General features: G+C 33.2%; 5 protein-coding genes and 1 long non-coding RNA gene across 8 annotated transcripts; 3 read left to right on the top strand and 3 right to left on the bottom strand.

Moving 5' to 3' along the window:
- Positions 1 to 2,418: 2,418 nt before the first annotated feature.
- Positions 2,419 to 3,932, bottom strand: LOC147383717 (NAC domain-containing protein 68-like). The gene is made up of 3 exons (XM_086425718.1): positions 3,696 to 3,932; positions 3,305 to 3,588; positions 2,419 to 3,142 (listed from the first exon to the last, which is right to left on the bottom strand). The coding sequence occupies exons 1-3, from the start codon at positions 3,871 to 3,873 to the stop codon at positions 2,675 to 2,677; spliced, it is 930 nt and encodes a 309-aa protein (XP_086281844.1). The 5' UTR covers positions 3,874 to 3,932; the 3' UTR covers positions 2,419 to 2,674.
- Positions 3,933 to 11,499: 7,567 nt separating this feature from the next.
- LOC147383718 (phosphoinositide phospholipase C 4-like) lies at positions 11,500 to 18,421 on the top strand. Its single transcript, XM_086425588.1, has 9 exons — positions 11,500 to 12,074; positions 13,919 to 14,115; positions 14,443 to 14,578; positions 14,677 to 14,904; positions 14,983 to 15,218; positions 15,309 to 15,426; positions 17,073 to 17,225; positions 17,296 to 17,382; positions 18,003 to 18,421. Exons 1-9 carry the CDS (start codon positions 11,760 to 11,762, stop codon positions 18,294 to 18,296), a joined length of 1,764 nt encoding a protein of 587 aa, XP_086281714.1. The 5' UTR covers positions 11,500 to 11,759; the 3' UTR covers positions 18,297 to 18,421.
- An 817-nt stretch (positions 18,422 to 19,238) lies between these two features.
- LOC147383719 (Ribosomal protein S18) lies at positions 19,239 to 25,678 on the bottom strand. 3 transcript variants are annotated; one of them, XM_086425590.1, is made up of 6 exons: positions 25,531 to 25,678; positions 24,823 to 24,927; positions 22,943 to 23,304; positions 20,492 to 20,587; positions 19,792 to 19,851; positions 19,239 to 19,504 (listed from the first exon to the last, which is right to left on the bottom strand). In XM_086425590.1, exons 2-6 carry the CDS (start codon positions 24,923 to 24,925, stop codon positions 19,307 to 19,309), a joined length of 819 nt encoding a protein of 272 aa, XP_086281716.1. In that variant the 5' UTR covers positions 24,926 to 24,927; positions 25,531 to 25,678; the 3' UTR covers positions 19,239 to 19,306. The 3 variants fall into 3 exon arrangements, with proteins under 3 accessions (XP_086281716.1, XP_086281717.1, XP_086281715.1); XM_086425591.1 differs by having other exon boundaries at positions 25,439 to 25,557; XM_086425589.1 differs by lacking the exon at positions 25,531 to 25,678 and adding an exon at positions 25,074 to 25,164.
- Positions 25,679 to 32,342: 6,664 nt separating this feature from the next.
- On the top strand, positions 32,343 to 41,704 carry EULS3 (hydroxyproline-rich glycoprotein family protein). The gene is made up of 4 exons (XM_086426878.1): positions 32,343 to 33,091; positions 33,219 to 33,341; positions 40,340 to 40,568; positions 41,441 to 41,704. Coding segments are annotated over exons 1-4 (1,020 nt in total). The 5' UTR covers positions 32,343 to 32,425; the 3' UTR covers positions 41,443 to 41,704.
- On the bottom strand, positions 33,118 to 37,305 carry LOC147383721 (uncharacterized). Its single transcript, XR_015173121.1, has 2 exons — positions 36,675 to 37,305; positions 33,118 to 34,018 (listed from the first exon to the last, which is right to left on the bottom strand). It is a non-coding gene; the product is annotated as an uncharacterized LOC147383721 (long non-coding RNA).
- Positions 41,705 to 53,807: 12,103 nt separating the features above from the next.
- On the top strand, positions 53,808 to 55,997 carry LOC147383722 (NAC domain-containing protein 79-like). The gene is made up of 3 exons (XM_086426590.1): positions 53,808 to 54,376; positions 54,471 to 54,751; positions 55,102 to 55,997. Exons 1-3 carry the CDS (start codon positions 54,217 to 54,219, stop codon positions 55,843 to 55,845), a joined length of 1,185 nt encoding a protein of 394 aa, XP_086282716.1. The 5' UTR covers positions 53,808 to 54,216; the 3' UTR covers positions 55,846 to 55,997.
- Positions 55,998 to 60,948: the final 4,951 nt, after the last annotated feature.

Below are 60,948 nucleotides of genomic sequence, written 5' to 3' on the forward strand. Positions count from 1 at the left end.
GGCAATGTTTTGAGACCCTAAGGCCTGAGGCAAGGCACTCAACATTAGGATAGCCATTGCATATTTATATATTTCAAATCCATAGAGTCAAATTTCAAGTTTTAATCCATAACAATAAATAATAATGTAAAATATTATTACTTTATATTTTAGCTAAATAGAAATATTTTGTATTAGAATAGTTGGAAGTCTCTATAATAACAAAAACAAAAAAACTAATTATTTTATATTCATTACAAAAATAAGAATAAAATTATTTTTCACAAACTTCATCTATATAATACTAAATACTACAAAAATTATTTATAAAACAGCTTAACTCAATGATTTTCTTTGTATATATTACTACCGTGTATTGAAATTCATTTGAAGTGTTCCAATTATATTGCGTACTATAAGTAACAAAGAAATAGAAGTAAAAAAAAAAATAGAGAAACTTATGACATCTTACTTGGATAATAAAAAAGAAATAAAGAAGTAAATTAGCAACAACAAAAAAAAAAAGAATAAGAAGAATGAGGAAGAAATACATTATTTAAAAAAAAAAAATAATGTGAGACGTATGCCTCGGCCAAAAGGCGTATGCCTTTTAGGTGCCTCAAGGTTTGAGGCATAAGCCTTAGCTGCTTTAAGGTTTCAACCTTATGCCTCAGAGTGTTTTTAACGAGCCTCATCTTGAGGCGTAAGCCTCACACGCCTCTAAAAACACTGATCCTAGGGACCTATTTTCATTTTATTAGCATTCTTTGATTAAAATGTCGGCTATTTTGGTTAATTTACAAGAAATCATAATGTTGATATCCCTAAAAAGATTTCAGGACTAGCAACATGTCTACCACATTAAGGAGGGTAGGAAGGAAGGAAGGAAGGAAGGGAAGATCATGCAATTCCCAATGTAAAAGCTTTTAAGTGGAGAGGGTAACCTTGAGCCCTTTTATCTTTCTTTTGGGTTACACTTTCGCAGACCTTAGGTCCTCTTGGTAGGAAAATTCCAAAACCTTTAAAAATTCTCTAAATCTTTTGAAATTGCTACAATGATCATAAATGCATTAATGCTTGAAAATTCTGGAGGAAGCCTTCCAAAGTGGAAGGATGATATAGTGATGCTATTAGACTTATATTGTCATACTTGTCCACGCATAATCGCAAGAGTGCTTGATAATTTTGGAGGAAGCTTTTTATGGTGTACCAATCTAGAGAGTTTCCTTTCTATTTATCTATTTTGGAAATGAGCAAGGCTTTCTTAAATGACTTTAGAACTAAGCTTGCTAATGGAAGATAGAAAGGTCAAAGAGTGAATGACCATTGTATTATAGGAATTATGTATTTAGAGTTAAGGAAATAGGTTTGGGTGACTTGTGAAGTGAATGCATCCATCAGGGCTAGGTGGGTCTCTCTTCAAAATCTAAGCAGGGATTAGTCGGCAGTGAAGGAGGCTTCAACGTTACAAATCTTTTTTGGTTGTAAGTGTTTGTGGGGAACTGATCATTTTTTCAGCTTCAAAATATAAGCTGGGATTAGTTGTGGCAGTAAAGGAGGCTTCAACATTACAAATCTTCTGGTTGTAAGGGTTTTTGGAAGGTCTCTTTAAAATGTGGTCATCTGTGGAGAATAACAAATGAAAGAAACTTTGGATTGACAAACTTAAGAGATTGTCTATTAGTCATTTATTGGTGGAATGAGTTGCTGGCTCCAAAACAGTTGGGATACATGTAAAAGATGATGAAACAAGTTGGAAGTGAAATAGTTTTTCGTCTAACTGTTTTGAGCTAGGTTTGTGGGAGATTAGAACATTAGGAGTGTTAGGTTGCAGCAATAAGCTTACTCAGGATCAACTTATCGCACCATATCAACTTTTCTTTGTTTGCCGGAGGACTGTGAGGTGTGGATTATTTATCCTTCCCAAAAGGTGTAGTTTTTTTTTTTTTTTTTTTTTGTGTAGATTCATAATGCATTCAGAGTGGATAAGGTTATTCTACATAGACATTGTTCTAAACTTCGATTCCATTGAGAATAAAGTTTATGTCCGAAAAAAGGTTAGAGGTGACAATGTATAGCTCTTGGGGAAGTAGGAACAAATTGTGTCCGAAAAAAGGTTAAGAGGCAACATGAAATGTATACATTGAGGTTTCGCCGTTAAGGTGGAAGCTTCTCGAGAATCTCTAAGCATTAGCAAGATATTCTTGAATGGGTATGTTGAGGGATGCGTTTTCATATTCAAGCCAAACTCGAAACCTAAGTTTCGAGTACGTGTGTTCTGCATGCAATGATTCCATATTTCCCGGAGAACCTAGGTAACTGGCTCTCCTTCTTTTTTTTCCTCTTTATTTTTTCAAAAAGGAAAACCGATTCCCTAGGTAGCCTGTACGTCTATTCCCACTTGTCATTATCTCATTGGTCGTTCGACATTATTGGACATAAAATAAATGACAATATATATATTATCCACACATATACAACAATTTCTCACATTTGTATAAAAATGGGACTTGATATATACAATTAAACTACAATCCTACTCTGGAATTCTCCATATCCATCTGTGTTCCAAGATGGTTAAAAAACAAAAAGAATCAAATATCAATTCTAAAGAGGAAATCCTACTTCTTTTTTTTATTCTTTCTACCGCTTCTGTGATCGACTTTGTACACAGATAGCGAGATAGCGAGATAGCTTATGAGTTCCAAAAGGGTAGATTGTTGGTTTGGTTATACTTCAAACGTGGAGAACAAAGGCCTGAGAAGTAGTAATCTTGGTAAGTCAGATCGGGCATAGGTGTCGTTCCAAATGCAGCAATCGAGCTTTGTAAGTCATCAAGATTTAAGTCACTAAACCAATCACTATCTTCCTCTTTCACAGTGTCCCCCATCTGAAAGTTTCCTCTAGGTACATTCATTGTTGCTTGCACACCATATAAAGCTTGAGATTGATTATATTGTGGCACACCACTCTGACCAATAACCTCTGTTTGTGTATCATTCTCGACATCTGATTCCAGGGTCGTAAAACTATCCGACGCCGTATCTTCAACCACGTCGAAAGAGTCCATAGTTTCTTCAAGGGATTGTTCTTCTTTGTGATTTTGAGTCATTTGCCAGTTGTTCTTCTTGTTGTATATCCGGCAAAGTACCCAATCATCCAACTACAAGATGTAAGAACATATTACGTGAGACTTTATTATTTGACATAAAAAGTAGCAGTAAATCAAACAAACTTCTATTAGCACACCAACTTTTACTTATAGTGTGCCTATAGAATCTCTCTAAATCAATGGTATTGGTTTCTTTTGATTGAAGTAACATACCCTTAGACTGCCCTTTTTGTTGGAAGGTTGATTTGGTTCGGCAAGGCGATACTCGTGCATGATCCAATTAGTCTTGGCTCCTTTAGGTGCTTTACCAGAATAGAAAACAAGGGCTTTCTTTATTCCAACATGCTTCGCGCTTCCTGTCGGCCTAATTGGTTTATCGGCACCTGTCGCCTTCCAATATCCGCTCGCGGCCGCCCTATTCGGCCTTGACCCATTTGGGTACTTTCTGTCTCTATGGGTGAAGAAGTACCACTCTTTAGTTCCAAACAAAGCCTTCTCTGTTATAAACCAAAACACCAAAATACAAGTTAGATTATTACAAAAAGAATATAATATTATCAATAATCAATGATTTATAATTGAATTATATGTTTTGTAAATATACCCGGAAGTTGCCATGGATTATACTTGTAGAGATCAACCTCAGCGATGATCGGAACAGCGGGGCTTTGGTAGCTAACCTTGCGACATAGATAGTGAACGACGAGCTCTTCGTCCGTGGGGTGGAATCGGAACCCGGCTGGCAAATTTAGCTCGGCCTCGGCATCTCTTTCCCTTCTCATGGTTGCTGTTTTTGTTATTGGTGGCGTTGTGAACGTGCAGAGAAAATTGTGATTCAAGATTTTGGACTGACCATATATGTGAACATAGCATCATATATATATATATATGTCATAGAGATTGGTAAGTGGGCCCATCTTGATTTAGGAAAATTGACCGCACGTGAGAAAATTGCATGAGTAAGGACAAGTGATTCTTACTTGTTAGTGGCTATGAAGGGGTGGAGATGGACTGTGAGTTCGGGGAAGGTGAGGTTTCTTGGAGCCAACTCATTGATTGTGATTGGTGACCCATTTTCGGTCGCAGCCGACGCACGAATCTTTTATGGTCAGCGAAGCGCGCGCACGCTTTTGGTGTTTCTTTAATACAAATAAATTTTTATGGGTCCAGATCATGTGACGGGGTGGCTGGCCTTTATGTGGGGACCTCTCAAAAGGCTTAATGAGTGCATCCTCCTTAGGGTTTCTACTATTGGATGTTCCTCGAGATTCACAAACGACAAATTCCACCTTAGGTGGACGATAACATAGTTCCAAATACATCTCCCCTTACATATACCTTTTTAGCTCATATTAATTTCGCACGTGAGACAATATCGGTCCATTGAACCCGGAAGTTGACACGTCATTGCTTAACTGACGATAACAAATCTATTAGATGACGTCATCACCAACGTCATTGGTCATTCCGCTTCGTCATTGCAAACGTTTTTTCTCTGACTTTCTCGTCAATTAAAACCTTTCATTACTTTGAACGGTCTCTAACCTCGTTGTTAGGAGTGTCAATAGTCGGTTCCTACCAAATTTAGAATCATAATCATTGTATTAGTTCTATTTTGATTCTTGTCGATTTTGGATCCGATTACAAAATAAATAGAATCAAAATCAGAATCGTTAAAAATCACGGGTACCCATTGATTCTGATTCTCAAGAATTGAACAAGAAAAAAAAAAAAATTCAAATCATTATAATAAAAAAATTAATATATTATCAATAAAATTATTAATTTAGTAATAATTTGTTATACTCAAGATACAAATTAATTATTTTTTTCAAAAGTAAATTTTTTTTTTTATCTTTGTTGAAAGTAATAAATTTTTAGAAGAATAACTTATTTTAAGCTTTAATCGATAATCTGTTTGAAAAATTAAAAAATTGTATATAACATGCATTTATTTTAAAATAAAAAATATCTTAAATCATATATATTATGAAAATAAATCGATTCCGAGGTACTCATGATTATCCATTGGATATAATCTAACGGTTCTGATTTCTATTGGTTTGATTTCATTTTAGACCCAATTCTAATCAGTTCCAATGAAAAGGGATCCGAAATCGGTTTTTGATTTCGGTTAAATGGGTACCATAGAAAAGAAAAGGGGTTGTTAGCATCCTCCCTAGGTTGATCCATAATTATTATGATTCAAAACCAATGAATCTCGAGGCATGGTCAATGGTTTAGATCTGAAGATGACACTGTTGCATTATCCTCTTGGGGAGGATATTTTCATTTCTTTTCTGTGAGAAGAAGGGGGGCCAGTTTTAAGAACTCAATTGAGTTGACGTGAAAATCGGCCGAGTTAGTTGGATACAATCTGAGTTTGGTCATGTGTGACAAGATGCTTTTTTAATTTTTCAAAAATATTGACTTTCTACATCTCCTAATTGAGTCAACAATGCGAAAAGACGAAATTTCCATATAGAAGAATTAGGATCCACTGAACCGAAAGTAGTGTTTTTTGGCTTGCCACGTGTTCAATTTAACGGTTAGTTCATGTGTTTGACTGGCTTCAGCTGAAACTCGTGATATCTTAGAGAACAGAAATGTCATGTCTTTTGAAAGAGTCTGATTTTCTAACTAGAAAATCTTCACTCGATCAATACTCTGCTGATGTGGCATGAACACAGAATCATAGATTCTTTGTATGAGCATTAATTCATTAGGGGTCTTTTGCGAGGGCATACCCTCACTTACTTGGTGCATCTGATCTGCAGGCATTGCATGTTCCCCGAGACCTATCCTTGGACAAGACCATGATTTATGGACTGGGCAGAGCCCAAATTAAAGTCCGGTCCACTGTTGATATTGATACCCGATTATCAAAATAAATAAATAAATAACCAATATACTTGAACCATTTAATTTATGTCGGTGTATAGTTAGGAGATTGTCTTTTTAACATTGAGTGTCAAATGTCTTTGATAAGTATCCCGTCAAAGAGAAATACTTGCCAACAAAGATGAGTATGAAAACAATTCATACTACTTGAACATATATTTCACAAAATCCCAATAAATGAGTTGAGTCAGTGTTCAATGCACGAGTCTTCCAATACATTTTTTTTTTTAGTAGAGATTTTCTGATGCCCCTTTGACACATACCACTTGACGTGGTATGGGTTAAAATCATAGATTTTTTCTTCGGATCACAACTATACATCCTCATAAATATGAGAAATTGTATATCCCAGGAAAAAGAATTTAAGGTTCTAACACATGCCACATCAAGGGGGCGTATATCAAAGGAATATCGAAAAATCAATATTCTTTTTATATATATATATATATATATATATATATATATATTTATTTATCAGAATCCAACTTTGAAGTAGACAACCTGCTTCAAATTTTGAAGAAACCCTCCTTGATATAAGACACATGGCATTTTAAATTTATTTCACAATCCTATATATCCACCAAAATTAAAAACACCTCTTTGAAAATGCCACTTGTGCCTAACCCTTGTTACCTGGGTACTGTTCTTGTCCCATAAATGTCCACACATGAAAAATTGAATAAAGTTTTATAAAATGAAGTCTTTACATGATTGTGGCATTCCTGACTCCAGATATCATAAATAATTTTTGATTGATTTAAAAATGAGATCTAAGAGCCTTGACATGGTTTGCAAGATTAATTTTTGGAAAACACCGAAGATCATGTTTATTGGGATTTTGTGAAATATATGTTCAAGTAGTATGGATTTTGGATCTAGATGGTTCAATTGGATTTCCAAATGTATCTCTTCTCTGGAGATACATTTGGAAATCCAAAAATTAATCTTGCAAACCATGTCAGGGCTCTTTGATCTCATTCTTAAATCAATCAAAAATTATTTATGATATCTGGAGTCAGGAATGCCACAATCATGTAAAGACTTCATTTTATAAAACTTTATTCAATTTTTCATGTGTGGACATTTATGGGACAAGAACAGTACCCAGGTAACAAGGGTTAGACACAAGTGCATTTCAAAGAGGTGTTTTTAATTTTGGTGGATATATAGGATTGTGAAATAAATTTAAAATGCCATGTGTCTTATATCAAGGAGCGTTTCTTCAAATTTGAAGCAGGTTGTCTACTTCAAAGTCGGATTCCCATAAATAAATAAATATATATATATATATATATATATATATAAAAAGAATATTGATTTTTCGATATTCCTTTGACATACGCCCCTCGATGTGGCATGTGTTAGAACCATAGATTCTTTTTCTTGGGATATACAATTTCTCATATTTATGAGGATGTATAGTTGTAACCCGAAGAAAAAATCTATGATTTTAACCCATACCACGTCAAGTGGTATGTGTCAGAGGGGCATCAAAAAATCACTACTCAAAAAAAAAAGTATTGGAAGACTCGTGCATTGAACACTGACTCAACTCATTATATTATTGACACGTTGGCATTTACCACGAAGCCGCCACGAGGTTTTATAATAGAGTTGTGTAGGGACTTCGTTTTTGACTGCGTTTCACACTACGTTGACGTGCATGGATAATCATAGATACTTTTCACTCGTATCTCGAGTAAACACATCTATGGCCAACATATTAATGCAGTGTTGAAACACAGTGAAAAACAATGTCGTTCTAGGATTCTCTTTATAATAATAAGGTGTAAAAAGGCAGTAAAGTGGTCTTGCGTTTCTCTTCATTTTTTTGTTTATACACGTGGCAGAGCCAATAAATCTAGACCGTTAAATTGGAGGATTAAACCTTTCTTTTGATATAGTGGCAAAAGAAAATTTAAGGATCTAATCAGCAATTTCAATCACTCTTATAAAAAGTCCAATAAAAAAGAAAAGAAAAAATCGTGGCATGATAGACGGGCATAAAGACAATTGAAGCCGAACATGACAAAACTCAAGACTTGATAACGATGAAACTTTGCAAATGTTAATATAATAAATAAAGAGTCATCCTTTCAGTAATCTCAACGGACGGCTTGACGTGGTGGTGCGTGCATGTCCGTAGATGCATTTTACTTTTATCTCGGAGAAAATGCATCTACGGACATGTGTGTCATCACGTCAAGATGTCCCCGTGTGTCTCCTATTGAGGTCACTTCAACATTAATCATAATTAAAAGAGTCGTGCTAGATTGACCTCAGCCAGGACATCTTGATGTGACGATGATGTGTGCGTGCATCGTCAAGGTAAGATGGTAACAAAGATTTGATACAAAAATTGGTATGATAATCGAAGCAAAAGTTTGCCAATTTGTATGTTTATTAAATAATTTTAAATTAAAAAGCATTATACAGTTTTTACCCACTAAAACTAAAACGATCCTTACCTAGTCAATTCCTATTATATCTCTTATATTGCGGGGAAAATTACTTAATGAATTTTTTTTTTTTTTTATCTGATTAGTCCTTGACTTTTAAGGGTGAGTTAAATAGTTCATTTAGTAAATCTCTCTTTTTTATTGAGTCCATCAACCTCGACTCAAGTTATAATATTTTTGAAATATCAAAATTATCCATTTTTCTTCTTCGTGTAATTTGGTTTTTCAACAACAATTCCAATCATTTTTGACGATTCTTTATTTTATTTTATCATGAATGACATATGAAAATGATATACTTCTCATTTTGAACTTTTAAATATATATTTTTTATTTAGTTCAATGATTTATAACAAAAAATGAAGTTAGGGTTTTTCAATATTTTTACTTCTTTTTTATATCAAAATCGATTAAGGATGTTCTTTTGGTTTGAAATCATCTACACAAGTCATTATGTCAAATTGTAAGCTGATATTCCCATGTATTTTAGTTGGAAAAAAAAAAAACCGGGTAAATTTTACAACATTGAGGTCAAATTTTCTTTTAATTAATTATTTATTTTTTTTTTTTTTTGTTGAGGTTAACTTTTATTTAAAAGGAAGTGATCTACACCGATGGATCTTCTCAAATAGATCTTAGACCCCAAATGCATTTATGATTGGGACAAATATCTTGTTTCGTATGATAGATTAGTGGATGCCCGTACCTACGGCACACGCGTGACACGTACGAAAAAAAGAAAAAGAAAAAAACACAGCCCTCTAGAAATTTGTTGAAAAATAATATTTTGAAAAAAATAGATTATAAATAATTTTTTCAGCTTGAAATATTTGCTTGATAAGATAGTTGCATCAATGTATACATTATCTAATACAATGGTATGCATTTATCCCTTTGTATCGACACAAAGATAATTAAATTTAGGGGAAATTATCAAAAAAAAAAAATCTAATAAAAAAATATTTTATCAAAAAAATAATAACTTTTTAAAAATTACCGAACTAAATCTAAATCAAATTTATTTATTTATTATTATTATAAAATTAAAATTTTAGGTTTTTTCAGGACCGAATTTTTTTTTTTTTATAATTTTTTTTTTTTTAAGTCATCAATTGCAGCCATCACTTTTTTATTTTTATTTCTTTTATGACACGTTTAGGAATGATTTTCGACTGTTCCTAATGCTGAAGAATATTTTTGTTTTAATTTTCAAGTCTCTATTCTTGACAACCATTGACATCTTTGACTTGTTCAATTCCTCTAAATTAGTTGAGATGATTTCTCCAAAACTAGAAATATTGATGTTTATTATGGAGTTTTTAGACAATAATTAAGGACTTGTTCTGGATTCCCATTTTAGATCTCTCTCATGAATGGACCCTAAATTTTATTTCTTTTATGTCATTCAGGTGGGACTTTTGAGAGACTATTTATGATTTCTTATCTTGATGAAGAAATACTTGTAAGTTTCTTTCTAAGCTAGATCTATATGAAGGAATTTGCAAGATTGTTTTGAAAAAGAACAAATAATAATTTTTCATTAAATCCAAAAATAGTAGATGTGCATCACACTTATCCTTTTAATAAGTCAACAATGAACCAAATATTAGATAAATAGAAAATAATGAATGGACCTCAAACAAAAGAAAAAAGAAAATAATGATGGCCCTATAGGCCATTGCCTTTGGTTGATCTTAGTGCCTCTTGTACTAATGGGTCTTACCCACTCATTGATCTATGTTGTTCAAAAGATATATGGTGTTTCTTGGATGGGAGTGACTCATTTCCAACATCGGATCAATATGCTTTTTGACTCGAAAATTAATTGTTATATTTTTGCTCTCCAAGCGTGTCACGTAAGAGGTGGTCATCTATTGAATAATCCACAGCGCCCATCTATATTGATTTGCCCTATCAACTAAAAAGCTAGGCTTTCTCTAGAAAAATTAATTAGAATTTAAGGGATTATATTTAACATTTTCTTGGAGAAAAAAATAATAAATATTTTTTTTTTGAAAAGTTGAAAATGGCATTACACCAAAATTTGGACATTAAGAAGAGTCAAAAATCGTCCCTAAACGTGCCAGGAAAAAAAAAATTAAGTGGCAGTCGTAATTACTGATTTTAAAAAATAAAAAAAGATCGACTCTTAAAGGGTCGATTTAGGTTCCTTTCGATAATTTCTAAAAGATTCTTACTTTTTGGTAAAATATTTATCTTATTAAGTTTTTTTTATATATAATTTCCCCTTAAATTTAAATGGAAAAAAAAAAAAAAAAAAAACTCAACTTTTCTAAAAAAAAGATGGGTCATGGGTCGAATCTTTTTTATAAGTAAAAAACTTATTTAAAGTGAACTGTCTTCAAGCTCCTTCCTTTGGACCATAAGTCGGAAGCTAGGAAGCCTATAAGCTAATAAGCTAAAAGAGTCAAGCCAGGAAGCAAGAAAACCTTATAAGACAAGGACTAGTAAGGGTGCGGCAAGCCGTTGGTTTAGGGCTAGTAAACTCTCCTAAAGAACGTAACGGCAGGCTGGCATCGGTCGATAGTCAAGCTACCTCAGTAGAATATGCCAGAACAGGTGCTCACCCAGGCTAGAAGGTAAAGGCAGGTGTCGCATAGGGGAATTGAATTACCCTTACCTTGCCGACGGCCATCACAACAAAGTGTACATGTGTGTGAGAAACAATATCCACCTTTGGATCTTTCCAAATAGATCTTATACCGGGGATTGTTTTTATGATTAGGACAAAAATCTTGTTTTGTATAATAGATATTATTATAAATTAAGTAAAATAGCATAAATTTATTAAGAGAGATTCTATTGGAACACCAACGTTTACTTATAACACACCAATATCCTCTTGAAATTATAAATGTTTGTCCAGCTCAGATTGGTGTTTCATAAATAAAAATTGGTGTGTGTTAATAGAAACTCCCTTCATTGATGATTTGTCGGGTCCCGAACTCAACCCGAAATTTATGGCGCGAGAGAAGTGCAGTCGCCAACTTTTCCGTTATTTTCGAACGTTTCAGGTTTCACACGAACCTTGTCTCGTTCGATCAACAACCAATCAATCATCAATCTTCATAAACAAGAAGAAATTCGGAACAAAAATCTGAGAATTTTGATCCAAAGAGAGGCAACAACATTGCAGAAGAGATGAAGAAATTAGGAGATCCGAAGGATTGATCTGTCGATCTGATCTCCATTTCTAGAAAATGAGAATAATTTTGATTTGAATCGAAAATCTTGATTTATATATACAATCAAATTTATCAATTAAGATTAATTCTTGAGAAAGAGAGATGGGGAGTTATAAGATGTGTATGTGTTTTACGAGAAAATTTAAGATCAACGAAGCTCAGCCACCACCAGGTGTGAGAGAAGCTTTTTCTAGGTTTACAGATGGAGGAACTCTAATGACATCAGATCAGCTCTTGAGGTTCTTAGTTGAGTTTCAAGGAGAATCTGGAGCTACGATCGCCAATGCCGAATGGATCATTGAGCAGATCATGCAACGACGACACCACATTGCGAAATTCACGAGGCACGCTCTCACTCCCGAGGATTTTCATCATTATCTCTTCTCTGAAGATCTCAATTCCCCTATAAGAACTAAGGTATGTAATAGCTTTTTTGTTTCTCCAATTTCAAGTTTTTAAATTCGAGATCTTTAGATCGATCAATATAAGAGGGTTGCGGGACTTGAATGCGGTACGACACACCCGAAGGGTGGAAAGATTCGAACCCATGACCTATACGAACCTAGTGCTCGCTCTGATATCATGTTAACCAGAAGAGGATAACTATGAATATAAGATGGTCATGGGACTTATATGGGATATGACACGCCGAGAGTGGAGGAAAATATACACTCAACAAATAGGATTATAGTAAAATATTTTCAAGATACAACGAACCCAATCTCTTCATAATTCAATCAAAATAAGTATAGAAAATAATAGTCAAAAGAAGGGATGAGAGATTTTTGTAGGTCGTGCGTACTAAACTATGCCTAAAAGTCTTAATGTGACTATTCAAAATCTAAACATCATCATGGCTATTAGCCTCAATAATCACTTTTGAATCAATTTAGATCCAATCTAATGGTCGAAGGATTATGAATATTTTGAGAATTGCAAAGTACACCTTAACAGTGTGATGTCTGCTGCTTTGCAACGAAGTCTAACATCTCTTAAATCTATATAATAAAACACAATGATGGGTCCCATTTTGTGAGGGTATAAACGTCTGACTCTAACTATAGTGAAGTGGGGTCAATACTATCCCACTTTATTACCTTTCCTCTCTACCCCTTTCAATTCTCTTGTCTTTCCTCTCCCTTAATTTTCAATAACACCTCTCTAACTTTACCATCTTTTCTTTTTTACCCCTTTATTACCTTTCCTCTTCTCCCCTTTTCAATTTTATTATCTTTCATTTCCTACCTCCCTTTTTCAATAATATCCCTCTAACTTTACTACTTTTCCTCTTTTACCCCTTTAACCCAAAGAGGAAGCCCATGCTATAGATACGGGCAAATTCTAGTTAGTAGATAAGTAAATTATCCTACATAACCTCGTGGGGACTCTTGCTCCTTTTCCATATGGAAGTGTCTTTTAGAAGTTGGTTTCCCAACTTGGCATCCAAAATACAACAAAGCCCCCCAACTTACCAAAAAAACCCAAATTAACCCAAGATGTAAAAAAAGAAAAAATATTTTATTATCATTGAATCTAACAAACATTTATAATTTTTTTTTTAAAATCTAAACATAGAGCAGTATAGCTTGCTAGACAGTGTCTATTGCCATTTTCTGTCATTTCTCCTTGTAAACAATAAATGGTTTGTAGGCAAAAAAATGAAAGTGCTTCATGTGTTGGAATAAAGCAAAAGCCTTCAATTGTCAAGGTCTGTGTGAATTTTCTTGGGCTCAAGCTCATATTCCTAGTTTAATTGGTTGACATTCTACAACATAACCATAAGGCCATGAGTTGGATATTGGATGATGAAGGGAAGGAGTCCGAACTTGCTTGAATTCATCGTGAAACAAGTATCCCACCCTTTCCTTGAGAAAATTGAAACCCAATGGTGTCGATAGGGCCATCTCAAATATTTGCTAATAATGTAGTTGCCTAAACATGACGTCTAATACTAGCACATTAATCTCATTTTCTTGACAAGTTCATCTCCTTTGTACCATCTAAAGATGGATTATACAAATAAAGGGAACAGATCAAGTATTTAGGAAGAAATAACAAATTCTTCAATTAAGTTTTCCTATTTTTAAATTATGGTCAACTATTCCATTATCTAAACAGGCAAACATCTTGTGTTTCTCCTATTTTCTTCCATTTTTAACAATGTTTTTTTTTTTTTTTTCTCTTTTCAAATGCAATAGATCGAACTATTTCGATACAGAAGCTCTATGGTTTTACAATTGATGATATATTTTTAATTCCAGGTTCACCAAGATATGACTGCTCCATTATCCCATTATTTCATATATACAGGCCACAATTCCTATCTAACAGGAAACCAACTCAGCAGTGTTTGCAGTGATGTGCCCATCATAAAGGCATTGAAGAAAGGTGTAAGAGTAATCGAGCTCGATTTATGGCCTAATTCTACCAAGGACGATGTGCACGTTCTTCATGGAAGGTATATGGAATTTTTGTTACATAGCCATCAAATCCTGGCTATCATAGCATAAACTATTATCCAACATATTGATGAAGCAATTCTTCGAAATCTAAAATTTTATAACAATCAAGATATTTTATTTCAACATTTGGTTACTAAGATGATCTAATCTAAGTTCCTATATATGTGCCACTGTATACATAGTTAACGTCCACATTCTAAGTAAGTTCTTTTCTATTTTAGCTAATAATGAGAAATTCTGTTAATGCCAACTATTGTAATTTTTTCTTCTAAGTACTGTTCTTGATTTTCTTTGAAATTATCTGGCTTTCTCCATAACTACAGGACCCTCACAACTCCTGTGACACTCATCAAATGCTTAAGGTCCATTAAAGAATATGCTTTTTCTACATCACCATTCCCTGTTGTAATAACACTTGAAGACCACCTAACTCCAGGTCTTCAAGCTAAAGTAGCTGAGGTGAGCGCTTTTTTTTTTTCAACAGATTTTAACTACTAATCTTGTTTTAGAATTTATTTTTCATGACTTAATTTTTAATTTTTTTTTTATGTTTCTAGATGGTCACTAAAATATTTGGAGAGATTCTGTATTACCCCGAGTCAGAATGTTTGGAGGAGTTCCCTTCACCCGAAGTGTTGATGTATCGAATTATTGTCTCAACCAAACCCCCAAAAGAGTACCTTGAAGCCAAGAGTTTCAAACACAAAGGAAAGGATTCACTGGAGGAAGATGTGTGGGGCAAGGATTTTCGAGACCTTAAAGATGAATTTTCTGCAGATGATAAGGTGTGTACCAATTCGCTACACTTTTTTCCTAGCTCTTTAATTGCTCACTTAATCGAATTTTGTGTTATGGGATGGCAGAGCGATAGTGATTGGAGTGAACACAATCAGGATGATGAAGATGTTAATGAATGTGACCGCATATCGTGCCAATTACGAGCACCCGAATACAAGCGTTTAATTGCTATTCATGCAAAGAAAAACAAAGGTGGATTAAAGGAATCATTAACCGTGGATCCTGATAAAGTTACACGCCTTAGTTTGAGTGAACAGGCACTCGAAAAGGCCACAACGAATCACGGAACCAATCTCGTGGGGTTGTTATTATACTTGAACAAAGCATTTTTTTCTGTTTTTGCAACTTAACCCAAGCCATTGATTCTGATGCTTGATCTTTATGTTTTTAGGTTCACCCAAAGAAATCTGTTGAGGGTGTACCCAAAAGGTACAAGGTTTAACTCCTCAAATTACAACCCACTAATTGGGTGGATGCATGGAGCCCAAATGGTTGCATTCAATATGCAGGTCAGGGTCTATGTCCTGATATTCGAATTGAAACCTAAAATGTGTGAATCTTGACTCTACACTTTTTCTTCGATCCCGACGGAACTACACTAGATTTCACTATGCCTCCCGATTAGGGGGCCGATGCGCGTCAGGTAGTTGTGCATGAGGGGGGAGGGGGGGCTATGCTTGCTATTGGCGTGCTACAGCTTTTCAGCCTCCGCGTTGGGCCTACTTATTTCTAGTGTAGTCAAGGCCGACTTAAGGTTTCCGGGAGCCTACTGATATCTAGTGTAGTACCGTCATGTGTAGTGTAGTAAGGGCCTACTAAATATCTAGTGTAGTATGGAACTTAAGTTCTTCCCATTCTGTCAAGCGTGTCAGATTATTCTTACCTAGAAGTTGGATTTTTAGATCTCTTTTATGATGTGTTTTGATTAAGAGAAATGGAAAGAAAAAAATTGAGTCTCTCTCCATTTCTCTTGTTTGGATTGTTAAGTGAGGAGAGAAAAACGGGCTAGTTCTTCCTAGGGGTGCAACTTGATTCGGTTCAAACTGAGAACCGAACCAAACCGATAGCTGTGAGGTGGTTTGGTTCAGTTTGGAACAAGTTGCGGTTTGGTTCTGAGTTACGAAAATGGAGAACCGATCAATTTGGTTCGATTCTCTGATCAAGCTCATATAGAACTGAACCAAATCGAAAATTGAACCCCTATGCAATATATATATATATTATATATATATATATTATATATATATATATATATATATAGATATATATATATTATATATATATATATAATATATATATATATATATAGATATATATATAAATAATTATTATGAATTATTTAGGAGTTAGGACATAGATTAGTATTTTTTTGTAGATAAACTAATGACTTTTTATGGATAGATTAGTGATTATTGTATGAAATTTTATGTTTATTATATATTTGTTTTTTCATTAAAAAATATTACTTACAATTTATAAAATATTAGCAATCCGTAGAATCGAACCAAACCAAGCCGACTTTAGATCAGTTTGGGTTGGTTTAGTTTCAATGGATTTTGGTTCAGTTCTGGTTCTAGTTCTTATTTGGTGGAACCGGCCTATGTCGGTTCGGTTCCAATTTGACCTCAAAACGAATCAAGTTGCACCCCTAGTGTTTTTTTCTCTCTTTTTCTCTCCAAATCGGAGAGAAAAGAAATGTCCATGACCAATGAGATAAGAGCACGAAATTTAAAACTCTACCCTTTTTTCTCTCCAAAGTTAAGTTTTTCTACTGTTAAACCAAATAAGATGGAAGCAAAATGGATTTCTTCTCTCTATGTGTTTTTTTTTTCGTTTCTTTTAATGAGTTTCTTTTCTCTTCATTTCTCTCAATCCAAACAAAGCGTTAATGTCTTTGAAATGAGTAATTACACGCCGGGAATGGGTATGAGCATAAATTAATGACTGCATCATATCTAACAACTTTTGAACCAATCTTTTTTTTTTTTTGGGTGCTGATGAATGGTGTGAATATCCGTACAACTTTTTTGTTTTAGCTAAGTTTATTGGTAGGCTTCATGAAAAGTTCTTAAGTGAATCCTTCGTACCTCTTTGGTTTAACTTGTTAGACATTGTTCCTCATAACCTCAAAGACTCGTGCGTTTTCATGTTTCAGGGATATGGCCGATCACTCTGGTTGATGCATGGAATGTTTAAATCCAATGGAGGTTGTGGTTATGTCAAAAAACCTGATATTCTAATGCAAAGGCGGCAGAATAATCAAGTTTTTGATCCTAAAGCAAGGTTACCCGTGAAGAAAATTTTGAAGGTGAGTAAATCTCAAGTCCACTGCGAATGTCTCGTTCTGAAGTAACTCTTATTAGAACTCTCATTCTCAGGTTAGAGTATATATGGGCGATGGTTGGCGCTCGGATTTCAACCAAACACACTTTGATTCATACTCGCCACCAGACTTCTATGCGAAGGTAAGTAAGTTGATATTAATCAAAGATGGATTTCAAATGATCTGAGCTTTTGTTCAACATTTACCCCGGATTACTACCATACTGAACTCTATATTGGAGAACTTGGTCTTGCATTCCAATCTTGTTGAGAAATCGATTCAAGAACAATAAAGAAAGAAAATAGATCAAAATGCAATCACACACAAAAAACACAGATTTTTACGTGATTCCCTCAAGATTGAAGTACGTCCACTATGAAGTTTATATATTATACACACTAGCTCCACTATGAAGAGAAAACCTCAGTCATATATTATACCCTTTCACTGAAAATAGAAAATATATATCCCAGGAAAACCTAACTAGGGTTTTACATAATACCAATGGAGTTACGGAAATACCCTTTCGGAAAAAATCCAGAATGAGTAGATAAAATGGGTACATTGGATCATCCCAACTAGTCAATGATGGGAAAAATTAAGTCTCCTAGGCCGAGCCCATCCAATGATGTTTCTCATCTCTGTGTAGATACACCAATATATACTGTATATAGATCTAGGCCCTTACTGAAGTTCTGAAAATGAAAAATATGCACATATCAAGTAGATACCCAGATATCGACTAATAAGTCAATGTGACAGGTTGGGATAGCAGGAGTACCGGCCGATGCCACTATGCAGAAAACAAAGATAATGGAGGATGATTGGACCCCTGTTTGGGATAAAGAATTTTGGTTCCCATTGACTGTTCCAGAGCTGGCATTGCTACGTATAGAAGTACACGAGTACGACATGTCTGATAAGGATGATTTTGGTGGTCAGACATGTTTGCCAATTTGGGAGTTGAGGCCTGGAATCCGGGCAGTCCCACTCTTCAACCGCAAAGGAGAAAAATTTCAGTCTGTAAAGCTACTTGTGCAATTCCAGTTTGTTTAAGATTGGTTTTTCTTCAAATACGCGTTAAGCAATTTATTGTACTTAACTTGATCCAACGTAACAATGATTCTTTTCGGGGTGTATCATTGTAATTTATTGCAATGCAAGTGTTACTTTGGGGACCACTCTATACCGCCTTATTTCTCACAAAAATCCATACTTAAAGATAAGTACCTTGGAGTAATCTAAAAGTTTTATTAGTTTGTTAATGTTGATGTAGGCATCCCCAATCCTGAAACTTCACAGATTTTTGCTATCTGTTGGACAATATGGAAGGAACAAAATAAATGTATTTTCAGTAGGACAAAGCATGTCTTTCATGGGGGTCATCATCATCAGCGTCATCAAGCTCATGTTCTTTTGGTGCAAACAATTCAAGGATTTTAAAATTGTATTTTTAGAAGATTTCCTTTTTAATAGGGCGATTGCTTGTAATTGGAGATTTTAGCTTTGGGGTTTGGGGACTGCCTTGTATGGTGTCGTGTATGAGTTGTTTTGCTCTATTTGGTTTTCTCATTTTCATCTCCAGGTGAGGTATCTCTACTCTACTCCATTTCGCTTTCTCAGATCCAAGCTTTAAGCAAATGACTCACCAAGCTCAACCTCAGCTTGAATCTATGACCAAGCACTGATCGCATGCTAATACAAGCTGCTGATTGTGGCCAGCTGTGTTCTAGCACCGAAGAAAAGAAAAGAAAAAAACCTAAAAAAATTCCAAAATCCCAGATAGCCATGGGTTCATCTATTTTTGCCAACCTATGATTGAGACTCGATATATTCTAACCTCAAATACATTAAAGGTAAACCCATGTGCTGGGTGCAACCAAACCCAGGAAACGAACAGTTTTTCCTCTAAAACACACCATGTCGCAGTCCAAAATGGCAATTTTTTACCAGGAATGTATATCAATCCAATCCAAAACAAAGTTTTTTTTTAAAAAAAAAGGTATAATTTTTATCAAGAACCACTGACCAGATGAAATCATGTGCCTACAACCTTGTTAGAACTTCTACAGTAATGTAGGGTCATCAGGCGGCAGTGTGTCTGCAGTGTAAGGGTTGTAATAATCTTCCTCAGCAGAATCTTCCCTTGTTTTACCAAAAACAAACGGGTCTTGTCCCATAGTGGTGAAAGGCATTAAGCCAAAAGCTCGGGCTGTCTTGATCTCCCTGGCAACCTTCCTCTGGGCTTTGGCACTAATGCGGGTCTGCACATTAGAGAACAAGGGACAATTAAAAAGAATAATCCCTAACTAGAAACCCCAGATTGTTTCCACTACAATAACTTAGCAACTTATCCTAGCATCACCCAACACCATCCAGAACATATCTCAAGACCAACCATCAAAACATTAGCTTTCAAAAGTTATTGACACCTAATGACCGTGGATGGAATTAGATGTGCTACGATAAGTTGGCTTAGTCACTTTAGAATTTATACATTTGGTAATAGTTTTCATTAAAGATCAATTCTGAATATGTAGTTGGTGTTCACCTTGCTCCTTTGGATGATAATTCCAGCTTCTGTAATAAAGTTGGCGAGGAATCTCACATTCTGCATGAAACCAAAGAAAATGCATAAATGTTAAGATACAAAGTACAAACCACCTCAATCAGCCTAAATGACTTGCTGGGCATAAGGATGATGGAAGCTCATAGGCACCAAAGGAAAGCTTGCTTGAAAAAGCAATCTAGTAACTTTGCAACTCCAATACTGCCTACACGATATGTGAGGCAACTTATACCTCAAAGAAGAGGCCCATGTACATACTGTGCTAAATTCATAAATGTCGGAAGAAAATAAGAGAATGATTACAAGGTCAACAACTATCAATGCAAATACATACCCCACTTGCAATTTATTTATCCATTCTTTAGGTGTTCAAATGAACATGTAAAAAAAAAAATATCATGACCAAGTAAGCGATGATTCACTACATGGGATAAAAAGAAACATGAACACGTAAAAAATATCATCTTCAATTACTCTAAGCTGTAGACATGGCCCACGAACCCACTAAATCATGCCATTCAACTGGTGATCACCATTTTTTGATGGAGCCAAAATCAAACATCACAGAATCTTAATCTTCAAATATATATACCATGGACAGCTAAAAGAAACAAGATGAATGGTGTGGAAAAAAGTTCATATACAAAATAATGCCACTAATTATGCAAAATGAGACAATCACCCGAAAATCAGCTTTTCTAAGAACTTCCTCTGTTGTTACTTCAAACTCATATCTTTTGGCAGGTTTGGGTACTCCTGGCTTTGTAAGATCAAGATCCTGCAAACATCAACAAGAGAATACATGAGAAAACCAAGAAAAGAATCATAAAATGACAAAGGCATAATTGCACGTGCAAGTACAAGAAGTAATGTTGCACAATGAAACAAGATTTAAAACACTTGGTCCGGTAAAAAGTTCATATCCGTGTACAAGCATCCCAATATAAACTACTCTCACCTCATCCTCCCCACCTTAGTTAAAAACAACTCCCACCAATATCATGAGTTTTTATACAAAAAACTTCATCTTAAAAAACAAATAACCATTGGTTGATAAATTTGATGTGACGAGCAAGATAATTTTGATCCTTCTGACACGTTAAATAAACTTAATTATTTTTACAAGTGCCATGTTGGATAAATTCTGTGTATGCATGGATACATCTAATTAATGTTTTGTTCAAGAAAGAAATCTGAAACATTTCCTGGGATGGAAAGAAACATTTGGAATTTTCCGAAACATTCATCAAAATCAGTATTTAGTGACAAATGTAGTTAAAAAAAAGTTTTAGGTTACAAAATGCATCTTACCACAATGTATGTTAAATGTATCACACTTTTGCATGTTGACATGCACCGGTAAATGCCATTTTTTTTTTTATAGGTAAAGTTCAAGATTGTATTAAAATAACAAAGAAGAGGGAGACCAAGTGGGCTGTTAGATACAGAAGACACAACAGAAAAAAGAAAAAAAAATTGGAAAAAGAGAAACAATTACAAGAAACTCATGCAGAGCATAATAAATCCCATCTAAACATCAAATCCTAAAAACAAAAACCTCCTCTAAATTCATCAAAATTCTATTACCAGAGAATATCAGCTCCAATATTTCCAAAATGACCTCATGCAAGGATTGTTCTTTCCCTTCGAAGACCCTACTATTCCATTCCGTCCAAATATCCCCAACAAATGGTCAAAGGAGTTGAAAACCACAAGATTTTTTTATATGGCTTACTTTGAGGTGCCAACTTTGAAAAATAGCTATGATAGAATACGTAAAACACCAAGGAATTTTAAATAACAATAAAAAATGAGCCCAAACCTCTCTAACAAAATAATAGTGCATAAGTAAATATTGATATTTTGAAAATACACAAAATTAGATTGCACTAAAGTATGTTTAATGCTTCAATAAGCTATCCAACACTAATATACACAAAATGTACACACAAATTGGAGAAAAATTGTCAATTTTATTATATTAGCCAAGATTTAAATTTTTCTCTCAAGCTAATGTTTCTAACAAGGAACAAACTCTGACTCTCAGCCAAACATTCTGAAATGAAATGAAATTCCAATGCATGCATGTATTCTAGTAAAGAAATTATATGATTAGCCCAAGCAAGGCTAGGAAGCAAAAAATGCAAATTCCATTTAATGTGTACAAGAAATTTCACATCAGCTGGAAGGCTCCAATACTCTGACTCTCGAAGAAATTGGCATTCATTGATGACTCAAACACCCACTCAATCAACTTAGGTATGTTATAGAGGTGGGTAGCATGTAGTAATAATAAACAGAAAATTGTACAACAGTATATGTACCAAAAATGACAGAATCCATAGAGTTCTAGCTCTTCACATACCAAAAATATACAGGTGCAGAAGTATTGGTGGATGAGAACCAGCATAGGGAGTGATGTATTTGAACACAGTATTGATGATTATAATGTCATATATGTGAATGCAGATGTAATAGTCGTATTCATCAAATTCAGATTAACTTTGTTCATTTTCTTTGGCAACTTTGTTCCTTTTCTTAAATACCTCACAGAATATAAGTGCCTTTTAACATATTACTAGGTTTAAGTTTAACAAATTTTGAACCTAGTTTACCATACCTTTGTTTATACAATCAAACTTATAGGTTTACACTTAAATATACCAATAGACAATTTATAATCAATAGAACTGTGTGATAAGTCACCATCTTTAAATGTTCAACTTTTTTGCATTATACATGTTTCTTTTTTATTTGAAAGTAACTTTTGTCCCTAGAACGAGTGAAGATCACCATATACCCAATATTACAAACAATGGACATTGACATATATGGTGCACTGAAAATTAAAATTAAATGTTTGCTGTGACTCAGTCGTATGCATGTCAATTACAAAATGATAAGATTAGCAAGTTATAATGAACAAATTCCCATGAACCTCCTTTGCCAAAATATATATATATACAGAATCTTAAACAAACAGTATCATAGAAGATAGTATAGCATGAATAACATGAAAGCTCGGATGCAGATTCCATTATTCACAAGAAATTAAACCAGAAGAAACGCGGAAGAAATTCAATAGCTGAAGATGGCAACCTCAGCTACCTTTGTTAACTAGTCATTTCCATACCTTAACTTCATATGTTGTCCCAGGTTTAAAGTTCATATCTGGTCTGAAAGCATAGTCATCACTGTTTATCTCATCTGGATGAATTTCAAAACATGAAGCAGCTTTCCTCAACTTATCGTCCATACCATCTGACAATGTATTAAAACTCTCATCCAGACCATCCAAAAACTGAGAGCCTTCGCCATTGCTTTCATTAAATTTAGAATCGAAATTAGGTCTCCCACGAGCCCTTCCAAGTTTATCAAGCTTTTGATAAAATGAATCAGTATTAGGACTATTTTCTGAAAACCCACTAAATATCCTTCGCTCAAAATCATCAGCCGACTCAAAAGAATTACTATTTTTGTCATCGTTTGCACTACCTGTTGAAGATAAAGGACAACAAGCTATAAATATCTCCAAAAAGAAACTAAAGATATAGTTGAATTAGAAGTGTCTTAAAATAATACAATCACCATAGCAAGTTTGCCCTTTTTCGATTAGTATAATTTTATCAAGTAACAAATAAATAAAAATACATATCTATGCGGTCAAGAAGACCCATCTTGGACAACCAAAAAGAGTTCTAAATAGCCGATGCCTTCTACAATCAACTTCTGTCTGAAAACAAAGTCCTAAAAAAACCTCTACACTCTTAACTAAGTTGAATCCTTGCCAAAGACCCCAACAAGCTGCAGACATTAGCAATCTCTAAAGTAATTGTTATCTAGATGAGAAGGCTGAAACTGCCAGCTTTGGAAAAAGTCCAACATAAAATAGGGTAAGATCCAAACTTAACACCAAACAAGGAAAAAAAATATGAAAACTTCACTTGCCAGGTAAAATTGCAATGATCAGTGGAGCATTAAAAAATTCTCCACTAAACTTTCACATTGAAAAGAAATTGATAATAAGTCTTCTACAGAGACTAATCATACTATCTACAATTGCCTATGGAAGCTTTCAACGCAAAAAAAAAAAAAAACTATATATATATTAAAAAAAAAGGAGCTACTTTGGATAGCAAAAAGAAAATTTTGACAAGGAACTGTCCTGAAGTCCTCGCCCACATCCTTCTGTCCTCATAAGGGAATAGGGGAATGTCATTGATACAAAAAATCAGCCTAGCAATGGTGTCTATTTGCCAATCGTTATGTCTACTGAATTTAAAGTCCCGTGATACCTCATCGCCAAACCGACAAATCCTTGACCGAGTGCTCTTTCCCAGTTAGAAAAGACTGATAGACTCAAAAACTCAATCTTGAGAGGAGCATTCCTACACCAACCATCCTCCCGAAAAAATGGAAAATATCTCCTATCCCAATCCTAAGTAGAAGTCCGTTGGCAAACATTCTGAACTCTTTGTTGATCCCTCTTCAGATGCTACACTCTTAAGAGAACCAAACTACGCAACTATCCCAACCACAAATTCTACTCCCACCTTGGCCAAGATTACCCTTCTCCATAAATTAGAGTTCTATCTCCAAAATCTCCATAGCTATTTCCTTAATTGGGAATGATTCATAACTTTGAGTTGCCTAATCCCAACACCTCCCACTTATTTTGGAGACAATTTAACTTCCATTCAACCAAGTGATACTTGTTTTGATCCTTCCCATTATTTCACAAAAAAACTTAAATCAACTTTAAAATAAAAAATTGACAATGGACACCAAATATGGAAAAAAAAAATATAGAAAATAAATAGATATACTCAACAATGTATAAATTTATGAATGAATTTACATACAAAGACCAAGTTGGATATTCCTAAAACCCAAATTTTTCAATACAAGAAAAAAAATATATATACAGCTTTACAATAAATAAAAAATTAAAAAAAAAAATGGAAATATAAGAATATGGGCATGTAATTAAAGAAATTAACATTAACAAATTACCTGAAGTAGAGCCAGTAGAGATAGTTCTCACCCAACAAGGCTGACAGAATTGGCGAGGTAAGCCAACATTAATGGATCTTAATGCAACCTGAATAAGTTTCATTTCTGCTCACAACCAAATACCCAGATCAATATAATTAGAAAATCTCTCTAATTGTATAGTTTTAGCGTCGATAAACAATTCAAAATTACTAGAAATAAACAATTTAAAGAAAATTAATCAAACAGATCGTCTATCAAATTTCCCTACCCGGTAATTTTGAGTGTTAAACTCACCAACATACTTTCTCCTATAAGAAACTACAATTACTTGTTTTCTGAGTTAGGGTTTCAAATGTAGTCAGAATTTTGAACAACAAAAAGATAAGAAAAAAAAGTTCACATTAGTATCCGAACGATACTGATTCATAATAAAATTCGATACACCTATCTAATATCTGATTTAATAAAATAAAAAATAAAAAAATGAATACTTTTGTTAGAAAAATGAATGATTTTTAATAAGGGGTTTTAAAAAAGGTTCGAACTTGGAAACGATGGATTAAAGATAGATAAGCTTAAACAAAAAAAATCAAAAATTTTCGGGTTCAATGTTGAAGATGAGATTGAATCTTACAGATTTTCAAAAGAAATTTTCGGTTCGAGGTTGAAACTATGGATTTTTAGGTTAAATCAAGAGTTTTAGATTAATGTGAGAGAGAGAGAAACCTGAACACTCGCGCCAGAAAAGAACGCCGTCAGATAACCCCTATTTCGTTCTGTGATTTTGAACTTGAGTTGAGAGTGAGAAGAGAGAAGCAGATCGAGTTGTCTCGGATGAGTCAATTCGTCTCGGACGAGATAAATCATTCAACTTGGTTTAGAATTGTTTATTCATACATATTTAAATGAAAATAACATAAATTTTTTTAATAAAATAAGAAAAATAAGAAGAGATTCAGTCAGAAAATCATGTTTTATTAATTTAATAAAAAAAATTATTTTTAAAATTTTAATTAATTTAATCTAAATATACAAATCCCATTTTACTCGCACCAGTTTTACAGACTCCGTTGCGATTTTTAAAATATCGTCTAAATCATCTTGTTTATCTCGCGAGATGTTGTTAACTTTGAGACATTGTGTAAATCCATCTCATTTTTTAATGATACCATTGACCTCAGATGCCATCCATTTTACAAGATCCAACGGCATTCAACATTATTGTAGAAAGCATAGAAAATTGGACAACATTTGAGTGATGGTGTAAAAAATATTTTAACGAATAGTTGTCCCCTGATACTAACCCATATATTTATGTATGATGTTCAATACAACAAACACATTTATTATATTTATATTTAAATTAGTTCAAATTTTGTCAAATTGAATGTATTAACATCTGAGTCTATATCTAAAATGTATCCAAATATCCAAAATTTTCTAATATATCTGACTTTTTTAGTATGAATTCAAATTTGGATTTGAATTTTTGAAATCCATGATAAGTCTAAGTTTTAATCACCCTTCTCTCGTGAACAAAATCAATGACACTCCCAATTTCCTTCAGACGTTTTGGGCATTAATCCTTCTCTAGAGCTTCTTCCGAAAGATTGAATTCTCTCAAGGGTTGAAAATGTGTTCTCAAAAGCTACGAACACTTCTCTCCATTACTTTTGAACCTAAAAGAATAAAGATTTATTGCACTTCTCACATTTGAGCTAATGAAATGTCCCCCTTAAACATAATTTACGTTTTTTGTGATTCATTGATATAAAAAAAAAAGATATTAATGCTTTTGTCTTCAACTTTTAGTTAAAAACCCTTGATTTGTGTATTAAAATGAAACATCTTTGACCCTTTGATTTTTCATCTTCAAAGTCACTTATATTCAACTTAAAATTTTGTACACTTCAGTCATTAAACCTCAAGGAAAGATAGATTTTTTGGGAAGTGAAAAATGATGAAATTTTGGATAGAGAAAATATTATTTTTTTCTACAAAGGGTTCAAGACAAGTAGAAAATGATGGATTGAATATAAGGTTGAATAGAGATTAAAGAATTAGAGGATGGCGGATTTTGGAATAAAAATTGAGGCTTTTTTGACTCAAGATTGAAGATGAGAGAGAGGATGAGGATTTACCTAGGACAATAGCTAGAGAAGATGGTGTTAAAAATAAAAAAATTCCATCCCTTCACATGCCCTTGATGGAATAGTAGATTAATAAATAAAAATGGTGCAAAGCAAATAAATATAAACCTTGACAAGCAAAAGTCAATCCACAGAGACAACGTTAATTTTTATTTCTAACTTAAAACAAAAAGTGATTAAAAAGCTTTAAAATAATTTCTTCTAATGATATTCTTAATGAACCTAAAATAGAAAATAACAATTAATGAAGATAGCAATGTAAAAAAAACTTAGATCGACCGCATCCACCATTAACAACTAACCACATTATCAGATTAGAAGATGAGTCAATAAAAAAACTTTTGTAAATTAGAAATCTATGATTTCCCCTTTTATAGAAGAATAAAAATCATAAAACCTATGATCAATCATTATTAACAGAGCATAACTTAACTTGATCTAATATAAGTATAAACCATCAAATTTAAAATAGTTTAACATAGATCTAACAATTAACTACTAGAAAAGAGATCATATTAGAACAATAAGCATTTATGTAATACAATCACAAATATTTAATTTTGATTAACTTGTTATTGGCTTCCTCAACCTCTCTAATGGAGGGATTAGCCACACATCATTGCAAGTTAATAAGAATTAAAAATAAAAAGAAGATGAAAGGTAGAATAATAGATGAAATAAAATCGAAAACTCCTTATTAATCACGATCTGAAGCTTGAACGCACAACTCCTCCTTTGATTACAAAGCTAGTACCTTGGAAAAAAAAGAATCACAGAAAAGTTAAAAAGACAATTTTTTCTGTCTAGTCTAATCCCTATTATAGAGATACTAGGATTATCTAGATCATTGAAGATATCTTGATATCCTTATCCTATGAAACGCTAAGCCCTAGTTTACTTCGTAATAACTAAGTCAACGTTGTCTCAACAAATGAATTCTTCTTTCCGTCACACTATGGTAATCCTGGGGCAGAAAGACCTGGAACTTCCAGATCTGGGCTTTATTATTGGATCCTGAATTGAAATTGCATCAGGAAACTTGTCCGAATTGTTCAGTTGGCTCACGTGTCTTTGACTTGTAAAGAAATAACTTAGATTAGGTTCACAATTGAATTAACAATAAATCATGGAAATATTGATAAAATGAGGACTATGCAATGCATTAAGTTAAAACCAGGGAATTATTCTGCAATCATGATTAAAAATTATGTTAATTGGACCTTAAAGATGGACTTTTAGGCCTTGGTTACATCATATGCACCTAATTGATCCTTTTACCTTCCATCAAGAATTTTTAGAAGAAATTCCTCTTTCTCCATCTCCATGTCACTAATATCATGATCAACTCCCAAATGATGTAACAACTCATTAACTTATAAGAGGACACATCAATGATGATTTTTTTATTTACAAGCAAATGGTTTAGTAAAAGACAAAAGTTTGATGAACTTCAAAACAATATTTAGCTCTGAATTTTCATAAGTAAAAAAAAAAAAAAGCAATTTAAATCTTCCTTGAAACATGAAAACTTAGTGGAATTCAAGATGTGTGGGATCTGTTATCAAGGATCTAGATCAAATAGAAATACCAAGCATGGGCTGCTACTAAACCTTAATTCAACAATAAGCCATTAGAGAAAAAATAAATCATTAAGAATATTTCAACTAGAACTAAGTTTTACTGATACTAAACTCATATATAAATAATGATAAAAATAAAGAGACCAAATGAACCTAAAATGTGATAAGGGACTAACAATATTTTCAAATAGGCTTGCCCAAAAAACATAGAGGCATACGTTCAAAGGTAAGTTTATGGAAAATAATAACATTTTTCTAATAGTCTAGTCTAGATGTAGAAAAATATCTTGGTAAGACCAGGCAAATACGTCTTTCTTTGTAGCTATTTAGAAAATCAATCATATCTGCCCGTTGCTCGGTAGTCATCAGAGTGCCAATCTTCCACCTTGTTCTAATGCCTGCGAGCTCAAAAAATCTATGAAAAGAGATTTGTTTTATCCATTATAGATCGTTAGTAGGGAAGTTTCGCTCAAACCAAAGATTCCTACGGAGTAACATCTCATTGTCAGAGGCCCAAAGAAAGAAAGAAAAAAAAAAGGGTGTCATAATAATGATGACATGGAAACATCATTATTATAAATTTCAAGCCTAATGATGAAAATATAGATCCGTAAAATTGAAGAATTGAATCCAAACCTACTTATTAAAAGCCATTTATGTTGTCTAATGCTATTGCCCAATTACTTATATGATACGCAAATCTTATGGTCAGTTTACTTACAAATAAAGTTTTGAGAAGAAAATATGATTTCAAAATTGTAGAACAAAAAGATCAAATTAAATCAAGGAACTAGGTAAAAGTTAATGTTAGTACCACTATATTAAAAGAAATTAACATAAAAAATTATAACTATTTGTAAGTCAAACTAATTTATTGCAACTTATGGAATTTCTTTTTGATAGAAAATCAAAGTAGTTAAGATGAGAAATGAGAAAGTTATGTATAGAGGACATCAAAAATTGATTTATCCACCACCATACATAAAACGAAGGTTTGTTGGGGTTAGGCTTCTATGATGCAAATCAACGCAATTGTAGAGAATGTTATAGACTTTTTGTTATTCGAAGTTTTAGTATAAAATATACCAAAATTGTTTGAAATTGTATAATTTGATTTTATATACACCCCTTTCATGTTTTTATTTTAAGCCGTCATAACTCAATTGTTTTCCAAGCATGCTCAAGAATTTGTGATGAGGTTAGTTTAAAAAAATATATGAGTCGTGCTGAAGTGACCTCAGCGGGGGACACCTTGACATAGTGGCTCGTGCATGCTCGTAGATACATTTTACTTGTATTTCGGAGAAAACTCTAAGAAGAACAATTAGCCCTCTTTTTACTCTTTCCAAACTCTGAGACAAGAATATTTAAAATAATTATTTTCAATGGATTTTTTTTTTAAAGAAAATTAATAGTTTTCTTGCCAATTATGAAAATAGAAGGGAGTTTAACATACATGGACCGGCAAACTTCGAAATTTGACTATCTTCACTTGTTTTATAATGATCCAACGCCACGAAAATACTTTGACGTGTCAAAACATAACTTTAAGAGAAAAAAAGTATTTTGAAAATTGACATACCTTAAGGGTAGGGTGGAATGGTATGGACGACCAATTTTGTCACAATCTATCAAAAAATTCATCAAATCAATTTTAGCTCAACCACCTTTAGCAAGATTTGAAATCTTACCTACCTTAGTAAAGAAAGTGTTTATCAGATTTTTATTGTGAGAGGATCAATTGATATATAATGCTGACATGAGAAAGAGTTGATCGAAAACTTAAAAATTAATAGATTTCGTTATTTTATTTGTGTGGATATTCTAGGCACTGAAATTATGTATCTATGTTTTGAATATGACGGTGCCAACTAAATAAAAGATAACAAAATGAAGACTATGTACAATAAGCAGTCATCAACCATATTTAAGAGACGGCATTTGCAATACTTCCAATCTATAAAATAAAACACAATTGTAGAGTCGATCTCGTGAAGGAATGTACCCACCCATGGTTGCCTAAGTGGTAAGGGCGAGCACGTGAAGTGTGGATTAGGCACACGTCATAGATTCGATTCTCCTCTAAGGTTTTCTCATGATTTAACTAGGGGACCATGGCGGTGGGTTGTTGTGGTAATTCTCCCCAAGATTAGTCGTAGTGCACGCAAGCTGGTCTGGACATTCGGTTAGCAAAAAAAAATAAAAACACAATTGTAGGGCCTAAACTTTCTAAAGTTTTGTGATGGATAAATTTCTTATTGTAACATAAATATTTTATCAAATTATAATTTTGTGGGATCTATTTTTTTTTTTATTCTGTATCTTTTTAATTTTATTTTTTTTAATAATATTCTTTTAATTTTTTTTTTGTTGTGCCATAGGCACATATGAAGTCTAATTTACAATATGAATCATATTTTTTTATCAACCAATTTTAATGGTTAAATGAAGACATAAATTATGCACATTAAGAAAATGAAATCTACTATTTCTTATCTGTAACAGAGAAACTTATGGATAGGGTTGGGCCCACATATCAATTTCCATTGATTATATCTCTGTCAAAGCCCAAAGGTGTTGCCCACTGAGAAATACTTTTTTAAAGATAATTGTCAACTTTTTCAGTCACTTAGAATAAGGAAATGACGCGTGACCCCACTCATTTGTGTCCTATAGGCGTGGATCCATTTCCATAAGACACGTGTAAAAATTATTGGCAAAAAAACAAAACAAAATATCGTTCGCACACGTGGAGAGTATGGTGAGTAAACCAAATCCATCAATTATTGGTTGTGTCAAGTTTTGTAATTTGGTTTCTCTTGATTTGAAGAATAAAAAATAACATTTTTATTTATTTATATGATTTGTGTGGATCTTTGTTGTGGGAAGCAAATATGAACACTAATTGTATCGAAAATAAATATTAAAAAAAAAATAAAAAATATTCTTGATTGGTTCAACAAATTACGTGACCACAAAAAAGATTGAAATTGATAAATTTGAAAGTTCAATTCAAAATAAATTAATAATAAGTGTAAATGCCTAAGAATTTATAAGAATAGGGACAAGGGAATGAATATCTGATGTGAGACTAAATTCAACACACTCCATAAGTGCGGGTCAGACTAGGCTAAAGCATGTGAAGATATTAGATGAGTGATGTGGAAGAGAGAAATACCCGTTCTGATATCATATTAAGGTTCATGAGCCTAACTCAATTTCAAAATCATAGTCATACGGTGAGGATTGCCTTCTCCTTATATATCGTACGGATTGGATTCCCATATGTTACATGTAACTATCATTCTAATACATTCTCTCACATGGGATACGACATGCAATTAGGGAAACACTTCCGCACATCTTGAAGTAGATGGATTGAACAGTGGTGAGAAGCCCATGAATTTATAAGGAGAGAGACAAAGTAACGAACATTTGATGTGAATCTAAATTCAATGAAAATCAATAATTTTTTCCTCTAATCCAACAAATAAAATTGAAGAGATTCTATTAACAAGTCAATTCTATTATAGAGAACCAGACATTTTTCAATATATAAGTTAGAAATTTTAGAATGAACTAATTTGTTCATTTTCATAAAAAAAAATTCAATTAATTCTAAAAATTTTAATCCCATAAAAAATATTTACAAATAATTCACGGTCCACAATTCTTCAATTTCTAACAATTTTTATAATTGGTCCAATTTAATTAAAATTTTTTTTTTTAAATCAATCCACTTGGTGTGTTACAAGTAAAAGTTGGTGTGTTAATAAAATCTATCTACTATATTAATAAATGCTACACAAAACCCAACGTATTCCACTTCACAAGGAGATAAAATATCCCAAATCTTTCAGTCTTTCATCGCCATTTCCATTCTTCTTCACCATGAACTACCCCCATGGGCATCATCACAGAGATCATAACAGAGAAGAAGAAGAATACCCACCACCACCACCGACTCATCACGCACATGAACGACAAGAAGAAGACTACCCACCACAACCACCACCACCTCATCACACATATGAAGCACCACCACCACCTTACGCAAACCCAATCCAAACTCATCAACATTACAATCCAAACTTAGGGCACCAACAAGAAGACACTTACAGTGATCCCAGATACCAAACCTCACCACCTCGCCCAACCCATCGTTTTGAATCTCAACCTGAGTACCCTCATGTCCAACACGTGTCTCACGAGATCAACAACCAAGGTTTCCAACCTAACCCTTCTGAATTTCGTCCTACCCAACGTTTCGAATCCCAACCTGAGTATCCTCATGTCCAACACGTGTCTCACGAGATCACCAACCAAAGTTTCGAACCTAATCCTTCTGAGGTTCGCCATGAAACCCATCATCAAGAAAACCAGCCTCATAGTCATGGTATCTCCTCTTTCTTCCATCATCACAGCCATGGAAGCGATTCTGAGATTTCTAAAAAACCCACCTTTAGGGTTTACTCCAAGGCTGAGATGGGATACTCACTTACTATTAGAAATGGTCAAGTTATTCTCGCTCGATCCGATCCAAATGACATGTTCCAGGCATGATTTGATTGATTTCTATCTGATTTTTTTTTTTTTTTTTTTAATTTAATCTGGGTATTTATTTTTTTTCTTTTAAATCTGTGTTAATTGTGTTTGATTTATGTGGGGTTTGTGGTCCTTGCAGCACTGGATCAAAGATGAGAAGTTCAGTACAAGGGTGAAGGATGAAGAAGGTTTTCCTTGTTTTTCTCTAATTAATAAAGCTACTGGTCAGGCCATGAAACACTCCATTGGAGCCACTAAGCCTGTAAGTTTGTTTTCTGTTATAAAGCTATAAAGGTCTTATTTTTAACCTCTTAAGGAAAGAAATTTTACTGTTTTTATACAATTGGGGCCTGTTTGGATCCCTTCCAGGAATATATTTTGATCTTTTGCAAAATAAATAAAAATTTTCGGCTCGAACATGACAATTAAAGATCCAAACAGCCCTGTTGAATTCCTGGTAATTAATGGGATTTTGTTTGTTTCCAAAGTAGAGAGATTTATATGGAATTTATAATGAACTTATATAATTAAGGTGAATATTTGTAACTGGGTGTCAACCTTGTGCTGTAAATATTATTATTATTATTTTTAACTCCTTTTCTTTTGTTTGAAGGGCACTTCTTCTTAATTTTCATTGTGTCTTGTTGTGCTACCAGTTTAAAAATTAATCTATATTTTAGAGAAGAGAGACTAGTGAATGAAAATGTTAATTGTCTTTTATGCAACAAAAAAGAGGGAAAGTGGTAAGCTGTTAATTTGTTTATATGTATGTCGTTGGAGTTATTTGTTGAAGTTTGGGATTTGTTACTAATTAATTGTGTGCTGGGGCGGTTTTCATATTCATTTTGATTCACATAAAGTGAAAACTCTTGGTCGTCATGCCCATGGACATAGCATTTAGTGGGCGAACCATGTAAATTTCTATAACCTTTTATTTGCCTGTCACGCCCCGAAATCCCAACACGAATCCCTATGATTTATCGGTTAGAATCTCGAGGTGTGAGGTAATCAATCACACAATCTGACAGAACATTCATAAATAATAATACTTATGAAAAGAAAATATACGCAGCGGAATAAGCATTTAACTAACATCTATACGAGAGTCTAGAGTAAGCAGAAGAAATCGACAAACACTGATATAAGTCAAGATCTTTAATCTCATAATTCATCAGGTTACAAAAATTTCTAAACTAACATGTTTCTTATCTACAACCAAAAACCGCTAGGATCTTCTACTAGTCCTCAAAGACATGGCGGCGGCAAGACATCAATCTGATCCTCCTCAAAAGACTCCTCAAAGAACGGTTCCTCAAAAGTTGAATAATCTGAAAGGGGAAGGATAGGGTGAGTAACAGGGGAATGTTACTCAGCAGGATGAACACCGTTCTAACGAGTCATACATGCACGAGTAATCAGTTGAACAATTAAATAATGCAAGTTTTCATAATGTAACATACGATAAATGTCTAAGCATACTCAGTAAACAGTTATAATAACTTTCAATCTATCATTTTCAATCATTTAAAGTAACATATGCATCTTTTAAATGAAAACACCTATCAATCATTACAAAATAAGAAAAAGATACATAATAAGAACACGGCGGTGTAATCGATAAGAGAGCAGAGGAACACGCCGATATAACCGCTTCGGCTATGGCAATACGATATTCCAAACTTAACCTCCGATGTGGAATCCCATCGTTATAATCTGATTTTGTGGCCGATCTAGCATATCACGGTTGGATGATCATTTATCCGGCTCAGACTCGCCGTTGACCAAGAACCCAATACTGAGTTCAACTAACGGTGAGGTCGACCGTTTGACGACTACAGACTAATAGTGATCACTAACTAGCCCAGGAGACCCCTCGCGTCGAAGCCTATCAAGAGGCAATGCATGTGAACCCCGCCTATCTCTACACTATACAGAGACCGCCTTTACACACAACGTTCCCCAGAAAATATGTAGGAGAAATTCCTGGATTTCATAAGCTGTAATATGTTCTAAGGTATCCCATACTACCGAAGAGCATATGACATCTAGTGTTATCCTAGATTGACTCGTCGCTTCCGGATACACAGCAACGCGTCACTTTTTATGGGTTTTCTACAAACCTTTACTGGTAAACAAAATAATTTATTTTGTATATAATATATCATTTCTTTTAATCGAAAATACAAACAAAATCTGGTAATGCCCTCCAGTGACAGTTATCTGTCATTTTCATCCATCAATCATCTCATCTCTCTATCTATCTATCACGTTTTACGTGGTATGGCCACTACGTAGAGCTGGAGGCACTGTCCCATCAATCAGTCGAGAACATACGTTCTCTCTATCCATCCATCAATTAAATCGATCAATCTATCATCTAATTTCCTACATATCTATTAAAGTAATTTTACTTTTAAAGTAATTCGAAATCCATAAAGCATCAACCAATTCCATTCGATAGTTTTGGTTGAGTCGAGAGACTCGAAAACAAAGATAAAACCATAAGACATAAAAGCTGAAATCTGTGAAAATTTAACTAAGTGTTGAAAAAATGATTTTTCAAAGTCGAACTTGAAAACGAATTATTTATTTATTTATTAAAGAACTTAAAGTAACACTTAATTGTTTTTAATGGAATAAATGTAGGAAATGGGTATACATATTATATGGAAGCAACATAAAATAAATTAGAACCAAACTCAACATTCGGATACTTTTCCGAATTGCTGATTTTTCGTCGAAACTCGACCAAAATCGATCCAAATATCATATTAACTATAAAATGATTATATTACATCAAATGAACTAAAACCAATCATAAATAAGCATGCAAACATGATTTAAATTATTCAAATATGTATAAACTTAATGAAACAATCGATTTATCAACAATCATATGGATTTTCTATGAAATTATCGCATAACTAGAAGGTAGAAGGGAAGGCAACCTACTTCAAGTTATTTTCAACGGTTGAATGGACTTTAAAATCGCCTCTGGCCAATCTCCAAAATTTTCTTCCGGCGAAAATCGGATTTCTTTGCGTCCACGCGTAACCCTCGGCGAGAGGAACAACTTTTCTTATTGCGCCTAAGCTCGGATCGTTCTCGTTTAGTGTAGATCTGAGTTTCAAATATTGAAGGAAAAGGGTTGAGATTTGTTTGGAGAGGAGAATAAGAAAAATCTGATTTTTCTAATAGAATTTAGATATTTATGTCACTTAAGTTGGGACATACTTGTCATTTTGGGAATTGTTTTTTCCGAATGCCAAATTGGACAAACTTATACTCTATTTTGGGTGATTTTTCGACACGAATCTAATGGTATGATCGGTTTCGTCAAATTACGTCTCTAAGGTGTCGTTTACCTATTGGAAAAATATCTAATGCGAAACTCGAGGATTTGATAACTTTTTCAATCGACTTCAGATTTAGGCGTGCTTACAGGCTAAAGTATGTTTCTCGATCCTTCTAATTCTATTGGTGAAGTTTATTTTCCTCAAATATTAAAATTTAAGAATCTATACTTTTAAATCAATGCACGGATATAAAATTCTTTCCTTGAGATACATTTTAAGATTTCAAGTCATTACATTGCGTCATTCATTCTATGTTTGTTAGTACCACCGAACCTGGTTGCAACCATTTTTTTTATTTATTATTACACCTCAATTCATGCCAACTCTGAACTTTTTTCCCTGCCTGCCCGCCTTCATCATCATCAAATCCTTTTCCAAAAATTTATGATTGGCATAACGAATCTTGTTTCTCCATATTCTTTCAATTCTATGTACAAGCCTGAATGAAATAAGGGAAAAAGATTCATGTTAGGTGGTGCAGAAGTTTTCGCATTTAGTGGCTGAACCATGTAAATCTTTTATGTGCGTATTTTGAAGAATTCTAGGAGTATAGACCGAGGTTTGATAAGGTTGGAGGGTATGGAAGTTGGATGAAGGAAGGTTCGATAAAAGAAGGATAAAGAGAGTAGAAAGAGAAATGGTAGTGGAGGGAGGAAAGATTATATTTTTCTTTGTGTCCTTTCTTCAGGATAGGTTGGTTTAATTTATAGATGGTTTGGTAAAAGAATTTGGATATTATTTGGAGTCTGGAAGGCTCTGGAAATTAGAGGAATTCGATAAAATTTGAAGTCCGGATTCTTTGAGAGAATTTTGGAAGTTTATGTAATTATCGATTGAAAAGTTATTATTCATAAATAGTAACAAAAACATGGATGACTACTAAACGATATTTATCGCTTGACTTTTTGACATGCGTGAGTGATAGTAAATACTATTCATTTACGTGTGTGAATAGTAAATACTATTCAATCGACGACCTTTTGACGACTACAACGACTTATTTGACTATACATTCTTTAGACTTTACATGACTTTTGAGGTACATACATACTTTGTTCACACATTTTTCTTTTTGGAGAATACATGTATTTTAGAATTGGAAGTGATCTTCGGTTTCATTGTCGGAGACGCTTTGAGGAAAATCCGAAGAAGATTGGGCCGCAATTGATCTTTGAGTGGAGATTGAATCTTTGAGATTTTGAAGTTCTTTGGAAATTTTTTGCCTTTGTTTGATGGGCAGTGCAAAGTCTTTAAAAGAAACTGTTGTAGTCGATGATGTTGGAGTTGCTGCAGAGGAAGCTATAGTTTGAGCGTATGATTTTGTTGATGCCTTGGGCAATTTTGAAAACTCTGATGGAGATAACTTCTTTTGAAGAGATTCAATAATCACTTTGCTTTTGTCATTTTTGGAGCTAAAAAAGTCAAATTATCGTCAAAAACAAAAACGACGTCAATTTTAAGATCCCATTGGGTCGAAAATGTAAATTTTTTGTTAGAGATATAATTTGTAGAATTTGACCACACCATTAGATCCGGAACGAAAAATTAGACAAAATAGAGTATTATTCGTCACTTTTGGAGTCCGGACGGTCAAATTATCGTTAAACGAAATAATAGGTAAAATACCAAGTTCGTCCCAAAAATTTATATAAATAAATTTTAAACGAATCTACTATTCATCATCATTCAAATGCGTCAAAAACTAGTTGAGACTTATTATTATTATTTTTTTTTAAATTTGGTTTTTTCTCGATTTTCAACCGTAGATTCGTCGCAAACGGGTTGCTGTTGAATTCCGACGTAGAAGGGAAAAACGTCCGCAGCCTCGTCATTTACAAAACTCACCCAGTTTCATTTCATTTTTTCTTTTCTTTCGTTTCGTTTCGTCTAAAATCAGCCGTATGTGATATGGGGGGTTTCGACTTTTAAAACTCGGATTTCATCAGTTTCGAGGTCAAACTGTCTTTCGCTGTAGAAAGGAGAAAAGACGACGACATTAAGATCTTTGAAACCACCGAGTCAGATTCAAAATCCAACTGGTGGAAATAACTCAATGAAATATCCTACCCACATATAATTTGTTATAAAATACAATTAAATATATCAAATATGCAAGTTCTGACGTGAATTTGAAATAAAGAAACACAGTTCTATATTTTTGGAACATATAATAAATTTTCGTTAAATCCTATATGCAATTTTTACAATCTACGGTTATTAATAGAAATTAAGAGTCCTTATAATTCTCTGTGCGATAGGATCGAAGCGCGTGCACGGAAATCGAGATGATTAGTACGGAAATCGAGATGGATTAAACTTCGAGGCGGTTGATTTTTGAATCTAGTCCAGTGGTTTCAAAGATCTTGATGCCGTCGTCCTTTCTCCCTTCTGCAGAGGAGGACGGCTTGACCTCAAAATTGATGAAATTCAAGGTTTAAAAGTCGAAACTCCCGTATCATATACAATTGATTTTCGACGAAACGAGACAGAAGAGAAGAAGAAATGAAAGGAAATTGAGTGGGTTATGTAGAGGACAAGGTTGTTGATGTTTTCCCCCTCTGTGTAGGAAGTGAATGGCGAGTCGTTCGCGACGAATCTACGGTTGAAAATCGAAAAAAAATCAAACTTTATTTTTAAAACAAGTCTTGGCTGGTTTTTGACGCATTTGAATGATGATGAATAGTAAATTCGTTTAAAAATTATTTATATAAATTGTTGGGATGAATTTGGTATTTTACCTATTGTTTCGTTTAACGATAACTTGACCATCCGGACTCCAAAAGTGACGAATGAATACTCTATTTTGTCTAATTTTTTGTTCCAGATCTAATGGTGGTTAAATTCTACAAATTATGTCTCTAACAAAAAATTTACTTTGCTAGCCCAATAGGATCTTAAAATTGATGTCGTTTTCGTTTTTGACGATAATTTGACTTTTTGGGCTCCAAAAATGACAAGTAAATAGTCTATTTTCTATAATTTTTCGTTACGAACCCAATGGTGTGATCGAATTTTAAAAATTCTTGCTTTAGTAAAAAGTCATTATTTAGTTTGGTTCGACTAAAAAATCGAGGATTTTGCAACTTTTCTTTTCGGATTAGCATTTGAGCGTGCTTATAGGCTAAAATATGTTTTCTAACCATTTTGAATCCAATGGTATGATCAGATTTCATTAAAAATGATCAAAACAAAATCCTAAAGTCTTATCCTAAGTTCCACTTTCAGGATTTTCTCAAACTTCCATTATTTGTTTTTTTTTTCGATATACGGATAAAAAACTCGGGGTTTTACAATAGTAAATAGGATTCACGTTGTCAACCCCAATATTTGGGATAAAACATAAGATGACAACGATTTATTTTTTCTGTTTATTTCAAGATAATATATGGTTACATATCTAGTTAATAACCTGAAGTTTCATGGAAATATGTGGTCTCAAGGGATGCTTTTGATTTCTTCTCTTTCTCTTATATGCCATTCTTTTTCCCCTTTTTAGTAATTTTTTTTCCACTTACCATAAACAAGAATGCCCAAAAGTTCTTCCATGATGTTGCTTCATAGTTTATTTCTGTGGTTTTTGTGGTAAATGTGGTGGATACTCATTATTTCTTGGTATTTCTTCCATGTTTGTACTGACAACAAACTCTGGCCTCCTCTGCCCTCTTCCAAAGAGAGATAAGAGAATGGAAAAAAAACCTGGTTTTGTGTTAGATGTTATAAATATAAACTTCTTTTCGCTTTGTACTTACTTCCTAGATTACAGCTTCACCAACGAGTTTAGAAAAAAAAAAGAAAAGAAAGAGAAGTGAATATTTGTTCCTTTATTAATAAATTTATATAATACTGCTAAGTCATGCAGGTATTAATTTTTCTATTGTTCTCTTGGTTAAAAAAACTCATGCAGGTGCAGTTGATCCCTTACAATGCAAATGCACTTGATGAGTCAGTCCTGTGGACAGAGAGCAAGGACTTGGGTGATGGTTTCAGATGCATAAGGATGGTGAATAACATTCGATTGAATTTGGATGCTCTCAATGGAGATGAAAATCATGGTGGAGTCCATGACGGCACCACTATTGTGCTCTGGGAGTGGAAGAAAGGACCTAACCAGCGATGGAAGATCACTCCGTACTGTAAGTATTAAACGTCTCAAAAATAAAGAGAAAAAAATCAAGTAAAAACTTCTAATTTCCAACAATGGTTTCAAACCCGGTAGATGCATTCACAAAATCACGTATCTATACTATTATAATGAAAGAAGGGTGAGTTGATATTTTTTAAATTACAAAATTAACCTTGGATGGATCCATTATATTTCTATACTATTATAATGAGGGAAGGGTGAGTATTGTTGACCCAAATCATGTTAGCGTTCTTAAATTACAAAATTGCCTTGGCAGATCCATCTCTTTATACTAATATAAAATTTGAAGTGCAATTTTGGCTGTAAGTGGTATGACATGTGGAGTGTTATTCCCACGTCCTCGGTTCAAAGTCCCTTAAACCCTACTTCGTTTGCTAACCACCAACTCTATATCTTAAAAAACAATGATTTAAATTCTCTGGACAAATAACAGAATATGTGATAATCAGAGCCCGTGGTTTTAGGGTGTCTTTACCCTAATGGCATGTGTTCCTTTGTACTCCATAAAGATCACAAAGATTTAAATTATTATAAATCAATCCTAATTAGATGAAGAAAACACCAAACTGGTTGTTCGACCCTGTATTCAAAGTTGGAACTGTATGATCGGATGTTGGACACGTCAACAAATGGGTAATTCACAAAGGACATTAGATGTCTCCAAGACCAAGATGAGGCCATGCTTTTTACCAGGTATTCACCTAACAGTAAGGAAAAAAGAACAAAGAAATGAGGAAAAATAAACCCATTTTTCAGTTAAAGTGAGATTGATTCCTTTTTCCCCTTTTAATCTATTTGAGATCTCTCTTAAACAGTGCATTTAATTTGTCTTTCCCTCCTCTTTTCTGGTACTGAATACAGGATATATGTTTGGAGGTTTGTTCGAGTTTGAAAGCTTTTGCTGTTTAGAGAAATAAATTCCTCCTTGGGAGGAAGGGCTGCTTGTTCTCTTTTTTCCAGTGAGTGTTGCTGCTTTTTAATGTTTTTATTTTCAGTATGAGTGAAGATTGTGATGTGTGGTAATGACTCTAGAACTGGTGTTTCTTTCATATGTATGAAATATCTACTACACATGGTAACTTTGATGGATTTGAAAGATAGTAACTTTGATGGATTTGAAAGAAAGTCTCTTTCCCTGGATACACTCCTTATATTTGTAGGTAACTGATCACCTTGAAACTGAACTGAAAGTGGGGTGTGCTAACAGTACCTCATGGATTCTAGACCAAGATCTAAACTATAAAACTAAGCAAGTTTGCTCTGCAGAATTGCCTTATGTGGTTTGAGGCATAGTCACAAAGTCAGAGTACGGGATTAAATAAAGGGAAAACTTAGGAAAAAAATGTTGAAAATGGGTTTTTTTTCTGTCACAAACTTTGAAGTTGCATTTTTTAATCGTCGAGGATGCAAGACGTGTTTTAAATGTGTTTTTTTCAAAAAAAAAAAAAAAAAATCACTGTTTTCTGTTACTATGGTTTCAGGTATAGTTCTTAAAATCTCATCTTGACACTGTCATGGTGAAAACATCCTAACAAGTATTTCAATTTACTTCCTAGCATTATTTACTATCCCTTGAAGTGTGGAAGTACTGAGAGGATGTGTTGAGATTTTTTGTGCAATGATGGGAAAGGGAAGAAGAAATTTTATCTCAATTGTCAAGTGGAATCAAATCAACATGGCTTTGTTAGGGAAGTGGTTATGAAGATTTGGGGTGGGTAGAGAGTTTGTGGAAGGAAATCACCAAAATCAAATATGAGTTAGAAATCAGGTAGGTTGAGTGGTGAGGCAAGATCTTCCTATGGATACGACCTTTCGAATGGAAATCAAGCTGGAATTTAGGATTAGAATTGCGTTTGACGTGGGGAGAGGGATTAGGGTTTAGGGTTTAGGGTTCGGTTTTTGTAGGATTGCTGGTAAGAAAGATTCATCCCCACAAATATAGTTCCCAGATTTATTTTGGGGAAGAAAAAAAAAGGCTCACCTATTAAGGACCTCAGGGTTCAACCCGGAGAGGAATTTTAGGGGGCATTTGGTTTAGATTCTAGAATCCAATGCATCATTTGGTTCAGATTGTAAAGTGGGGGAGAGAGAAGAAAAAAAAGTTGAGAGAAACAATGATCAATTTTTCTTCTCTCCAAATGAGGGAGGAAAGAGAAGTTCATGAATGATATAACATTTAAAATTACAACTATATCCTCTTTTTTCTCTCTCTCTAAACTCATGTTTTTCTACTTTTAAATCAAACATGGTGGAGAGAAATAAGATTTCTTCTCTTTTAATGAATTTCTTTTCTTTGAATCCAAATACACGGTAAGAAAATCGTAGAAGAAACTAGTCTTGATTGAAGAGGATATTGAATCAAATAGAGGATTGTGGTTCCAAAACTATCGATTAAATGTTTTAAGTCAAAAGCATTTAAACTTTGAGCTCTCTAAACCTCTCCTTAAATAGCGAAGCTTCTGGTTCACTTGTATGTCTACGACCGCAACTATCAAACAGCCTTTTGGGCCCATGAGTGAAGATGCCAACTTCCAAAACCATTGTTTTCTTTTTTGAGTTGCGATATACTGACTTGAAAATTTTCATTCGGTCGATGTGGCAAGTGCACAAAACCATAGATATTTTTCTTCGGGATACACAAGAAAAAAGATCTACAGCTCTATGCACTTGCCATGTCGACCGAGTGAAATTTTTTGAGTCAGATTATTATTAGTGTTTTTTTTTTTTTTTTTTTTTGCTTTTTAAACATTTGAAAATCAACTATTATGTTAATTGTGAGCTAATGTTTGTTTGGGCTTTAATTGCTTATGGAGATTTAGAATGAAGCCCAAAACAACCACAAAGCCTGAAGTTGGTGTTGGAAGCTGTAAAGAACAGACCCTAACCTTTTAAGATTGCTATTAACAACAAAGAAACACCATTGCACAATATTGTTGAAACCACAAAATCAGATTACTTTTTTGGGTATTTTGAAAAATAATGATTTTGGAGATTGCTAACATACAATGTTGAGTGCTGACATCAACATTCTATATGGAGATTGCGACGTTAGCAATCTTCAAAATTGTGTGTTTTCTATAAATAATCTTATTTTAGCATTAGAGCACAGAACAAGGTGTTTTATTGTTATTATGCGATGTCATTTTTGTAAGAATTGGGATAATCTGACGCTCTTTTTTGTACGTTCTTTGTATGTTTTCTAACCTAACAATTCACAAAACCATAAATCTTTGTCCTTGTGTATCTTGAAGCAAATGATCCATGATTTGTGAAGGAAACATACAAAAAAGAGTCAGATTATCACGATTTTTTTTTTTTTTTTTGTAAATATCACAAAACCTAAAAGCTTTATTACAAAATCATTGCAAGGAGTCCATGATTTTCTACTCTAAAAGATGAAATATGATTACATTTTAAGGACAAAAAACATAATTTTAGATGTTAAATACCCACAAATAGGCAAATAATAATAATAATATAATTAATCAGTAATTGTCTTGGGTGCGATAATATTTCTTTTTCTTTTTAATCACTACACTCCATATCTTTTGGGAGATAGAGCAAGGAGAGAAACTATCATCAAAAGAAAGTGAGAGAGAGAGAGGTGATGAGCATAAAGAGGATTTTCTTTGAAGAAGAAGAAGGTGAAAAGAGTTCGAAGGATTTTAAAAGAAAAGAAGAAAGAGCGAAGATGAAAAAAGAATACAAGAAGGAAAGATGAGAGAAGGCGTAGAGAGTATAGAGAGAAGAACAAGAATAAACGAATATCTATTGGTTCTAAATGGTCCAAATAGTACGATCATAAATCAAAACATAATAATCAATCAAGATATGGCTTTTTTTCTTACTTACAATTTAAATTTCTTTAATTCTTAAAGAAGAAAAGAAGATATTTTTCTTTTCTTTTAAGAAAACCTTAGAAGAAAAAAAAAAGAGAGAGAGAGAGATTTGATGTTGAATAATTATTATTTGGTTGTATTTTATTTCCAAAAATGGGTCTCATAGCCTACTTTTAAATTCTAACAATTATGAACAACATCTCACCAACCCTCCAAGGATGAATTGCTGGAATTCAAGCACATTAGGTGAATTTTATATCTATAGGTCAACTATAGGGATAGGATTCACACGTGTCTCATATCCTTATGACAGTATTATTACGTGTGAAATGACGAGTTGAAGACAAAAATTATGAGCTAAGTGAGAATATGAGTTTGTTCTTTCTTCTTAATTTAATTAAGATAAGTTCGAATGGCTCTTATTCAAACTTCAACTAACTTAGATTCGTTCCAGGATAGGATATTCCAGGGATATGGATTTTGTTCTATTATCTATGATGACCACATTTATTTGACCCTGCAATACTGCCACTGAATGAAGTAAGAATGTAAGCTGGCTTATCTTCCAATTGGACCCTTTTTTTGGGCTTAGCCATTCCATTTCCGTGATTAATTTGTCCAAAGCTATCTTTTAAAACTCAAAAATCTGGGATTGGTTTGCATAATTTTATTTAATATTCTAAATATATTTTTTTAATGTTACTTTTAAATTTTTTATTTATTTGGTTAATTCGGAAAGCGAAACAATCTTAAACAATTTGAATAACAAGTTAAAAAGATTAAATTTTTTGTTCTTGATAAATTGAATTGCAGAGTCATTTTAATCGACAATTCTTGTTTCCGTGATAAATTTGTACAAGCTATGTTTTAAAAAAATAAAAATAAAATAAAAAAAAAATAAAAACAAAATCTAGGATTGATTCCGATGATTAAAATAAATATATATTGTATATCCTAAATAGTATTTTATTTGTTTAATTTGGGGAGCGAATCTATCTTGAATAATTTGGAAACAAGTTAAAAATTCATAATTTTTTTTTTTTGAGAAGTCGAATTGCTCTGTCGTTTTAGTTGATTCTTATTTCCGTAACCAATTTTTCGAAGCAATGTTTTAAAACTCAAAAATCTAGGATTGAATTGAGCAAGTCAAATAAATATAAATTAAATTAATTAATTAATTATCCGAAATGAAAAAATTTGATGTTATGTATAAAGTTTTTTTTTCTTTTTTCGAGAAGTTGAATACCCATTCCAAAATTTGGTGACATGGCCAAGACCACGTCTCAGGCCTAGGGTTCAAACACCCCCTTAGGGGCACCCTCGGGGATTTATCGCAAAAATTACCTGGAGTGGGAACACCAATTTTTTTTTTCTTCTATTTTTTTTTTTAAATAGTGATACAATGATTAATATATATATATTCTTAAAAGCACTTAGATTCACTAGAAGTAATTTATCTATAAAAAAAAAAAATCTACCTGTGAGAGAGAGAACTATTGTGACATAGGAGAGCCCACTTAAGGGGTTCCACATTAGTAATTAAGATTTTCTCTTTAAAGATCATACAAAAGTGCATTTCCTTAACTTTTATAGTCTTGAGAGGCATTTTACCAAAATAGTTGAGAAAGATTGATAAAATGTACCAATTTATTTTTCCAAAATGGAAAGTCCTTTATAAATTTTTTTCTTCTTAATTTTCTTTTATACCCACTTATAATATGGTTTTATTTTAGTTGAAATAATTGAAGAAATTGTCAAAGAGGCTTTGAGAAAGTGAATATAAGTCAAAAAATCGTTCACAAAAGCTTTGGACAATATAGATCAAGAGAAATTCAACCATAATGAAAACCCAAAGAGTGAAGGAAGATCTATCGAAAATTTTTCACTATAGAATAAAAAAAATAAAGAATCGAAAATGAGGATAAAACCATATATAGTGACGAATGGGAGAGTCCGGGTTGAAATATCTTTCAACATTGTGAGAGTGTTGCTTTCATACATTTTAGGTATTCTTGTAATTATTAAAAGATTAAAGATAAACTGACGTTCTTTCAAACGCTAGCTCTTGACGTGGCATGTGACCAAAATCATAGATCTTTTTTTCTTGTGTATCCCGAAGAAAAATATCTATGATTCTATGCATTTCCACGTCAAGAGTGTCAGTTTATCATGACTCTTATTAAAAATTCCGGGTCATTTTTTATTCTCTTATGCCAGACACAAAAGGAAATTAACTATTAGTAGGTTTCCGGATTTATCATTTTTTTTTTGTTGAAAACTTAGTTATTTATCAAATTAAATTATTAAAAATCATTTTTATAAATGTTTTGAAAATCTGATTGATATTATAATTTACCAACTTTCTCTACAATTTTGGTCAATTTCTCTCATCTTAATTTAATGCCTACTAATGTCGACCGTGTGATGGTGATATCTACCAGCATGTATATGGACTTAATCAACTGTTTTAAAATCCTAAACAACAATGCAAACTAGGGGTGGAGTCAGGATTTTCTTGTAATGGGGGCAAACTATGATTAACTGTATAGTTGAATAACTTGAAGATGAATGATTTTAGAGATAATTTTAGAGGTTTTTTATTAGAAGTTGAAGAAAAGGATATTTAGGTTATTTTCAATTCATATATGAAAATGCCTGGTCAAGAGGCAATGTCATCAACAAAAAATTGAAAGGGGGGGGATTGGACGGAGGTGAGGGTGTAGGGGTAAATGGGGAGAGAGGTGAGGGAGTGAAGACAAATGGGGCATGCAATTAGTTGAAAATACATGACTGTGTTAAAGTTCTCTGGGGGCAATTGCCCCCCACCAACTCCTTACTAGCTCCGCTCTTGATTCAAACTATACATTCATTGGTTCAACCTATAGGTCAATTAATCCACTTCATCGATTTACCTTATCTTGCTAACCAATCCTACTTTTTTCTAGAGTCATAATGAATTCACACGGTTTTTGGTATGTGGCAGGCGTAGCAAAGACGCAAAACCATAGATCTTTTTCTTCAAGCCACACGGGAAAAAGATTTATGGTTCTGTGCTCTTTTTACGTCTACCGCGTACTAAAAACCATGTGCATTCATCACTGTTATTTTTTCTAAAAAAAATTACTAATGCCACACCAACTGTGCAATTCTTTGATGATTTATACAAGAATTGATGTTGTATTAGTAAAAGTTGGTGTGGCAATAGTAGCTCTATTTTTTAATTCTTCATAATATAACAACCAAGGTATATCTAAAACCTTAGGTCACTACTCTACCAACCCCACAATGTAAATTTTGACTTTTAATCATTCTTAATTTAATTTAATTATATTTAAATTTAATATCTTAGGTTGTTAGCTTAGCCACCAAAAAAAAACATATTTAATATGTTAAAGCTGCTCTGTGTGACTGAGTAAGGTTTTCATTCGCCCTCTTCTCTCAATGGCGGTAGACTGTCTCAGCTAAAGAAACAGTGGGCAAAGCGCTGCTCCAAAACGTGTCTGACTTTTGTTATAAACCTACTTCAACTTACAACACGTGTCAAACCAAAATTCTATGTGCACGTGTGATATGAATGGTTGCCCTTGCATGCATGGATATTTCTTGAGATACATCTTCCTTACTTAGTAAAGATTTTAAGTCTTACCAAGGCTGTTTTGCTCAAATAGATTCCCATATTGGCAATCTGACATGAAAAAATTCATATAAAAAATTATATTAAAATAAAATTTCCTTAGGACTTGATCTAGGATTTTGGAAATGGACGGCTACTGAAATTCTACATAACTCCTAAAATTAAATTCAACGATGAAAAATATTTTTTTTTGATCATCTATAACCTTGAAGCATCGGGTCATAATTTCTGATGCCACAAGTTGAGCCCAAGGACCTTTAGTGAGGCTGAACTCCTTATTAGTAAGGCTAGTTGGACTCATATTTCTTTCTTTCTATTTACGTTAATATCATTGTAAATGATTTTTTATTTTATTTTATTTTTATTTTCAATACATGAGATGGTCATCAAAACCAATTTTAAGGCATCAGTTTGTACTTGTCAAAGAAACTATGATGCTTAAGTCAAATTCAATATAATAATTTAATCAATAATTAAGAAACAAGTGAAATTTATTAATAATTTTACAAATTGCGATAAACTTTTGATGAAATTTCGATTCCAAGTCATTGTTCATTTTAATTCCCAAAATGTAAACGGCAAAATCACGTGTTCTTCAAGTAACAATCTCGCAAGTTAAAGTAACAATCTTGCAGATTTCAAATGACTATCTCGCAAGTTCACTACTTTTAGCGAGATCGTCACTATATAAACTAGCGAAATTGTCACTTTAGTTTTAAAAAAATTATCAGTAAGATTGTCACTTTAAATCTGCAAAATTATCATTTGAAAAACCTACAATCTCACTGTTCACGTTTTGGGAATTTAAATGAACAATTATACGGAATTGAAATTTCGTCGTATTCAACTCATGATTGTCACTTTCAATCGAAATGACAATTTACCCAATTTTATTTGTCCTTAATATAAACTTAGACCTTCCATTTTTAGAAATTTTATTTCTCTTCCTTTTGTTACAAGTGCCTTCCTAATGTTTTCATTGATTTCAGGAGATCATGAACATTTTTTCAAGATTATTACCATCGATTATGTGTTTTTTCCATTCTCTCTATATGTTACATGCTAGCATGACATTCCCACCCAACCATATTAATATTATTTGATCTCATTTTCAACTTTTCGTAATCACGATTTTCCGTCTCCATGGAGAATGAGATATAACCACCCTTTTAAAGGAGATAAGAAAATAACCTTCTAGTTTTGAGGACAAAGATCTAGAAGATTGAAATCTATATTAATGTTACCAAGCACAAGATAGCTTGCAAGGGTACGTGCCCTCACACTTACCATGTGATTACTCATAAGCAAGATATGGAGGCTTAGGTGCTAAGTGATGTGAGTTTTCATTCATTTTGCTTTTGATGAGGATCATGAAGCAAGGCTTATCTGATTGAGTAGGGCTATCAATGGACTAGTTAGACTCAAAATTCGATCCATTTCAATTCAATAATTATTTCATGTCTAGATCAAAGATTTGAATTTCTATAAGGATCTAATTTAACAGTAAGATTCCGACTCGATATCTTATTAGATCAGTTCTAGATCAATCATGTACTTAATCTAATGAGGGCTCGATTAGATAAAATGTCAGAGACTTTACAGAACTGAGATCCATTAAAAATCCAATCCAATACATATCGAATCAGTACAAAATCGACCCGACCCATTGATTCATCGCCAATCGTAGGGTTGTGATGTGTTCCCGTTTTTTTGTTCTACTCAACCTCAACATTTTTGTCAATGGGGAAGCATATCCTCTCAAATTCCATCTCCATTGTTGGAGCAGTCAACAATATCACAACTGTTAGGTCGAATCTCAAAATTCTGCCGACTAGAGAACCCTATCCATCTGATTTATAGTCAAAATTTGAATGGTTATTAAAAGAGTAGGTTACCAATCATAGAAAAAGTCAACCCATCCAATGGTTTATACTTTATAGTCAAAGTAATAAGTGCCTAACATTCCGGTGGCATTAATTAAAAAAGTACGATTTCAGCTCTACATATCACCAATCAGCTCGATAATCAGTGGGCCATAATTAAAACTGAAATAGGTAATTTGATCTAACGGTCTGTGTCGTATCGATGTATGTGATGTATGATGTCGTCACTGTGCGTCAGCAGCGGAAGCTTCCTTAAGTCGGTCCCTTAAGTCAAGGAGTAGAGTTAGTTAGGCTCCTTCGTTAAATCCGCGCAGCGTCGGGCCCACACGTTCTCTTTTTTTTTTTTTTATTTAATGAATTTATTACGTAATAAATATAAAAAAAACATAGATAAACATTGACCACGTGGTAAAATCTCAGCCGCTTTTACGGCGCAATCAAAGATTGACACGTAATACATGTGGCCAAATCTTAAAGCTAGTGCTAACCATTCATATTAGTGAGCTTCATGTCGGCTTCGATTTGAACGCGCTGATTTTCATCTAGCTGGCTTTTGAATTTTTCCTCCGCGTTTCTCGTGGCGGTGGGAGAGCAAGCCGATTGATACTAAGAAAGCCAAGCCAGATAATTCTTAATAAGTATTTAGAGAGTTGTTATTGGCAACCCAACTTTTACTTATTACATCCCAATTACAAAAAAATTTAAAAAAAATAAGTGAATGACCGAGAACAAGTAAAAGCTGGGGTGCCAATGAGCTCTCTCATTTTTTTATTATTTACATATCTATTAATAGATTTCTATTTTTTTTTAGTATAAAATTTTACATAAGCCTAATCATAATTATAAGAGAAATTTTATTGACACGCCACAATACTCTTAAGGCCCTCCAAAGTTAAAAAGAATTTTGAAAGGGAAAAATTTAAGGGCACCCCACGAACTAATCCCTCTTTACATTCATTTTTCTCTATCTACAGTACATTTACTTCTCCAATGAATCAAGATGTCGAAAATTTCAAGGCTCAATATTGATCACGACATTGATAACTGAAATTAAAATTTTCTCAAAAAATTCTATATTTTTCATAAATATGAAAAATATCGTTGAATCCTTAGTGGCATTCCTTGAAATCCTTAAAATATATATTTTTAAAATGTTGATTTATGTCATACTTCTCATTCTTAAACCCCCTCTCTACATTCTTTCTTCTCCATCCAATAATTAGAGTGTTTGACGAATAAAAATTCAATGCATCAAAATGAAATGGATATAAATTTTATTTTATTTTTTAGTTTTTTAAGAAATGAATGTAAACACCACATTTGATGCAATCCAATATTGCATATTTACTTCATTTTTTTATTTGTGTTTGATGTACACTCATGACATGGACTTTAGAATGTCAGATGTGAGCTCTTGACATGGTTTTAAGCATGTTGGATGTTCAATATTGACACAATAAATAAAAATTACGTATAATCCGTGTCGTATGTGTACTCTTGGCATGGGCTTTATACTGTCAGATGTAAGTCTTTAACATGATTTTAAGCATGTTCGATTTTCACTCTTGAAACAATGATATTTGTCATTACAGACTTTAATCTCATAAATAAAATCTCAAATTAAAATAAAATTGCTTACTACTGTGAATGATTTTTATAAGAATTCAATGGCTATCTTCATTGTGAAGATACACCAAGAGTTTACACCTTTTCAAGATTTGCTCGATCAAATGTATAGATATCTTTGTGAAAAGTAATGGAGGACCTATTCTAAATCGTAAATAGGTTTGATACTAGTCAAAATCGTCTGAATCAATGGAATCAGAGTAGCATGAATCATCGAAATTGAAGGCTATCTTCATTGTGAAGATACACCAAGATTTTACACCTTTTCAAGATTTGCTCGACCAAACGTGTCGATATATTTGTGAAAAGTAATGGAGGACCTATTCTAAATCATGAATAAGTTTGATACTAGTCAAAATCGTTAGAATCAATGGAATCAGAGTAGCACAAATCATTGAAATTGTTTCACATGACAAGATGACAACAATTAGGGGCTAAATTTTAGAAGTAAATAGAGGTACCCCAAAAAATTGGTAGGCCCTATAGAGTATTTTGAGGTGTCGATAAAATTTGTCATGATAAAAATGTTCAAACCTTTTAATATAATTATAAAAATTCCCAATGTAGTGGACTTGGTCTTATCGATTGGTTGGTTCACCAATTGCAATGAGACTTTTAGGTAGTGATTTCAAATCTAGCTTTCTCCAAGATCTCTTGGGGATGTTATCATTTTCCATATATATATAAAGGCATTTTGATATTTGTTGGATGATATTTTTGTAAATATAAAAAATTTAAATATTCTTTTGTTCCTTTTACAAAAATGCTTTTTCAAGAATGTCATAAAGAAATTTATATTTACAAGTTTCAAAATATTCATACATTTTTTTTATATACTAAAAGACAAAAAAAAAAATTGAAAGAAAAGTTGAACAAACTTCCTACGACACTATGTTAATGTGGTGGCGTGCACAAAACCATAGATGATTTTCCTTGAGATATGAGTGAAAAGTATCTATGCTTATGTGCACACCACCATGTCAGTGTATTGTTTAGGAAGTCATGACTTTTTGGAAATTCGAAGTTGGGGAGAATTAATTCTAACATCCTCGTGTAATCGAATTTCTTAAACAAAGACATTGAATTTTTATATTTTGATTCATCTACTGTAGTATTGAATTCATCCAACCTAATGAAAAAAAGAAAATTCAACAATCTGTAATAAATGAGTTCACAAATAGGTTGGCAAGTGATTCATTGTAATCCAAAAGTAGGATTAATCATGCAACAATCTAGTACCTACCAAGGGTAAAATAATTTCATGGGTCTTGTTAACGTGTGCCCTCACAATAAATACACTTTGGGGATAAGCTTCTCGGGTATTTTGATAAAAAAGATATTTTAAAGGGTATTTTCAATCCAAAATTCAATTTCCCAAGTGCTTGTATTGCACTTTTATAATGTGTCTTATAAACCCTAATTCTAATTTAATAGTTTAGAGAGCAGTTATTGCCTCACCAACTTTTGCTAATGCCACACCAACTATGAGCAATTCTTCAATGATTTACCTATTAACTGGTGTGGCATTAGTTAAAGTTGGTGTGACAATAGCAATTCTTTTAGCTTATCATTTTAAAAAGTGTCGTGATATTCTAACTCCTCCAAGTGACATACTCAATCGACTCCCTTGACGTGGGTTGTATCATAACCATAGATTTCCTTTTATTAGAATACACAATTACACAAACTTATGGGGATGTGCAATTGTGTATCCCAATGCATAAAATCTATGATTTTGACACACCCACATCGTCAGGGGAGTCCATTGAGTTTGCCACGTGGGGAGGCATATTATCACCACTCCTTTAAAATTTATATCTATTTGATCGAGTTGTTTGTTTTACTCACAAACTCCTTGGTATTTGCCACGTCAAGCAAATGTCAATATTGTAGGTAATTTTGTAATTAATAAAGGTATTTTTGTAAATTAAGAATGCCATTTAAAACACATAGGTACAGGTGATCGGTGGATTCCAGATTTCTGTGAGCTTTGTGAGCAAATTCTGCCCTTAAGAGACAACGTCAGACCGTTACAACGGTCTGCTTTATAGCTAGAATTTATAATTCACATAGAAGGAGCTGAACTTGGCTTTGGGTAGATTAGAGCCGTAGCCAAGCCAAGCCAAACCACCCCAACTCAGGCTGCGCCGTCTTCACCTACAATATTGACATTTGCAAAGAAAGGAAACTTTCCAAATCTTGAATAGAAAGTGAGAGAGAACATTCAGAATTGTGAAAGTTCAGGGTTAGGTCGAACTGGCCTGAATATTCTTTCCTTCTCTCTCTATCTCATCTTATATTTCTTTCTTTTTTAATGTGAAGAGAGAGAATTACTTATATATAATTACATATATAACAGAAGTACAAAACATAGAAGTCAAAATCACACATGAGGCTTCTTTGACAATTTCCTTGCAAAGCAAGCATCTTTCTCTATTTAAGCTTACTTCCTTCCCTATTTTTTTCTTTCTTAACACTTGATTCAAATCTCTCTCTCTCTCTCTCTCTAGACTTTTGAAGGGGTCTGAAACTAGTTCTGCAATTGTTTTTTGTTTGTAAAGATTTGTATTAATTTACAATCTTGTAAAGGTTGGGAATTTTGGTTTCTTTAGATTTATTGATTTTATAGAGATTGAAGTTATTAGAGGTGTAAACATGGAAGATGTTATAGATTTGCCTCCTGGTTTTAGATTTCATCCCACAGATGAAGAGATAATAACCCATTATCTTACAGAAAAGGTTATGAACAACAACTTTAGTGCAAGAGCTATAGGAGAAGTAGACATGAATAAGTTTGAGCCATGGGATCTCCCAAGTAAGTTTATTTATTTATTTATTTTTAATGGGTTTTTCCAAACTTGTTATTAGATGTTTGTATCTAATATATTTTGTGTGATTTTAATTATCAGAGAAGGCAAAGATGGGTGAGAAAGAGTGGTATTTCTTTTGCCAAAGAGATAGAAAGTACCCCACAGGTATGAGAACAAATAGAGCAACTGATGCAGGTTATTGGAAGGCCACAGGAAAGGATAAAGAGATTTACAAAGGGAAGAATTGTCTTGTTGGGATGAAGAAAACCCTTGTTTTCTATAGAGGTAGAGCTCCAAAAGGAGAGAAAACCAATTGGGTCATGCATGAATACAGACTTGAAGGCAAATTCTCTTACCACAGCTTCCCTAAAACTGCAAAGGTACTTTTTTTTTTTTTTTTTCCTTTTTTAGTTCAAATTTATGGGTTTGTAATCATTCTTCTCTTTTGTTTGGCTAAAGTTGAGATTTTTTTATGTTCCCTTTTTTATTCTTTTGTTTGATGCATGGTTCAAAGTTTTCGTACACTCTCAAATCAGAACAGAAATTCTAATGTTTCGGTCAAGTCAATCTCGATTTTTTTACAATCTCTAGACAAGATTGTATTTATGTAGAGATCGGAACAAAAAATTGAATGTTTTAGAATGTTTTTTTTGTCGAGGTAGTCTCGAAATAAGTTTTTAAAACTTGTTTGGAGAATATAAATTAACTTTAATTCTATATATTTTTGCAGGATGGATGGGTTGTCTCTAGGGTTTTTCATAAGAGCACAGGGATCAAGAAGAGTCCAATCTTAGATATGTTGAGGATGAACTCATTTGATCAGAATGATCTATTTGATTCATCACCTTCATTGCCACCTCTATTGGATCTTCCTAATTACTTCAATACAAACAGACCTAGTTCGAGCTTCGTCGACAACGAAGGCAAATTCAACGGGACGATGTCGACATCAGGGATGAGAATGTCAGATGGAAATCAGCTCTCCTACTCCATGGGCATGGGTGATTATGATCAGAATGACAACAAGAACTTTTTTATATCCAACAACTACACCATCACCAACAACCAAGGAAACCCAAATAACACACCTCAAAACTCCATTTATTATCCTCAAAATTCTCTCCCAAATCCTCTCTTATCCTATCAAGCATCTTCGAATTCGGGTTACTTGCATCAAGAGATGAATAATAATTCAGTTCCAAGATTTAATGGTCCTGATCAAGCAATCTTAAGAGATTTGGGTGCAACCCATGATAATTATGGTTTAAAGAGGCAGTGTAAGGTAGAGCAATTCTCATCTAACCACTCTATGGTTAGCCACTCACAAGAAACCGGGTTGAGTGCCGATATAAACACAGAGATTTCATCTGTGCTTTCGAAGCAAGATATGGGAAGTACAAGGTCTTACGGAGATCTCGAGGTTCCTTCTTCATCAGGCCCAGTTGTAGATTTAGAATGTTTGTGGAACTACTGAAGGATGTAAAATAGATCAATCTCATTCATAGTAGAAGGTCTCTTGGGTTTTAGAAATACTGTATAGATTTCATGATTTGTAAACCATAAAGATTGCAGTTTTATTTATAGAGAATTGAGAAAGAACCCATGAATATAAATCCCATGTACATCTATTCTTTTGTTGAATTAGTGCATCTATTCAATTTTTTTTCTATCTTTGTTTCAAGTTGGATTGATCCAATTTCAATATTTTCTCACTTGTTCTTGTCATGAAAGTTTTGGAATCCTATAACAATATTTCAAATTGAATTTTGGGGCAATTGTTCATGATTTTCTCGAATTTTAAGTATTAAAAAGATGGAATATTTGATTTATGTCACTATAATGTGATAAATAAGTTCAATGAATCTCATAGACTGGAACAGGCATCTTTCATATGTTTCATACTTTAATTAATTGCAAAATTAAAAGGTTCTTAAATTGCAACATTTATTTTCATGTTGAGTAAGAACTCCATTTAATTTTAAATATTAAAGAGATGGCTTGATTTTGGTCACCATCATGTGATAAATCAGTTCATGAATATTATAGACACCTATGGATATATATACTTTCCACAGTTCGATCAAATTGCAAAATTAAAAGACTTTTTTATTGCTACATTTATTTTTTATGTTGAATAAATCTCCATTTCACACTTGTAGTAACTTTTCCCTTTAAATAATATGAAAGAGAGAATCTTTTAAGTTTTTTTCCACAATTCTTAAAAGGGAAAAGCTTATCCCCTTGTAGCAAATCAGTTCATGAACCTCATCAACTGTACCATAGACCAACTTGAGTACTCACATGTCACACCATAGAAAACTCCAAATTAGCTGCACCAATCAAAATATTCTTACAAGTTTCTTATTGCTTATAATTAGTTAGATAAATTGAATTTTTTTCTTACGAAGTCTATTTCAAATATATATTTTTTTACTCACATATATATATTTTACTTTTGTATACACTTATTTCCTTAATTTGAAATAACTTACAGATTAAGAGACGAGATGGAATTATTATTTTTGTGCACAAAAATACATTTCACACATATATCAAAAGAGTTGTTATGGAGTGACCTCAACGAGGGATACATGGGAGTCATCTTGACATGGTGGTGTGTGCATATCCGTAGATGTGTTTTACTCGTATCTCGGAGAAAAAACATCTACGGGCATGCACATGCCACCACGTCAAGATGTCTCCTGTGTGTCCTCCACTAAGGTCACTCCAACATTAATCTTATTAAAATAAGTGGGGGAAATTTATATATATATATATATTTTTATACAAAAAATCCATTTCATATTTGAGATGGCGTTATGGAGTAATGGACTAAAGGTCCACCTACCTACATGAGCCATATGTCCATGTGGTGCCCAAATACATGATCGGTTGTCACATGGATGCAGAGCATAAAATTTTATGAACTCTAAGAAAAAAATTCTTTCAAAAAGATTTTTTTCACCGTTGAATTTAAATTTTAAATTTTAAATTTTTGGATACATTGACCGTCCATTTTGTAAGTCAAGATTTGTTGGGAGAAATGCATGTTTTTGGATTTTTTTTTTTTTTTTTTTCAAACCTGATCTAAACATGACATCTAAGGACCAAGTTGTAATTTGAACCATTCATATGCCCCTAATAAGCACCTTGATCTAGGCTCTACATAGTCCAAATACCTTAGACCATCTAACATTTTGCATTCACATATATGCTTTTAGGGTTCATATATCTTTATTTATTTGATTTGAGATGATTTAAAAAAAAGAAAAAAAAAAAACATTATAAGGTAAATTACCATTTCTTGGACAACTTTTGACGACTTTACAATTCGAGCTCAATGTTCATTTTAATTATCAAAACGTGATCGTGCAAATCACAAAATTTTCAAGTGACAAGATTACAGGTTTAAAATAACAAATTTGCTAGATTTTTTCCCCACAATGACAATCTCGTTAGTTTATATAGTGACGATCTTGTTAAAAAATAGCGAAACCAGCCAAATAGTCACTTGAAACCTGCGAGATATTCACTTTAAACCTTCGATATCATTATTATTCACGTTTTGGTAATTAAAATGAACTATGAGCCAAAATCGTAAATTCGTCAAAAGTTGATTATGTTTACATAAATATCTTAATATTTGAAGATGATGCAAAAATTTATAGTGTTCAAACAAAGAATGTGAGACAATTGGGGGTGGGGGAAGGATTTCGGTTATTGCAAGAGAAGGAAGTTTCATGTAATTTGCTTCTAATATTAACTTACTTTCTATTGAAAGCAAAGCCTTCTCTTATTTGGATTTATGACAAAGACAAGCTTTCATTAATTTATTTTATTCTAACTTTAGAAAATAAAATAATACTCTCGTTCTTTCCACCACTTTTCTTGCATGAAAACCAGGTTCCCGCCAAGTCACGTGTGAGCACATTGGGTAAACCGAAAAACATCGTTGTCACGCCGCATCGCACGTGCTTAGGGTTTATGACGTTGGCTGGGCTGGTTAAGCTCACCCAATTAACTGAAGGCCAAGTGGCGAACCTCATCTACACTTGTGGCTCATAAGTCTGATAGATGGAGATAATTCTTTCCCTCTGATTTTTAAATAAAATGTGGGACCCATAAAATGAATGGATATGGATCTTTCTCTTTTTCTATTGCCACACCACCTTTTACTAACACCACACTGACTATGCACAATTACCTAAAAATTAGTGTCATTAGTAAAAATTGGTGTGGCAATAGCAACTCTAAAAAAAATTACTAATCAATAATGTAAAAGTATTTGAAAGTTATTTTTTTAAATATATATCTATATAAAAAATTTATTTTTGAGGAAACATGAAATCCTTGGAAAATGATGGCCATGGAAAAATAAATTCCACCATTTCAAATTTAACCAACTCATTTAAACTAGCTTGATTGGATTTCTAGGTGATTTAATTCAATATTCGTATGAAACCAATTCATCGAATAAATTTGTCTTTCCTCTTCACTTGTCTAACGTTATTATATCTCCTTTTAAACTCATTTTATTATTTTTTATTTTCTATCTTTTTAGTCTCAATTTTTTTTAATAATATCCCTCCAACTTTATTTATTTTTACTTTTACCCCATTAACCTCCAAAGAGGATACTTGTGCTATAGACATGAGCGAACTATATATATATGGGGAATGCTAACGTCTATATATATAGGGTTGGGTTTCATAGACAAAAACTTCTAGACAAAGTGTTTTGTCCTATATGGGCTAAACGTTTCAGAATGAGCTGATTTTTTTAGGATAATCTCTACGGTGAGGAAATCATCCTCACAAAATATCAACCCATTTTGAAATTTCAAACCTTAGTTTATAAGTTGAAAAATCGTGGATCGTCATTTTTTACTATTAGTTTGTAACCCCTTTTCCTAGGGTTAGAAGTTTCAGAATATGCTGATTTTTTGTGAGGATGACTTCCTTAACATAGAAATCATCCTCACAAAAAATCAGCCCATTCCAAAACTTTTTAGTCATATAAGACAAAACTTTGTCTAGAATGTTGTTTACAATTGTGCCTATTGAACGATTATCCGTATATATTTTGTGGTGAACAAAATTATATATTTTATTTATTTGAAAATATTAAAATTATTTTTACATATTTTTAAATTTATCTTTTTATTTGATTTTTTCTAGTCATCTCACAAGTTATCGACTTGATGGACATTTTAGTCAAGTTGAGCTTTAAAACTATGGTTCTCAGTTTTGGGGGCAAGGATAATCGTGAAAGAATAATATTAGGTGAGAAAATCATTTTCACATGGAATGAGTCGATGATTCATTTTCCCTCCCAAGGTGGAAAATGACTTTAGATTGAATTTTGAATTTTAAAAATATACATGATCAAATGTTTAAAATCTAATTTTTTAAGCTGACCATTAGAGTTGAAGGGTCAATAGACAAGAAAAGTGGGTGAGCCATGTGGCAAATACAAGGACTAAGAGTAAAATGATAACCCATATTTTCGAAAAATGTTTTGCTCATAAATCTCAAAGGCTATCCATTGTGTGACACGTGAAACCTAATAAGAGTAGTTTTGTAAATTTGGAATGTTTAAATACATGCGTGCTCGTGTGATTGATCAATTCGAGATCCATTAAGAAAAAAAGTCTATGAACAAGATATTTTTCTTTTCTATTTGTAAAGTCAAATTACTTAAGGGCGACCTTAGAAAAAAAGAAGACTTAGCGAGGGGTTTAAAAAATGACTAGTTATTTTGTGTGTAAATTACACTTTGACCCTTATAGTTTGAAATGAGTCTTGACACCCCCCTGACACGCACCACCAAACGATCCCTGACATGACATGTGCTCCAATCAGAGATTCTTTTTCTTAAGATATACAATTTTACATATTTTTGAGGATGTACAATTATGTATCTAAGGAAAATCAGGACTCAAAATAAGAATATGAGTCCTGATAAAATGACTCATCAGGTGGCATACCCAATCGACTCACTGACATGGACAAGGGGTAAGTGAATTCTTTAGATAATTATAAGAGAGGAAAGTGAAATTATCAAAATATTAGGGGGTTAAAATGAAATTATGATAAACTACAAGGGGTCAAGTTGTAATTTACCTTTTTTGTTTTTTGTGTTTTTTTTGTTCTTGATTTGTTAGTTACGTCTCTTCGAAGTGTGAGTAACGGAAGACAACCAAAACCTACCCAACTCGTTACCATTAAGCCTCCTATAACCCGGAATACGTGTGGGCCCACCATATATTATATCATGTGTGAAAGATAAAAAAACAAGTCCAACCCATCATCTCATCTGTTAGCAAGATCCACGTCAGCTGACATCATCATTCTTTCCATCCACGTCTGCACCACCTCTTACAGTTGAGAAAGTGACGTGGTGGGCTCCACTACCGTTCCAGCTGGGCTATATATTTCTCTTGAGTCTTGATAAACTCAATCGACTTGCTGGCGTGACAAGTTCGAGAATCGTAGATCTGTACGTCTTGATATACATAATTGCACTTGAGGGAGCCATGTATCCTGAGATGTACAAATCTAAAATTTTCGAACTTGTC

Source organism: Akebia trifoliata, chromosome 15 (genome assembly GCF_017979445.1).
Source record: "Akebia trifoliata isolate Shusen 1 chromosome 15, ASM1797944v1, whole genome shotgun sequence".
Classification (NCBI taxonomy): domain Eukaryota; kingdom Viridiplantae; phylum Streptophyta; class Magnoliopsida; order Ranunculales; family Lardizabalaceae; genus Akebia; species Akebia trifoliata.

Excerpts from the sequence above, each read along its gene's own strand:
- LOC147383717 (XM_086425718.1), bottom strand. The coding sequence starts at position 3,873 with ATGAGAAGGGAAAGAGATGCCGAGGCCGAGCTAAATTTGCCAGCCGGG. Across the intron at positions 3,589-3,695 it reads TAATCCATGGCAACTTCCGG|AGAAGGCTTTGTTTGGAACT; the intron begins GTATATTTACAA and ends GGTTTATAACAG. Across the intron at positions 3,143-3,304 it reads ACAAAAAGGGCAGTCTAAGG|TTGGATGATTGGGTACTTTG; the intron begins GTATGTTACTTC and ends TACATCTTGTAG.
- LOC147383718 (XM_086425588.1), top strand. The coding sequence starts at position 11,760 with ATGGGGAGTTATAAGATGTGTATGTGTTTTACGAGAAAATTTAAGATC. Across the intron at positions 17,226-17,295 it reads CCGTGAAGAAAATTTTGAAG|GTTAGAGTATATATGGGCGA; the intron begins GTGAGTAAATCT and ends TCTCATTCTCAG. Across the intron at positions 17,383-18,002 it reads CACCAGACTTCTATGCGAAG|GTTGGGATAGCAGGAGTACC; the intron begins GTAAGTAAGTTG and ends TCAATGTGACAG.
- LOC147383719 (XM_086425589.1), bottom strand. The coding sequence starts at position 25,104 with ATGTTGGTGAGTTTAACACTCAAAATTACCG. Across the intron at positions 24,928-25,073 it reads TTTAACACTCAAAATTACCG|AAATGAAACTTATTCAGGTT; the intron begins GGTAGGGAAATT and ends GGTTGTGAGCAG. Across the intron at positions 19,852-20,491 it reads TTAGAAAAGCTGATTTTCGG|AATGTGAGATTCCTCGCCAA; the intron begins GTGATTGTCTCA and ends GGTTTCATGCAG.
- EULS3 (XM_086426878.1), top strand. The coding sequence starts at position 32,426 with ATGAACTACCCCCATGGGCATCATCACAGAGATCATAACAGAGAAGAA. Across the intron at positions 33,092-33,218 it reads ATCCAAATGACATGTTCCAG|CACTGGATCAAAGATGAGAA; the intron begins GCATGATTTGAT and ends TGGTCCTTGCAG. Across the intron at positions 33,342-40,339 it reads CCATTGGAGCCACTAAGCCT|GTGCAGTTGATCCCTTACAA; the intron begins GTAAGTTTGTTT and ends AAACTCATGCAG.
- LOC147383722 (XM_086426590.1), top strand. The coding sequence starts at position 54,217 with ATGGAAGATGTTATAGATTTGCCTCCTGGTTTTAGATTTCATCCCACA. Across the intron at positions 54,377-54,470 it reads TGAGCCATGGGATCTCCCAA|AGAAGGCAAAGATGGGTGAG; the intron begins GTAAGTTTATTT and ends TTTAATTATCAG. Across the intron at positions 54,752-55,101 it reads GCTTCCCTAAAACTGCAAAG|GATGGATGGGTTGTCTCTAG; the intron begins GTACTTTTTTTT and ends ATATTTTTGCAG.